The 72,089-nt window shown below is 41.1% G+C and overlaps 2 protein-coding genes across 2 annotated transcripts; both read left to right on the top strand.

The window, feature by feature from the left end:
• The first annotated feature begins 50,091 nt into the window (after positions 1-50,091).
• On the top strand, positions 50,092-50,710 carry LOC138868789 (uncharacterized). The gene is made up of 2 exons (XM_070146360.1): positions 50,092-50,296; positions 50,412-50,710. Exons 1-2 carry the CDS (start codon positions 50,092-50,094, stop codon positions 50,708-50,710), a joined length of 504 nt encoding a protein of 167 aa, XP_070002461.1.
• Positions 50,711-63,046: 12,336 nt separating this feature from the next.
• On the top strand, positions 63,047-66,526 carry LOC138868788 (uncharacterized mitochondrial protein AtMg00860-like). The gene is made up of 2 exons (XM_070146359.1): positions 63,047-63,271; positions 66,245-66,526. Exons 1-2 carry the CDS (start codon positions 63,047-63,049, stop codon positions 66,524-66,526), a joined length of 507 nt encoding a protein of 168 aa, XP_070002460.1.
• Positions 66,527-72,089: the final 5,563 nt, after the last annotated feature.

Here is a 72,089-nt window from a genome sequence, read left to right as displayed (position 1 = left end):
ATTCAGCCAGTCATATGTGCCTCCTATCATCCTACCACACTATTATCCCCTTTAAGATGCTGCTTATGCCATGGCACCGCCTCCCTATGAGGTGATGAACGCACAACCTTACCCGCAGCCACAATATTATCCACAAAACCGAGCTCCACCTTGCAGAAATGCCCATCCTTACCAAGCTCCATATAATCATCAACCAAATGTTATCCAGTACAATCCTCGCCCAAGAGAGCCTTTCAGAAAGAATCAGTTCACCCCTATTGGTGAATCATATTCAAGCTTGTTCCAAAGGCTAATCAGGCTAAATCTATAGTAGCCAATGGCCCCGAACTGGCCAAACCTAGAGTCCCCCTCGCACTGAGCTGATGCTATATGTGAAAACCACTTTGGAGCAGTGGGACACATTACAGATGACATTTAGACCCTTGAAGATTTGATTGAAGCTAAAGAATTGTTTTTTGGGATGAAGAAGCTCCTGATTTGATGAACAATCTGTTGCCTGCCCACAACATCGGGCCAATAGTCGGAATGATTTATGAATATGAGGAATTTGATCCGGCACTGAAGGCCATTGCAGCCATTGCTGAGACAGAAGAAAAGTCAAAAAATGGTCGCCAAGCCTGAAAGTTCCCTATCAGATGGGAGTCTCGGTAGCCAGTCTTGCTATCCTTTCTGCATCCGGGTTATCTCAGGGTGTGATCCGGACGTTTTACTTTATTGTCTTACTTTCCGATGTAAATCCTTCTATCTTTAAATTCAAAAAAAAAATTCAAATGAAATTCTTCTAGGTATGTCTCTTTTCTTAATCTTGTCATTTTTCTTATTCTCTTTTTAGTTCTGTTAAATGCAGATTTCAATAACATGACATGCTTGCGGACTTCATGCCCAGATCCTGAAACGTTGTCAGACCTCGAAGTAATGAATCAAGAATTAGATCGCAATGAAGATAAGTTTAAGGAAATAAAACAAAGAGTTGGAACAGCTGAAGGAAAATTGGTTCTAGATTGGAAAGGTCCATACATTGCAACAAGAGTACTGCCAAAAGAGTGCGTTCTACTTGGGACACATCAAAGGAAATGTCCCTGAAATAACTGTCAATGCAAATACAGTCAAAAGGTACTATGTGAGATCCTCTATGTAGCATTACTTTTCTCCGATTGGGATGAAAAAGGCTTTCTTTCTCACTATTTAAATATTCAACCCTTTGTAAACCATTTGAGCTGGTTACTCTTCTTTGATTACCCTCTTTGGAACCTGAAAGTATTATTGAAATTGTTTTTTGAAAAAATGAAATAAAAAATGAATGAAAAGGGGAGAAAAAGAAAGATACAAAAAAAGAGGGGAAGAAAAGACAAAGAAAATGAAATGATTAAAAAAAGAGAGGAAAAAGAAAAGAAAAAAAATGAGAAAACAAAAAAAAAATAGAAGAAAAAGCAAAAGAAAAGAAAAACAAAAAAACAAAGTTCCCTGAACTATGTTCGACTTGATTCCGAAAGGATACGTAGGCAGCCTTTCTCTGGGGTTCAGTTACACGAAAATAAAAATCAAAAGTTTCCCAAAAAGTGAAATTGGGGTAGATCCAAATCCTTTTTTATCCAAACCCTATTTAAGTCCTTCCAATAAATCGGTGATATTGTTCAAGGACCGAATAATACAGTTACTTGGATCCGATACAGTCAAAATGAGAGAAATAAAATGAGAGAGTCTTATTGGTGAAAATCCACACGGGTACCGTGAGGTGACAATAAGCAAAGAAATAAAAATGAGCAAGTCTTGTTAGTGAACACTCGCAAAGAGCACCATGAGGCGATGTTGAGAAGAGAAATGAGAGAGGTCAGCTCGTGAAAACCCGCAAAGGGCGCCCCTAATCGAGAAAGGATCCTCATAGCCATCGGCATCGATAGAGTCCTGGCAAGGTTTCTCGATTTTGAGGCAAAGGTTGTGATGAATTTCTAAGAGTCAGATGGTTTACACAAATAGGAATCCAGTTCAAAAGGCATGTCATGTTCATTGAAGTCCGCATGTGCTCTAGATAAGTCCTTCTTTCCTTTCCCCGAAAGGGATACTTCTTGTTTTAAGCTCATTTTCCATTCCATTGCGTGTTTTCTTTAAATCCCTTTCGGTCTAACTCTGTTCTGAAAATAAGACAAAGAAAGGATGGTAAGACTGATTTACAGGGTTCTCGTTTGATACAAGCTAATATGCAAAAAGGCACCCAGCCTTGTCAGGGGCATAAGTCGGCCTCGACTGACCATGGTGGCCGATGCATCGAAATCAAAACTCATGGAAAGAGAAAATCAAATTGAAGTGCCTATAAAGGCAAATGAAATTGAAAAGGTTGAGTCCCACGTGGCTAACCGTCTTGGCAAAGGTTTGAAAAGCCAAGGTACCCAAAATGCTCTGAAATTGTAATTAGAAGAACGAAGCCAGAAATGAAAGGCCTATGAATGCGAAACAAAGTTGAAAAATATCAAGCCCCATGCGACTAGCCGTTGCGACAAAGTTTGAGAAGAAAAACAAACAAAAAAAATAAAAAAGAAGAAGAAGAAGAAAAACAACAAGTCAGAAGGGAAAGGCCTACAGAGGCAAAATAAAGTCGAAAAGGGTGATTCCTACCGACCAACTGTCATGGCAAACTCTGGAAAAACCAGAGGTTCTCTAGGGCCTGAAATAAAATCGGTCCTCAAGGAACAAGCAGTCGCAGTTAAGATTTTCATCAAAGAAGTTGGGCCGAGATCAAGTGATTGAAATAATCAAGGCTACAAAACCAACCATCATTTTAAACTAACAATTGTTCTTTGTTTGAAAATAGGAAACGAGTGCAATCCAAAAGCAACCTTGCAAGAAGCAGGTGCGACCAAAACGAAACTGCACAAGAGCTTGAAGCAGCTTTGCCGCAACAATCCAAAAAGGGAAGTCCCTTCCAAAATTCTTTCCTGCATTCACTCATTCCATGAAATAAAAAAATAAGAAAAATTCAAAATTATGATAGCCTAGGGTCCCCAATCTCTAGCGTCATTTTTCCAACATAGGGTCTCATCCCCTAATCGCTTCCAACATAACCTGGTAGTCTTTTCCATTATAGGGTTCCACTGCCTAGTTTATCCCCGGCATAACTCGAGGACCTTTTCCGGCATAACCCGATGACTTTCCCGGTATAACACGTGGACCTCCCTGGCATAACCCGATGATCTTTTTTCTTTTTCGGCATAACCTGATGACTTTCCCGACATAACTCGTGGACCTCCCCGGCATAATCCGAGGATCTTTTTTCTTTTCCGGCATAACCCGATGACTTTCCCGGCATAACCCGTGGACCTCCCCACCATAAACCGAAGATCTTTTTTCTTTTCCGGCATAACCCAATGACTCTCCCGGCATAACCCGAGGACCTTTTTATTTTTTTCCGGCATAACCCGATGACTTTCCTGGCATAACCCGTGGACCTCCCTGGCAAAACCCGAGGACATTTTTCTTCTCCGGCATAACCCGATGACCTTTCCGGCATAACCCGGTCATTTTCTGGTATAACCTGGTAATTTTTCCAACTTAGGGCCCCCGATCCCTAGTTGATTTCATAGGGCTCCACTCCCTAATCTATTTTTCCCAAGGATACACAATCCTGATTTTATTGCTTTCAATAAAGAAGTAGTTTAGAGTTTTGTTATAATAACTCACAGAATTTTCCTAGTGAAAATTGGGACAGAAAATTTTTATTCGTTTGTTTGTTTTGGTGTCTGAGCAGGTATTTACCTTGAGGCACAAGTTTCAAGACAACCAAAAGAAGAAGTCTCAATCCAAATAAAAGAAAAGAAAAATAAGAAAAGAAGTTGAACTCTAAGTGTAGAAGCAGAGAAAAGATGCGGACTGCTCAAAACATGATTGAAGTCACAAGCTTTGCATGTCCCGCCTTGATCCGAAAAGCTGAAGAAAAATGACCCAGCGTTCGCAGCTAACGATCATCAAGATTCAGATCAGAGTCTGCAGGAAGAACCAACCAAGACTCAAAATCAAGCTTCAGAAAACTCATAGATAAGAATCTTGTAACTCGTAGCTGATAGACTTAGTTAGTCTTTTTCATTTTTGACTTTGATGTAATAACAGGACTGCAGACCGAAACCTCGACGGCAACTCAATCGGCTCTCCAACCCAGTACTCCATCACTTTTCCTAATTCTGAACTATAGGTGGACTGATTCCTTTATAGTCAAGGATATGTAGGCAACTCAAATACCAGGGCTCGGTCACATTCTCCTTTCTCTTAGTTTTTGGTCTCTCTAAATAAGGGTCGGGTCAAAAGATATGTCTCGTCATTCTTTGTCTGAAAACTCTTCGCGTTTTCAGTCAAAGAGGGGCAGCTGTAGACATATAATTTTTGACCCTCCCAAAGATTTTACACATTTTAGCGTAAAATATTTAGTGTAGGTTTAATATCGTTATTTTAAATAGTTTTGACTCTTTTACTTTAATTTATCAAACAAAAAAAAATTAGAAAAAATAAAATAAATATTTTCATCTTTAGGTTAAATTCAATTAGTATATTTATACTTATAGTATTATAACATTTGAAAATACAAAAAAAAAATAGTTTCACTCGTAGTATTTAGTTTTATATTAGTTTATTTTTAATTTAGAATGATTTTTACATTTTTATAGATACATTGTATTATTTGATCTTTTTAGCCTAAGTTCAAACCCAAAAGACATTGTCCAACCCAATTACCCTTAGCCCATTCTTCCCAACCCATTAGCCCACTTAAGTGCAAGATTTAATCCTAGCTATCTATTTCCTTCTAATCCAATGGCTACCATGTCTTCCCACCTCCATATAAAATATCCAATTATAGAAACCCTACCCTAAGTTTTCAATTCCAAGAACCTACACCCCAATTCCCCCACTTCAACCACAACTCCCAAGATAATTCTCCTAGCCTTTCCATTATCCTCTCCAACGCAATCTGTCACCCTACTTCCTAAAAACAAAGAAAACTCACAATAATCTTTAAGACTCCTAAGCTTTAGCAGACCAAAAAGTAAAAGGAGATCTGGACAAAGAACAAAAAAAGATGGCACAAAAACGAAGATGAGGTAAAGAGCAGAGTGAGAATAAAAAAAAAACAGATCTAAAGAAGAACACAAAAAATGAAGCTCACTTTCTCTTGTTCCTCTAATAACACTCCAAACCCAGCAAAATTAGTCCCATAATACACCTCAATCTCCTTGAAAAGGCTCCAAAATTCAGCTCGAAATCGACCCAAAATACTGTCGTCAGAGAGGTTCACGGTTTGCGATTTTTGTTCATCGTTGGATTTCAAAAGAAATGAAGTCAGCCTTTATATTGAAATTGGATTTTTAGATCTGAATTTGTAAATTCGCTGGCTACATATTCTTATTATTAAAGAAAGATTTCTTTGCTAAAGGTCATTATTTCTCTCCCCTTTCTTTATTTATCTTTGTATTTGCTATAGTTTTCCATGTCTGTTATGAAAATTGAAGTTTAAACTCTTCCCAATGACGCGATCATCTTCTGTTTGGGTCATATATTTGTTTATTCATTTTTCTTTCCTCCATTTTAATAGTTAGGCTAGATTTCAATGTAAATATCTTACATTTTGGTTTGGGTTTAAAACATTTTGGCCGGTTATGGATAATTTAGGCGTTAAGATTTTCTTCCTATTTACCTTATGATGCTTTACTCTTCTGTTGGTTTAATTTAATTGTTCTCTAATAGTTGTAGATACATATTTAATTTTGATTAATCTTAGAGTTTAAGGGACTTGGAGTATTTAAGAATGGGTTTGTTAAATGTTAGTAGTTACTGATAATGTCTTAGTGCTCAATTATTTAAGAACTTGTTTCGGTCAATTTGTTAGGTGACAAATTTAAGTTAAAAAATTATAAATGTAGGCGATTTGTTAAAAAATTCCAATAGTTAAGCTACATTTTCCACAATTATTTCATAACTCCTTGCCTCACAATAATCTCAAAATTAGGCTTAGAAAGAAATAATTCACGAACATCGTAGCTTGCTTTAAGCGCAATTAATAAACCATCGTGGCTATGGGTACGGGTCCCGTGACATTGTTACGATGCCTAATCCCCAATTCGGGTGTGCATTTCATGCGACTCGACCATAACAACTTTGAACATTAATAAAAATAAACATGTCGCAAATTGCTGGTGCATTTTATGTAGCGTGATTTGCGGTGCGTTCCAAAACGATAAGTGTACGACAATCGTAACTTGTTCCAGAATAATTCCATAAATAATTAAAAGCTGTTATAAAGCTAAAAATGCACAATAGGTCTAAAACATGTAGTAAATCAGATATTAGGCCAGTTATTAATAGTTTAAGCGACCGTGCTCGAACCGCGGAACCCTGGAATGCCTAACACCTTCTCCCGAATTAACAGAATTTCTTATCTAGTATTTCTGGTTTTGCAGACTTTTAAAATAAAGTTGATTTTCCTCGATTTAGGATTTTAAAATAAACCGGTGACTTAGGACACCAAATAAACTATTCCAAGTGGCGACTCTAATAAATTAAATAAATAATCCCATTTCGAATAATGTCACTTTAATTGGAAAAACTCCCTTATATCCGCCCTTGGGGTGGTAAAAAAGGAGGTGTGACATCGGTAAAACGCGTTTGGGATAAAACCCGATCTAAGGGAAAAAGAGGGCAACACATGCTTTAAAATCCAAGGTCTTCGAGCTGGAGAGTGCTTCGATTCCTCTCAATAGAACGCCTCCAATAAGTTAGCATAAAAACATAAATGCAAAGGGAGAAGGTTGTACCTTAGCAATAATAGCGTTAGAGCCTCGATACGTTTCAATTGCTTGCTCCAAGGACGCGGCACGATCCTTTATTCTCTCATTCGGGTGGAGCCGAGAATATAGGTTGTGGTTGCTATTTGGATGTTTGCTTGTCTTTTGGATTCTTTGATGTAGAGGGCATCGATGCCGGTGCCACATCATGCACCGCAAACATCTCTCTTGCCGTATGCTGCTCCGCGTACACTGCTTTTACTCCATCCTTGGTTGGAAACTTCATCATTTGATGAAGGGTTGAGGGCACTGCCCTCATACTGTGTATCCACGACCTTCCAAGTAAGTCATTGTATCTCATGTCACCTTCGATGACATGAAACTTGGTATCTTGGATTGTACCGGCCACATTGACAGGGAGGATGAACTCCCCTTTTGTTATCTCACTCGCCATGTTGAATCCATTGAGGACTCAAGAAGCGAGTACGATCTGGTCGAGCAGTCTGAGCTGCTCCACCACCCTCGACCTAATTATGTTGGCCGAGCTACCTGCATCCACGAGCACACGTTTAATTTGAAACTTATTCAAAAGAAAATAAATTACTAGTGTGTCATTATAAGGCTGAGCCAAGGTCTCGATGTCCTTTTCGCTGAATGTGAGAGCATCCTCTAGTATGTAACTCCGAGTTTGCTTTCCCCTGGTGATAAATATTTTTGTTCGCTTGACCACGGGTCCTTTTGGGGTGTCGACCTCTCCAATGATCATGTGGATGACATGCTATGGTTCTTCTGGTTCGTTCTTCCTGTTGGCCACTCTTTCCCAAAACTAGTTTTTATCTCTGCCGCTAAGGAACTCTCGAAAGTGCCCTTCGCTGATCAGTCGGGCTACCTCTTCTCGAAGCTGTCTGCAATACACGGTCCTATGACCGCGAGTGTCGTGATATTTGTATATCAAGCTAGGGTTCCTCTATGAAGGATCTAATAGTATGGCTTTTGGCCAACTGGTATCTTTGATTTTACTTATGGCCGATACGATGTCCGAGACATCGACGTTAAAGTTGCACTCAGATAACCAGGGTGCCTCTACCGACCCAGTGTGCCTATGGAACCCAGATTTACTCATAAGTACCCGAGAACTTTGACCTCGATCTGTCCTTCGATCGCCTCGAGGTATATTTCGCCTCGGGGCATTTCTTCGATCTTCTACATACGACTGGTATCTTTTCTTGTTTGGCCTCGACTTCCTCTCTATAAACCTTTGTTCCTTTGTTAAGTGCCTACTTGGATATACTGAGCCAGAGGGGGATCCCAATTGGTCGTTCTCGACCTTGATCTTCGATTGATATCTGTTGTGTACATCTACCCAAGTCACGGCAGGATACTCAACAAGTTCTGCTTTAGCTGCTTCAAAGCTATCGAGCTTCACTCGTTCAAGCCCTAAGTGAAGGCCTGAACTGCCCAGTCATCGGAGACCGGTAGTAATTCCATTCGCTCCATCTGGAAGCGAGATACAAATTTCCTCAGCATCTTGTTCTCCATTTATTTGATCTTGAAGACGTTGTACTTCCTTATAGTAACCTTGATGGCACCGGCATGTGCCTTCACAAAAGAATCAGCCAACATGGCAAACAAATCCATCGAGTTCAAGGGTAGGTTATGATACCACATCATAGCTCCCTTTGACCGTGTTTCTCCAAATTTCTTCATCAAGATGCATTCAATCTCGTCATCCTTTAAGTCATTCCTTTTTATAGCACAAGTATAAGCGGTAATGTGCTCATTAGGGTCCGTGGTCCCGTTATACTTCAGGACATTGGGCATTCTGAATTTCTTCGGGATGGGCCTTGGAGCCGCACTTGATGGGAATGGTTTCTGCACGAACTTCTTTGAATCTACACTCTTCAGAATCGGGGGTGCGCCCGGGATCTGATCGACCCTCGAGTTATAAGTCTCCACTTTTTTATCGTTGGCCTCTATCTTCTTTTCTCCTGACTCGATTCTTTTAGTCAATACCTCGAGCAGTTTCATGATTGTGGGGTCAGTCCCCGAGCTAATTTCATCGAGTCTTTCTAGCACTGGCTCGTGCTGTATGTTTACTGGTTCAGTGTTGTTAGGGGTTCTATTCTGACATTAAAGTTAAGCGATGGCGACTTGGTGGGCTTACAGCATCTCGAATATCACTTGGAGGCTGACTCCTCCTTCTTCCATTCCTTGTGCTTTTTGGCCTCCAGCCTGGGCTTCCCTACATCCATTCCTTACGGCGTTTGCACCTGCTTTCGTGTTTAGAGCGTTGTGGGAGCTGATATCAACTGGCTCCACGTTTGGCACTCCCTCAAGGTTTACAGGAGGAACACCAAGCCCTATGCCACTGTTTTCTCCAAGTCCTTCTCTGTCCTGAGCATGTGCATTTTGTGTGATAGACATATTTTGGCCTGAAATCAAAAAAATCTTTGACAATAAAAAGTGTGAAGAATAACGTGTGTTATCAGAAAACTAGCACCAAAATAATCACTATTATTTTTAGCTCCACGGTGAGTGCCAAACTGTTTACCTTGAAAATTGTAATAACAATTATATTTGATTTATGGTTCTAAAAATACGTGATTTATCTTAATACTAGTTGTTATGTGAATAATGCTAAGTGTAAATGAGCAAGAAATGATAAGCAAACCAGTGTGGTCATAAGACTGAGGGCATCGAGCTTGGCGATGCAGGACCTCGAGGTCCGCCTTTAACGGATGATAATGAACAATAAATGAAAAACAATAAATGAACAAGTAATAAATTTGTAGAGTAATTGTTGAGCACGTTTAGGCAAGAAAAACAGAGAATGTTCTATTGTATTCAATATTCACGTGTGTTACAAAATGACAAGGGCCCCCTTTATATAGAAGGGGGAATCCCAACATATTACATGTCTAATAATGACGAGGAAATGCTATTGGTACAGTTGTGTAATGACCTAGTACAGATTTGTACTATTCTTGTAGACCTGGTTAGCTCTAACCACGTGTACTTGGGAGCTTTCTCGCCTTTCCATGACGATCATTGATTGGTACTGCTCTGAGATTGACCACAATGAACCTTCGATGTGCTCCCTCGAGGGACAGACCTCGAGGTCACATTTCGCATTCTGCTTCGAGCTTCTCGGGGTTGAGCGTGGAGATCCACAGTAGTCCCATAGTCGAACTACCCAATTTTGGCCGTAGACAGTATTACATTCAAGTTTTTAGCTTGTTGGCACATTGTGGCATTATATGAGACTTTTGGTAGTGTATGAGGTGGCTTATTGCATGATCAACTTGTACTGGGTGAGACAAGATTATTAGACATGTGATCAGTGCAATCAAATTTATATAAGGTATATTAAAGAGCAAATATCTTTGTCTAGTTCAGAATGAAGTAGTGCTTATTGTTAGGAGGAGAGACTCCATGATTTATGATTCGATAGATGGTTATGAGTTTCTACAAATTTCTTCCATCGTGGCAGTATTGCGAGAGTTGGAACAGGGCTTATATATGTTATGGGGTATACTACAAGCTTCGGTTATGAGGAAATTTCAGCTGTTGTGCTTGGGGAGATTGAGTCGGGCAAAAGTTATGTGGTGCATGGTGTGATTTCAGCGGAGGAGCATGGTCACGTTGGGTTATGTGTCAGGTGATTAATATGGTGTTCGTGTGTTAGAATCTGTATCGTGGAGAAACTCCAGATGTTGGAATTTGGATCTAAAGCTTGCTAGCTAAGATAACAAGAAGGATCTTCAGTCTGGCTAGAGCAAATATACTCAACTGGGTTGTGGTGGCATGGGTAGGTGTACGAGGTGTTAAACAGTGATTTTGGACAACTCCGGAGCAGTTCTTAGCACATTCGAGGACGAACGTATATTTAAGTGGGAGAGAATGTAACGATCTAACCGATCTTTTTGAGCTCTAGCGCGTCGTCGGCGGTTTGAGGCCTTGAGTAACTTCACTTCAGGTATTATGACTTGTACATGTGATCTGAATTGAATTTCAGGAAGTTCATAGTTGATTTGGAAAGAACACTCTAATTTCGGAAGGTTTAAGTTGGAGGAATTGACTTGTCACACCTCCTTTTTCTACCTCTCGAAGGGAGTATAAGGGAGTTTTTTCCAATTTAAGTGACAATAATCGAAACGGGATTATTTATTCAAATTCAGAGTCGCCACTTGGGATAATTTATGGTGTCCCAAGTCACCGGTTTAAAATCTCGAATCGAGGAAGTTTGACTCTGTTTTACAGTCCGTGAAACACAAAAATACGGGTAAGGAATTCTGTTAACCCGAGAGAAGGTGTTAGGCATTCCCGAGTTTTGTGGTTTTAGCATGGTGGCTAAACTATTATTATTGGCCTAATTATCTAATTAATTACATTTTTGAGACCTATGTGCATTTTTATCCCTTTTAAATCGCTTTTAATAATTTATGGAATTATTCTGGAACAAGTTACGATTGTCATACACTTATTTGTTTGGTATACATTGTGAATCATGTCACGGAAACCATACCTACGACCTACAACATGTTTAGTTATTAACAAGATTAAATTGTGGCCGGGTCACATAAATTTACCCCCGGATTTTAAAATTATGTACCACAACTACGTCACGGGAAACCGTACCCATAGCTATGACACTTTACTTAATTAACGCGCCTAAAGCAAACTACGAGAATTCAAAGCATTTTTCTACATTAATTAAGATAATTAATATGATGGCCATAGATTAGGTGATTCAATTGTGTGAATGACACGCCTCAGTTTCTTTCAAAGGAAACACATTCGAATTAAACGAACTAGGATATCTACACTTAAAACTAATTCAAAATTAGAAATCACAACTACACCACGGGAGTCGTACCCGTATTTGTGATGATTTAATTAGTGTCCAATGCAAACTACAAAATGCTCATGTTTAATTCAAGACTAAGTTTAAGATTATCGCGATGCCTATTGAATTATGGCTACATCTAATATAACGTTTTTGAGATATCAAATCCGCTCACTTGGATTGTAGAAAGGAATGGGCCAGCTTTTATTAAGTCCTTTAACATAAGGGCCCAAACACAAAGAACTCGTTGAACAGTGATGTCAACCATGGGAATATCGTGATACAATAGGGCCAAGCTAGCCAGAACCTGAGCATTATACATTAACCAATTTTTAATTAATTCACAAACTATAACAAGAGGATCAAACAACAACGTAGCAACTGATAACAAAATTGTCATGCATATCACATTGCTCACTTTAATGAGATAATATAGCTTCTGCACCTTTAGTCCTACTTTAACTTTTTCATAAATTTTATTCACCACCTAGATATACAACACCAAGCTTCTGTTTATGTTAACATCACACACATACGTATTAAAGAAGAAGGAATGATATTGACATATTTACAACCCATAATTGTGTTCATTTTTGTTTTTCACGGAATTTCATAACCTCACAACTGTATCAATTTCATAAGTGAGTGTTAAAGAACCAGTAGATTTGTCTTACACTAAGAGGACCTAAAGAATGAGATAAAACCCTTTTAATAAGACTGGATGCAATAGCAATAACCAAACTCCAGACATCATTCCCAAAGTCGCCATATCAAAGACTCAAATGACTCCAACATAGACCAAAAACCAAAATCACAGTGTACATACACTTGGTTCAGACATCTAACACCTTTCGCAAGATTCTTAACACAAACAAAATTCAAGTCCTAAAATTCATGTGTTACAATGACAACTTTTATACTCTAACACTGATTTACATCCATTGACTAATAGAAGAAGAGATATACAAATTAATAGAACTTAGGAACCAATTTCTGAAAAATCAATGACTAATCACATTAGCCTTAACACATGCATTGTCATATTCACTTCAAATTCCAGAGATTCAAAGGAGTACCTGGATACAGCAAAACAAAAACCAAAAATGTATTAAAAATCATCTTATAGCAGCAAAGCAATAATGGGTCCAACAACAAAGAACAGCAGTAACCATCAATTCAATAACCTCAATATCCAGCCATATTTCATCTTAGAAAAACCAGAAAAATCCCAAGAAAGACCACTTCTGAACTTTTTAGCCAAAGAAAGAAATCAAGCTCAAAACTAAAGTAGTTTTTTTGGAAAATTTTTCAGCCGTTTTTTTGGAATCCTCCCAATATCTGCCCTAGAAATCAAGAACATGAGCTTCTTATACGAGGGCTTTAGGGTGGCAAAACTTAATTTTATTCAATCCCTTTTAACCCTCAAATTTGTTCTTTTTACTACCCTGGACCCCAAATCAGCTGAGCTATATTTTTTTATTTGCATTAAGCCCCTCTCCTTATCCTCTAGAATCTTCTGTTGTTATAACAGAAACATTTTTCCAAATAGAAACCCCCAAACTAACCCCTGACAACCTTGCATTTATTTTTCAAACTAGTACCAAATTAGACCATCTGACCCAAAACTCAAAACCAAACCAGTGGGCTTTCTACTAACCTGGCCAAAAATAACAAAAAGCCCAAAATGCCTAACAGTAAACCAATATTAAGCCCTCAAGACTAGCTGGTTCATTAACCAAACCAAAAGTCAAATTGAATAATGAAAGTTGTAATCGACCATGAACTAAAACATGCTAAAAATGATTTAACACAACTGACTAATTAAAAAGTGAATAAAACTCGCTTGATAAGTGTTCTAAACTATCATGCAAACAAAAACCGATTGAGAAGAAGAGAAAGAAAGAAAAATAGAAGAGAAAACGAAAACAAAATAAAACAGAAACAATGAGTAGAGGTCCAGGATTTACCGATTGAATCTAGCAAAATGACCAAGAAAACAAGGCGGAGGACTGGCCAAGCTTCAAGATGCTTAGCTTGAAGTTGACCCAAATGACTACTCCAGTCAAGAGTAACCTATTAGGGCAAACTTCCAGCCAAAACGAGCAAAACTTCAAGAAAATACCAAAACTTGGAAATTAGATCAATCCTTTAGATCCAGGATTCGACGAGTTCCAAGGATTATTTGGGGAAATTGTTAGGGGTTTTGAGTTTGGGGAGGCCTGGTGATTATAGGATGTGAGCTTGGGGTTGATTGGGGTTGTGCCGCCGGCCGGTGTGGTTTGAGAATTTGGGGCAGCTAGGTTAGCTAGGGTGTGGGTGAGGGAGATGAAATGGGTGGCGGGGGGGGGGGGGGGTTAAGGCATTCTTATATTAAATGGAAAGGTAGTTCCCATCCGTTCGATTAAACGAAATCAATAGATGAGATTTAATGACCTTGGAAACAGTGTCATTTGGTGTAGGGTGGGGCTGGCTGGACCGGGTAAGGTTTGGGCCTGGATCGGAGAAGATTTGGGTCTAGCCTGGCCCAATTTCGAGTCTAAAACAGGCTTCTTTTTCAATTACCCTTTTCCTTTTGCTCTTGTTTTCTTTTTTCCCTTTTCCTTTTCTTTTAATTAATTAAAAATCTATGTTAATTTCCTAAATTAATTTGAATTGTAAAATTAAGCTAATTATCTAACTATAATATTTATAAAAATGTGTTGATCCTAAAATTAAAAGAGAAAAATTAATAATCCAAAATTTAAAAGCTAAGAATGTAAAAGTGAGCCATTTTTTTGTGATTTTCATTTTTAATAAAACAATTAATTAATTAATTAATTCTAAAATATGAACACAAAATCTATATGCAATGCATGGTATTTTAGTATTTTTCATGATTTTAATAAAAGTAAACATGCACAAAAATTCAAACAATTAACAAAAAATCCTACAAAAATCCTATGAAATTGCAAACAATTGGGAAAAATCCATTTCTTTTATTTGTAGGAGTATTTCATATAGGTTAAAATCACGTGCTCACAGCTGCCCCTCTTTGCTCGGAAACACGAAGAATTTTCGGGCAAAGATAAAGTGAGCAGATACGAGCGATTTTTGCCCGTTTGGATATTCTGTGAGAAGCATTTTTGAAAGATCTAACCAAACCTTGCTTCCAAGTTTGTTCTCCAGGTGGGCGCCTGATTGCCAAAATATTGAACTGTATTCCCTGGTTCTCCAGGTGGGCGCCTGATTGCCAAAACTTTGAGCTGTATTCCCTTGTTCTCCAGGTGGTCGCCTGATTACCAAAACTTGAACTGTATTTCTTAGTTTTCCTGGTGGGTGCCTGATTACAACAAAACAAACAAAACAAAAGAAACCTTTCTGCCCCAGTTTGGTATCTAGGCACATCTGTGAGTATTAATCGAACCTTGTTATCAAAAGAGCTATAAGAACTCAAAAGCTAAATCCCATTATCCAGGAGGACCCTGAAAATTAAAACTAAATCTCATCTTAAGAGTGAAAACTTCAGAGCTAAATTCAACTTCCTAAAGGTGAAACTTATGCTAAATCTCATTATCTAATAAAGGTCTTAAAACTAAATCCCATTATCCAGGAGGCTCCTGAAAACTTGAAATTAAATCCCATTATCCCGGAGTGTCCTGAAAAACTGAGAATGAACTTACCTTAGCCATGCTCTCTTCCTGGAGGATCTATGCAGAATGAACAAAATTACTTGCCCCTAAACCATGCTTTCCTCATGGAGGGTTCCTGCAGATCGAATTCTTTCCCCTTCTCAAACCGCCTTTGTGGTGACAAAATTTGGGCACGACACTTGAAAAATTCAAGATTCAAAGCTTTGATTTGGACATAGTTTTCGTCCCTATTTCAAACAAAGAAAATTTGTGAGTTTAAACATGGTGGTTGGCTTGTGGCCTTAACTTTGAGGTCTATTGCTCCTTCACTTGCCATGATAACTTTGATTTCCACTTGGAAGACCTTGCTTGTTATTGGTTAACCACTTTCTCTGTCAACCTTATCACAAAAAATACCTTTGATCCGTTCAAACCCAACACTCTCTATCTGTTGCATTGTTCATGAATTGACATATACCGAACCTTTTTATTTCACTTGAATCCCAAAGCACATTGATTGTTACCAACTCAATGTGCTTGCTGTTCTTTCCTAACATATGCCACTAGCTTGTACTAGCCAGAACGTACGCCACTGGCCTGTACTAGCGAGACTCCGCTTTGTGCAATTGGAAGGCTGGTAGCAAATTGTGTAGTAATTTCTCACTTGTTTTGACCAAACAGACTCAATAATAGGAACAAAACAAAAGGAACAGAGTAAAGGACAATGGAAAGAGATGATTCCTAACAGAAAAGCTACAAAGTAGAAACTTATCAAATGTGGATACCGACTCTAATGACCATGACATGCACCTTTGGATTAAGTGGCCTAATTTTCCAAGCAAGTCTAATGTTCAACTCTCGTTGTACCTCTGCGTCGTGAAACTGGGCTTCCATGCTCCAATTATCCTATCTGATTCACGATCCTTATTCGACTTATAGTGCCCGAAGGTTTTCACCATCAAGCCTCTCTCATTTTATTCTTTCTCTCAACTCACCATCGCCTTATGGTGTCTGTGAAAGTTTTTACCAATAAGAGTCTCTCATTTTGTTCTTTTCTTCTTATTTCCTCTGATTCTGTAGATGACAAGACATTAACCATGGTAAAAACATCATATACTCTTGGCATGTCTAAACTCAACACTCTTAAAGATTATCTGGTAGGTCTTTTTTGGGCTGCAATATGGCTTTTGGACAAGGTTAGAAAGAAAGGATATCATAAAGGCTCAAAATAACTAAGACAACAGGGTTAATTTATTTATAACTTTTGGAATCCATTCTAACAACTTTGCCCCAATTTCTAAAATGGTGGAATTTGATTCTCTTTTTTTCTGTTTTTCTTTTTGAAATGGAATTTCTAAGAAAGACTGTCCCACTCTCGACTTCGTGGGATTATAAAATATTTTATTTGGTGCGACCAAACCGTAAGGCTGCCTACGTATCTTGTGGTAACAAGAATCAGGTCGAACGTAGTTCACACAGATACTTTCTTGTTATTATTTTCCTCTTTTTTTCCTTTTTTTTTCTTCTTTTTCCTTCTTTTTTTTTCTTTCTTTTTTCTTTTTCCCCTTTTTTTATCGGAAAAGGGCCAAAACTATCCCTATCGTTTGCTAAATGGTTTATAAATACCCTCCGTCCATCTATCCATTAAAAAAAATACACTCCATCCATCTATCCGTTCAAAAAAACACACGAAGTTAATTCTATTAACAAGAATACCCCCGCGACTAACGTCAAAACTGGTAGGTCTTTCATTTAATGACGTGGCGATTTTTAATTGGGCCACGTGGCAATCTTTGACTGGAACAAAAAATGAATATTATTTCAACCCATTTACAAAAATGGGTAGTATCTATCATGCCCATTCCCACTCATCTGATCTCCCCCTTTCTTCTTCTCCAATTGGGACACTGCATACACACAATAACAAATTAATTTAAGAATAGATAAAACCCAAAATCAAATAACCCAAAATTCAAACTAGATTCTGAAATTTCTCCAATCAAACTCACGATAAGTATTGAAACTCTTAAATGGAAAATCAACAGATACATTTGGGTTGTTAAGAAAGAAGACAAGGATCATAACAAACCAAAAATCTGAAACAAAAAAATTGAGCCCAAATGCTAAAATTGTCCAAATATAGCTATCAAATCTAGGAGAAATATTGAAACTTTGAAAGGGACAAGTAATGGAAATATTTGGATTGTTCATAAGAAGACAAAAGAGCCACGAAATAACAGAGAAAAAACAACTACATATAACTGATACAAACACACAAGAAATTTGAAACCAAGGTGCTAAGAAGCTTGAAATTATCACATTCTAGGATAAAGATTGAATGAACAAAGAAACGCTAAAAATTCTTAGTGAGATGAGAGTGGGTGAGAGTGGGTGTGCTGGGTGATAAGGAAAAAGAGGGAGAAAAAGCAAAGAAAAAGAAAGAAAATAATTAGGCAGATCAAATAAATAGGGTCGGACCAGGTAAATGGATAAAAATAAGACCCATATTTGATTCTTGGTCAATAATGCCACGTGACCCAATTAAAAATTGCCACATCATTAAATAAAAGACCCACCAGTTCTGTCGTTAGTCGCGGGGGTATTTTTGTTAATAGAATTAACTTCGTGTGTTTTTTGAACAGATAGATTGACGGAGTGTATTTTTTTGAACGGATAGATGGACGGAGGGTATTTATAAACCATTTAGCAAACGATAGGGATAGTTTTGGCCCTTTTCCATTTTTTTTTCTCCATTTTTCTCTTCTTCTTTTTTTAGAATTTTCCTTTCGGAATGAACTTTCTAAAATAAACCTATGGGGACATGAACTATTCTTTTTTTTCCTTTTCTTTTCATATGACTCTAACTTGATTCCAAAAGAGGGAAGGTCAAAGAAATCAGTACAGGCTCAAAAGGGTATCGAATGGTATAAGTGTTTGGGTAATTGAAAGAGGGTCTCCTAACCCCTGAAAATGTAAATTACAACACATGCAACTTGAAATGAAAAAGGAAGAGCACACACAACATTTATTTTACAACTTCGGCATTGATATCACTGATATGCTTTCCATTTTTTTGTTTTGTTTTTTATTTTTTTGTCTAGTACAGAAATCTCATTGGGTGATTTCTTCTTCGCGATGGATACCCTCCATCTGTTTGGAGCAAACTCCCTTGACTTTAACTTGTAAATTGAGGTGTACTTAAACTCAAAACTGATCACTTCAAATTGTTGGGACGCACTCTCTTGTAATAAATTCTTGTCGTCCTCTTAACTTCCCAAACCATCTGCCCCAGTTTCACACAGTTTGAGCTTTAAATGATCTCAGAATCTCTTTACTTATTTCCCTCAAATATCCCTATCATCTTCAAAATTATTTCATTGCTTCATGATTAGACTAACTTTTAAGGCCAGACTAAGAATTATACGTGCATGCCATGTCACTAGAGCCAGCCGGAAAAGAACTATATAAGGAAAAGAGGACTAAACAAAAATGACTAGAAATAATAGAAAACAGAAAATTGCATTAGACAGACGGTAAAAAAGGTTTGAACAACAAGACAAGCAAAATAAACTGGGGTACGACCCTAGAAAAAATCTAGATAATACTAAATGAGTTACTACGACTAAAGGAACTAGGAAAAATAAAAAGGATAGAACGGTTTACGCACAAGACAATATCCGGATTACAACCCTGAAATAACCCGGACAGCAGAAAAAATGAACCACCAAGACTCCTCCCTAGCTAGCCAAGAAAGGAGCGTCTTTCCAATTACCAAGCTCAACATCTTAGCCACTAGGTTCCACATCAATATTACCAAGACCATTGCCAATTTCAATATCATTAACTTCAGTTAGCAAGTTCCAAGAGAATTCTCATGCTCCTTGTCACCACGCATCATCCCCACAAAGTGTGCATTATCATGTGCAGGTAAAGGATTCTGCGCGATATGCTGGGTGTCACTGTCCTGGATCACCATTATCCCTTCTTGAACCATTATTTCTATTTCCTTTTTCAAAGCACGAAAATCTTCAATGTTAGAACCTGGACATTAGAGTGGTACATGCACCGTACAGTAGGATCAAAACCTTTTGCATGTGAGTCCGGAGTATAGCCGATGAGCGGCTCAATCAGGCCAGAGTGTTTTAACTTTTTAAATAGGCTTGTATAGGATTCTACGATTGGCGTGAAACTATTTCTTTGCCTTTGTTTCCCTCCATGACCCAGTTTTCTAGGGTTGTTGGATGCTCGAAAATGCTGTGAAGGCGCACAAGAATTTTGGGATACTTGTGTTCGCCCAAGGGAGTGACCTAGTGGTTGGATAGATGACCGAATGTTGTTCGAAGGATAGTACTGGGGTGGATTATGTGAATCTTGGGGATGTTCATGGGGTTAGTATTGAGGCTGAAAGAGTTTAGTAGGAATGCCTACTGGATCCTGTCATTGACTGGTCTCAGCAACATCTTTTCTATCAATCAGAGAACTGACCTGAGCAACTTGTTCATTCCATCTGAGCCAAAACTCCCTAAAACTTCCCTTGGGTTTCTTTTCCCTCTGAGATAGGGAAGAGTGGTCTGGGATAATATCTATATTGTACTGATAGTGCCGAACAAAATCTTGAGCCATGCCACCCCATGCATGCCACTTACTAACATCTTGACGAGTAAACCACTCCATGGCTTCCCCACTTAAACTCTCACCGAAATGTGCCATCAACAATTCATCTTTCCCGCAAACACTTCTCATTTCACTGCAATAACCCCTTAGATGGGATCCTGGATCTCCACGTCCATCATACAAATCAAACTTTGGCATCTTAAACCCAGCGGGCAACTGGACGCCGGGAAACAAGCACAAGTCTTTGTAAGACACGCTCATCTGGCTCCCTATCCCTTGCATGTTTCTTAAAGACTGCTCTAAGATTTTCACCTTCTTGGATATCTCATCTTGATCCACCGTCTTAGCAGGCTTTTCAGTTTCACCGAGAGGCTCAAAATGAGGAGTGTGAGAGTATGGATCCGAGACCTTGAAAGTTGGTTCTGGAGCATAGTGTTGGGCATCAGGGATTTTGAACACAGTCTCGCTAGAAGATCGAGGAAAGGTAGCTGGTGGATGAGCTACAAAACCATGAGTGATAAAAGGAGCGCGATATGAGGTGGTTCTGGGGGGTGGAGTGTGAAAAGGTTGTGGGAATATATCTTGGACTTGTGACAGTGACAGAATGGTGAAAAGGCTTTTAGACTAAGTTAATGGGAACTGATGGTGGAGGACGCCCAATAATCTAGGCTTGGTATATTTCGACCATCTGTCCTTTCAACCTTAAGACCTCTTCTTTCAACTCAGATTCTGATTCAACAATTCCCTTAGAAGGATCAATAACCCCTGTGTCCAAGTCCTTGCTAGCCATGTCTACCTTGCTCTTTGACCTTGTGTTGTATGGATGAGTTACTTAAAAACCACAAACCAACCACCCTTATGCTCAATGAAGATAACAAAAGGAACAAAATGGGGTCATCCTATTAGCATTAGGGCATTTAACAGCTAAAAATATCACATTGTGTGCAATGCACCTAGCAACAATTAACGGTTCTAGAATGACTTCGAGGGTTACAAGGTCACTTGGCATCATACCACTTTTGTTCATTTCATTCTTCTCTTTTCTTTTCTTTTCTAGCACTTCTTGGCTTGCTCATTTTTTTTCTTCTGATTATCACTCTTTTCTTTCCTTTCATATTTCACGTCCCACAACTTCATCCTCTTTTTTTCCTTTTCTCTTTTTTTGTTTTTTTTTATTTTTTTTTATTTTTTTGTTTCCTTCTTTTTTTTCCTTATCCTTTTAATAATAAAAAAATAATTCGATCGAATCCTATGTAGGTTTTCTACGTATCATGATGCCACATGAATCAGATCTTTGCGTAGTTTGGAAAAATCGAGAATAGACTAAACAAACTAACGTTCTTTTTTTTCATCTTAATGACTATTCTTATGAGAATAGAGAAATAAAAGAAGTAAATCTTTTTTTTTTTGAATTTTATAGACTTAATGTTCTATAATCTATTCTAAACTCAATCTTAAACGAGCATGTTTTTTTTGAAATAGATACTCTATGAGAAATTATTAAGGAAAAAAAACCCTAGAAGAGAAAAATATTTTTTTATTCTTCTTATTTTAGGAAGGAAATCTAAAGAATAAACCAAATAAAAATATTTTGAATTTTCATTTGATATCCTGAAAAAAGATTTCGAAACAAGCAATGAAAAAGATAAAAAAGTGTTTTTTGATTTCAGTTTTAGATTAGCTAAAGGAGAAACTCTAAAGATAAACAAAAGATAAAGTATGTTTTTTCTTTCTTCTATGTACAATGTCCTAAAGTTCTAGTGAAATAAAAAGAAACATTATTTTTTTTGTTTTATATATATTTCCCAAAGAACCTGAAAAGAAAATATTTTTATTGGATTTCTGGAAATAATATCTTAAGAAAACTTCTAAAGAGGTATTAAAGAAAATTCTCTTCTTTTTTTTTTTCGAATTTATAGTCTTAATACTAAAGGAAATATAAAAGCAATTTTTATTTTGAGTTCTAGATATTAATTTTCTTAAGGAAAACCACCTCAAAAGATTTTTTTTTTCTTTCTAGAATTAGTATTCTAAAGAAAACTTCTAACGGAAATATAAAACGCAAAATCTCTTTTTTTGGACTTTTGAGTTATAACATACTTTTCAATTACAAAATAGGAAGTACAATTAAAAAAGACTCGACATTACTGTACAAAACTAGAAGGTAAAAGACGACATAAAAAGAAAAACAGACTCAAAACATAAAAAATAAATTTTTTAAAAATCTCCTTAAGCAACTCCTGAATGAACGATCCTGCCTGGACGGTCCCGAGGTGTCTGTCTTGTTCAAATTACGGTAAGTAGATCCACATCTATATGAGAAAACTTAAACCAACACGATGTGAGACAATAACTGTCACGACCAAGATTTTCCACCCTCGAGAGTCGTGATGGCGCCTACTCGTGAAAGCTAAGCAAGCTGCGTAATATATAATAACTACCTCTTTTATTTAGCTTTTTTAACAATTTAAATTAACATGCAATCAACAATGAAATATTAACGATAAATAAATACATGCGGAAGACTTAATCTGATAACTTAGCCAAAACCAGTACGATAATACCAACATACATCTCTACCCAGAATCCGGTGTCACAATATCACGGACCATCTACGAATATTACATGCAAATATCGGGAAAGAAAGGTACAATCTGTCTCTGAAATAAATGAAAATTCAACATAAGGATAGAAGAGAACGCCGGGACTGCTGACGCCTGCAGGACTACCTCGGAATCGCTAACTGGACTGAAGGCAGCCACCTAATGCTACAGTCCAAAAGTTGTCGCTCCGGGATCTGCACATAATGCAAAGTGTAGTATCAGCACAACCGACCCCATGTGCTGGTAAATGCTTGGCCTAACCCCGATGAAGTAGTGACAAGTCTAGGACCAGACTACCAAATAACCCTGTGCAGTTATATAATATGCGGCGAAAAATAAAACAGGAATAGACAAGTAAAGATGGGAGGGGGTACATGCTGGGGGGAAATATCAATAACAACTGTAAATTAAGAGAAAGGCATAAGGACAATTAGATTTCATAGCAAAGCAATAAGGAACTTGTCACCTATCTATAAGCATTTCGTATTATCTATTGTTGCGGCATGCAGCCCGATCCAAAAACATAATAACACTGTTGCGGCGTGCAACCCGATCCAAATATAATATTGTTGCGGCGCACAACCCTATCCAAATATAATATTATTGCGGCGCACAACCCGATCCACATATGCCGTTCTACACCAATCGCAACGAAAGTACCGGCAAGGGATCAATAACGAAACAACACTATCCCGGCAAAGGAATCGACAGTGCAAGTAATTACGTCCCATCAAGGGAAAATCAACTATAACCAAACTTGTTCCAACATCTATCTACCTCAATTAGCACCAATACTCAATATTAAGTAATTCCCGCGAGAATAATCATAATCCTTGCTCAACACAAAGAATCAACAACTTAGGTATTCGTAGGATTTATCAAGAATAAAACAATTTCAATTTAAGACTCACGGTCATGCTTGACAGCAACGTATAGATACTCGTCACCATGCCTATACGTCGTACTCAACAAATAACATGTAGAAAATAGGACACAACTCCTAATCCCTCAAACTAAGGTTAGACCATACAGTTACCTCGAACTTTCACGACCAACTCAAGCCTCAAACACTGCTTTTCCTTTAGAATTTGCCTCCATACAACTCGTATCTAGTCCAAATTGATTTAACAACATCAATAAATGCTAAAGAATTCATACCCAATGCTCAATTAGAGGTTTTCTATCATTTTTCCCAAAAAGTCAAAAATTGTCCCCGGGCCCGCTTGGTCAAAATACGAGGTTCGGACCAAAACCCGATCACCCATTCACCCATGAGCTGGAATATGTACTTAGTTCCAAAATTCGACCCCAAAACGAGGTTTAAATCCCAATTATGCAAAAAGCCCTAACTCTACCCAAATCCCTAATTTTTTACCCTTAAGAACATGATTTAGGCCTAGAAATCTAATGGGTGTTAATGGAAATTGAGGAAAACGAGTCTAAGATTACATACCTATGAATTCGTGGTGAAATTCTCTTTCAAAAATCGCCCAATTTGGAGTTTGGAAGAAGAGGTTATGAAATTTTGGTTTAATCCCGAGTGTGCTGTTTACTGTTTAAAAAATTGCTGGGCAGACCTTCATCGCGTTCGCAATGAGTCTACCGCGTTTGCGAAGAGCAGCCTTCCTCAGGATTACGCGATCGCGAGTCCTATTACGCGTTCGCGAAGGGTTGGCCCCCTTAACCTTCGCGTTCGCGGGCTTGTGGACGCGTTTGCGTAAAGGAACGATTACTTCCCAGACTAGTCCCCCATTTACGCTATGTGTTCACGGGACATGGGTCGCGTTCGCGTAGAGCAAACCCTGCCCATTTTCCCTTTCACGATCGCGTGAAGGGCTTCGCGATCGTGAAGCACAGAAGGACTGTGCATCAGAACTGCAGTTTCTGCAATTTTTCACAAGTTCAAAACCTTTTGAAACCCATCCGAAACTCACCCGAGCCCTCGGGTTCCAAACCAAACATGCATACTAACTCAAAAATATCATATGAACTTATCCGTGCGATCAAATCGCCAAAATAACCTCTTAAACAACGAATTTAGCATAGAAATCTAAGAAAAATCTCAAAACTTTCAAAGTATCAATTTTCACAACTACAGGTCCGAATCACCTCAAGCGACTTCCGTTTCTTACCAAATTTCATAGACTTATCTTAAATCACATACAAGACCTGTAACGGGCTCTGGAACCAAAATACGAGCCCAATACCATCAAGTTCTAAATGCATTTCATTTTAGAAACTCATAAAGAATTCTTGAAAATAATTTTCTTTAAAAATTCATTTCTTGGGCTTAGGACCATGGAATTCGATTCCGCACATACGCCCATGTCCCATATTTTTCCACGGTCCCTCCAGGATCATCAATTCACGGGTTCGGGTCCGAGTCCGGGTCCGTTTACGTAAAATATTTACCGAAGTCAACTTAAATCCATTTTAAAGTCAAAATTCATCATTTTTCACAAATTTTCACATAATGGTTTTCCAGCTATGCACCCGGACTGTGCACGTAAATCGAGGTGATGCCGAAAGAGGTGTTTAAGGCTTCGAAATGCAGAATTCATTTCTAAAACAAGTGATGAACTTTTGGGCCATCACATTCTCCACCTCTAAAACAACCGTTCGTCCTCGAACGGACATTATAAGGAAGTACCTGAGTCGGGGAAAAGATGGGGATAACGGCTTCGCATATCGGACTCGGACTCCCAGGTTGATGCCTCAGCAAGCTGAACTCTCTACTGAACACACATAGAAGGGAAACTCTTCAATCTCAACTGACGAACCTGCCGGTCTAGAATAGCTACCGGCTCCTCCTCATAAGACAAGTCCTTGTCCAACTGGACAGTGCCGAAATCTAACACGTGGGATGGGTCGCCGTGATATTTCCGAACCATGGACACATGAAACACTGGATGCACGGCTGATAAGCTCGGCGACAACGTAAGTCTGTAAGCCACCTCTCCCACTCGATCAAGAATCTCAAACTGGCCAATGAACCTAGAGCTAAGCTTGCCCTTCTTTCCAAATCTCATCACGCCCTTCATAGGCGACACCCGAAGCAATACCCGCTCACCGACAATGAATGCCAAATCTCGAACCTTACGGTTGGCATAACTCTTTTGCCTAGACTGAGCTATATGAAGCCTATCCTGAATAATCCTAACCTTGTCCAAGGCATCCTGAACCAGATCCGTACCCAACAACCAAGCCTCTCCCGGCTCAAACCACCCAACCGGCAATCGACACCGCCTACCATACAAATTCTCATAAGGAGCCATGTGGATACTCGACTGGTAGCTGTTGTTGTAGGCAAACTCTGCTAAAAGCAAAAACTGATCCCACAGGCCTCCAAAGTCAATGACACAAGCTCGAAGCATATACTCCAAAATCTGAATAGTCCGCTCGGACTGCCCATCCATCTGAGGATGAAATGTTATGCTCAACTCAACCTGTGTGCCCAACTCTCGCTGAACTGCTCTCCAAAAATGTGAAGTAAACTGCGTACCTCGATCCAAAATTATAGGCACGGTCACACCATGAAGATGAACAATCTCCCAGATATAGATCTCAGCTAACCTTTGGGAAGAATATAAGACTGCCACAGGAATGAATTTTTTTAACTTGGTCAGCCTATCAATAATAACCCACACTGCGTCGAACTTCCTCTGAGTCCGTGGGAGTCCAACAATGAAGTCCATAGTAATACACTCCCACTTCCACTCAGGAATCTCAGTCTTCTGGAACAAGCCATCGGGCCTCTGATGCTCGTACTTAACCTGCTGATAGTTCAAACACCGAGACACATGTGCAACAATGTCTTTCTTTATTCTCTGCCACAAAAAATGCTACCTCAAATCTTGATACATCTTAGCGGCGCCCGAATGAATAGAGTACCACATTAGACACACAAACTCAACCCTATATTCTCAAAACTCCATCACCACCTAAGGTAACCTGCTTGGTACCTCCGTGCTGCACCGTATCTCTAAGGACACAAAAATGGAGATCATCATACTGCCAATCACCGATACGCTCCAATAAAGAAGAACGAGAAACCATGCAAGCTAACACACGGTTGGGCGCAGAAACATCCAACCTCATGAACTAATTGGCTAAAGCCTGAACAACCAATGCAAGCAGTCTCTCACCAACTAGAATATAAGCAAGACTGCCCATACTAGTTTACTTCCTACTCAAAGCATCAACCACTACATTAGCCTTTCCCGGATGATATAAGATGGTGATATCATAGTCTTTTAACATCTCCAACCACCTTCTCTGCCTCAAATTCAACTCCTTCTACTTGAACAAGTACTGCAGACTCTTGTGATCCATGAACACCTCACATGCCACACCATACAGATAATTCCTCCAAATCTTCAACGCGTGAACAATGGCTACCAACTCCAAATCATGAATCAGTTCTCATGAATCTTCAACTGCCGCGAAGCATAGACGATGACCTTGCCATCCTGCATCAACACCGCACCAAGTCCAATACGAGACGCATCACAATAAACTGTATAAGGCCCTGAACCTGTAGGCAAAACCAACACTAGTGCCGTAGTCAAAGCTGTCTTGAGCTTCTGAAAGCTCGCCTCATACTCATCCGACCATCTAAACTGGACACCCTTCTGGGTAAACCGGGTCATTGAGGCTGCAATCGACGAAAACCCCTCCACAAACCGATGATAGTAGCCTGCCAAACTCAAAAAACTCTGGATCTCTGTAGGTGATGCTAGTCTAGGCCAGTTCTTGACTGCCTCAATCTTCTTCGGATCAACCTGAATACCTTCTGCGGATACAACATGACCCAGGAGTGCAACTGAACTCAACCAGAACTCACGCTTTCAAAACTTGGCATACAAATGACTATCCCTCAGAGTCTGAAAAACCACACTAAGATGTTCCTCGTGCTCCTTCCGGCTACAGGAATAGATCAAAATATCATCAATGAAGACTATCACGAAAAAATCAAAGTAAGGCCTGAACACTCGGTTCATCAGATCCATAAAAGCTACTAGGGCATTTGTCAACTCGAATAATATCACCAAGAACTAATAATGCCCGTACCGAGTGAGGAAAGCTGTCTTAGGGACATTGGATGCCCTAATCCTCAGCTAATGGTAGCCAGATCTCAAGTCAATCTTTGAATATACCTTGGCACCCTGAAGCTGATCAAACAAATTATCAATCCTCGACAACGGATACATATTCTTGATTGTAATCTTGTTCAACTGCCGGTAGTCAATACACATTCTCATCGATCCATCCTTCTTCTTAACAAACAACACTGACGCACCCCAAGGCAAAACACTAGGTCTAATGAACCCTTTTTCAACCAAGTCCTACAACTGCTCCTTTTACTCAGGCGAGGCCATACGATACGGCAGGATAGAAATGGGCTGAGTGCCCGGAGCCAAATCAATGCAAAAGTCAATATCCCTGTCGGGTGGCATACCCAGCAGGTCTGAAGGAAATATCTCAGGGAACTCATGAACAACCGGCACATAATCAATAGGAAGAACCTCGACACTAGAATCACAAACATATGCCAAATAGGCCAAACACCCCTTCTCGACCATACGCCGAGCCTTCACATAAGAGATGAAACTACAGGTAGAATGACCAGGAGTCCCTATCCACTCCAAACGAGATAAACTTGGCAAGGCTAAGGTCACAGTCTTGGCATGACAGTCCAAGATAGTAGAGTAAGGTGATAACCAGTCCATCCCCAGTATGATATCAAAATCAACCATGTCCAGAAGTAACAAATCTATACGAGTCTCAAGACCCCCAATCACAACTATACAAGAACAATGGACTCAATCTACCACAATAGAATCACCTACCGGTGTAGACACATATACAGGAGCACTCAAAGAACCACTAGGCATGACCAGATACGATGCAAAATAAGATGATACATAGGAGTAAGTAGACCATGGATGAAATAAAACTGAAGCATCTCTGCCACAAACCAGAACACTACTTATGATAACTGCATCGGAAGTCTCAGCCTCAGGCCTGGATGGAAGAGCATAACATCGGGGCTGGGACCCACCACCCTAGACTACATCTCTAGGATGACCTGCAGCTGGCTGGCCTCCACCTCTAGCGGTCTGAGCTCCACCTCTAACACATCTACCTCCACCTCTAGCACCTCTACCCCCACCCTTAGATGGCGAAGCGGGCGGCAGAACACCTGGTGCCTGAACCATAACCCGAGAAACCTACTACTGCAACTGAGTATCCACCAATCTCGAACAAGACCTCCGGATATGACCATACTCAAAACACTCAAAGCATCCACCTAAGTGTTGCGGTTAAGGAAACTAAGATTGACCCTGGCGACCTAAATGACCACCCCGAAAACTCTGGAGCGATGGTGCACTGATAGGAGCTGGTAGTGCACTATAGGGTTGTTGATCAAAATACTACGTATGAGAACTACTGTCACCTGAAGCACCATGAGAAACCTAAAGGGCTGACTGAAAAGGCCTAGAAGGATGGACTCTACCATACAAATCTCTGCCTCCAGACGAGGTACCACTGAATCGGCCTGAATGACGAGGCATCTTGCGGGACCCCTGACTACATCCCTCTGATAGAACCATTTCAACTCTCCTGGCCACATTGGCCAACTCCTAGAAAGAAATCTCACTCCTAGTCTCCTTGGCCATCTGAAGTCGAATAGGCTGGATAAGTCCCTCAATGAACCTCCTCACCCTCTCTCTCTCGGTGGGAAGTATGCTAAGAGCATGACGGGCCAAGTTGATGAATCTGGTCTCATATTGAGTAACAGTCATAGAACCCTACTGGAGATGCTCAAACTGCCTCCAATAGATATCTCTCTGAGTAATAGGGAGAAACTTCTCCAAAAATAGCTGAGTAAACTGCTCCCAAGTCAAAGCTGGCGATCCGGCTGGTCTACCCAAACAATAATCTCTCCACCAAATCTTGGCAGATCCAGATAAGCGAAAAGTAGCAAAATCGGCCCCATTGGTCTCCACTATCCCCATGTTCCTGAGAACCTCATGACAGTTGTCTAGAAAATCCTAGGGATCCTCAGAAGATGCACTACTGAAAGTAGTAGGGAAGAGCTTGGTGAACCTGTCCAATCTCCACAAAGCATCGGCAGACATAGCTGCTCCCTCACTGGTTTGAGCTACCACACCCGGCTGAACTGCTCCAGTTGGCTGAGTTGCTGGAGTCTGAAACTGGGGAGCTATCTTCTCTGGAGTGCGAGTAGTAGGAGACTGGGCTCCTCTTCCATCCTGAGAGATGGCTGGTGCTACAGGAAGCAAGCCTGCCTGGGTAACACTCTCCATAAGTTCCACTAGTTGGACTAGAGCATCCTGAAGTACTGGGGTAGCAATAAACCCCTGTAGAACCTGAGATGGGCCCACCAGAACTGTCTGGGCCAGAATCATAATCAAAGTCAACCTTAGACTCCGCCACTGGTGCTGCTGCTCTGGGCTGAGCTCTGCCCCTACCTCGGTCTCTAGCACAGCCTCGGACTCGCCCTCTGCCCTTCGTGGGAGCTGCTGTTGAGGGATCAGGCTGCTGATCGGTGGATGAGGAAGCGCGTGTTCTCGCCATCTGCGAAAGAACAGAGTAGAAATTCAATTAGCATTGAGAAATCAAACCGCATGACAGGAAAGAATAAATGTGAAGTTTTTCCTAACTCTGTAGCCTCTAGGGTATAAATACAGATCTCTCCGTACCGATCCCTCAAACTCTACTAAGCTTGTCCGTGAATTGTGAGACCTATGTAACCTAGAGCTCTGATACCAACTTGTCACGACCCGAATTTCCCACCCTCGGGAGTCATGATGGCGCCTACTCTTGAAAGTTAAGCAAGCCGCGTAATATAGAATCACTACCTCTTTTATTTAGCCTTTTTAACAATTTAAATTAACATGCGATCAACAATAAAATATTAACGATAAATGAATACATGCAGAAGACTTAATCTGATAATTTAGCCAAACCAGTACGACAATACTAACATACTACCCGAAATCCGGTGTCACAATATCACAGATCATTTAAGAATACTACCTACAAATGTCTGGAAAGAAAGGTACAATCTGTCTCTGAAATAAATGAAAACAGAACATAAGGATAGAAGAGAACGCAGGGCCTGCGGATGCCTGCAGGAGTACCTCGGGATCTCTAACTGGACTGAAGGAAGCCACCCAATACTACGGTCCAAAAGCTGTCGCTCCGGGATCTGCACATAGTGCAGAGTGTAGTATCTGCACAACCTACCCCATGTGCTGGTAAGTGCCTGGCCTAACCCCGGTGAAGTAGTGAGGAGGCTAGGACCATACTACCAAATACCCTTATGCAGTTATATAATATGCAGCGTAAAATAAAATAGGAATAGACAAGTAAAGATGAGAGGGGGTACATGCTGGGGGGAAATATCAATACCAATAGTAAATTAAGAGAAAGTCATAAGGACAATTTAGATTTCATAACAAAGCAATAAGGAACTCGTCAGCAATCTATAAGCACTTAGTATTTTCTATTGTTGCGGCGCGCAACCCGATCCAAAATTATAATAACACTGTTGCAGCGTGCAACCCGATCCATATCATTTATCACTGTTGCGACGTGCAACCCGATCCAAATATAATATTGTTGCTACGCGCAACCCGATCCAAATATAATATTGTTGCAGCGCGCAACCCAATACACATATACCGTTCTACACCAATCGCAACGAAAATCCCGGCAAGGGATCAATAAAGAAACAACACTATCCTGGTAAGGGAATTGACAGTATAAGTAATTATGTCCCGGCAAGGGAAAATCAGCTATAACAAAACTTGTTCTAACATTTAACTACCTCAATTAGCACCAATACTCAATCTTAGGTAATTCCCACGAGAATAATCATAATCCTTGCTCAACAGAGAGAATCAACAAATTAGGCATTCGTAAGATTTATCAAGAATAAAACAATTTCAATTTAAGACTCACGGTCATGCTTGACACCAACGTATAGATACTCGTCACCATGCCTATACGTCGTACTCAACAAATAACATGTAGCAAATAGGATACAACTCCTAATCCCTCAAGCTAAGGTTAGACCAAATACTTCCTCGAACTTCCACGACCAACTCAAGCCTCAAACACCGCTTTTCCTTTAGAATTTGCCTCAAACAACTCGTATATAGTCCAAATTGATTTAACAACATCAATAAATGCTAAAGAATTCATACCTAATGCTCAATTATAGGTTTTCTATCATTTTTCCCAAAAAGTCAAAAATCGACCCCGGGCCCGCTTGGTCAAAACACGAGGTTCGGACCAAAACCCGATCACCCATTCAACCATTCACCCACTCCAACCCCAAAATGAGGTTTAAACCCCAATTATGCAAAAAGCCCTAACTCTACCCAAATCCCTAATTTTCTACCCATAAGAACATGATTTAGGCCTAGAAATCTAATGGGTATTAATGGAAATTGAAGAAAATGAGTCTAAGATTACCTAACTATATATTTGTGGTGAAGTTCTCTTTCAAAAATCGCCCAATCTGGAGTTTGGAAGAAGAAGTTATTAAATTTTGGTTTAATCCCGAGTGTGCTGTTTACTATTTAAAAATCGTTGGGTAGACCTTTAGCGCGTTCGCGAAGAGTAGCCTTCCTTAGGCTTACGCGATCGTGGGTCCTATTACGCGTTCGCGAAGGGTTGGCCACCCTGACCTTCGCATTCGTGGGCCTGTGCATGCGTTCATGTAGAGGAACAATTACTTCCCAGACCAGCCCCCTATTTATGCCATGCGTTCGCAGGACATGGGTCGCGTTCACGTAGAGTAACCCCCAGTGCTCCGCGTTCGCGATCCTTACCTCGCTTTCGCATTGAACAAAAACCACTCCTGCCCATTTTCCCTTTCGCGATCACACGAAGGGATTTGCGATCGCGAAGCACAGAAGGACTGTGCATCAGAACAACAGTTTATGCAATTTTTCACAAGTTCAAAACCTTCCGAAACCCATCCGAAACTCACCCGAGCCCTTGGGGCTCCAAACCAAACATGCATACTAACTCAAAAACATCATATGAACTTATCTGTGCGATCAAATCTCCAAAATAACCTCTTAAACAACGAATATAGCATATAAATCTAAGAAAAATCTCAAATCTTTCAAAGTATCAATTTTCACAACTACGGTTCCGAATCACCTCAAGAGACTTCCGTTCCTTATCAAATTTCACTGGCTTTTCTTAAATCACAAATAAGACCTGTACCGGGCTCCGAAACCAAAATACGGGTCCGATACCATCAAGTTCTAAACGCATTTCATTTCTAAAACTCATAAAAAATTCCAGAAAACAATATTCTTTAAAAATTCATTTCTCGGGCTTGGGACCTTGGAATTCGATTTCGGGCGCACGCCCAAGTCTCATATTTTTCCACAGACCCTCCGAGGCCGTCAAATGACGTGTCCAGGTCCATTTACCCAAAATGTTGACCGAAGTCCACTTAAATACATTTTAAAGTCAAAATTTATCATTTTTCACAGATTTTCACATAATGATTTTCTGGCTATGCGCCCGAACTATGCACGCAAATCTAGGTGATGCCGAAAGAGGTTTTAATGCCTTGGAATGCATATAGAGGCTATTTTTGCAAAATGACTTATGTAGACAAAAGGTGGCTAGAAATGCAAGATTTGGCTATGACCCCGCGAAGCCAAAAAACCTAAGTGTACGCGGCCAAATCAGAGGACTTGATTTCTCATTGTCAAGTCATTTCGGAAGAATGCCTCGAGACCCCAAGGACGGGAAGCCACGACCGAGTTCCCGACCTCGGGGCTCGTCGAGGCCCGACTCAGAGAAGATGGAGATCGAAGCCAAGACAGAAGGGGAAGCTCCCAAGGCACACGGCTAAGTCTGACAGGGTCGGCCTATCCAGAGCCTATGCTGAGGCATAGCGTCAAGCCGTCCCATCTCCATGCTTTGTAATTAATGGCCATGTGCTTGTAGCTGAGTTCCCCTCCTATATAATGGGGACTCACGCTACCTTGTAATAGACCGGTGTTGCTCCATTTCTCCACAAGTGCAATAATATACCCCTCTCTCTCTTTTCTTCCCAACTTATTCATTCTTACTAGCCCGAGGTTAATATCCATCACTTTCTTACATGTTCTTCATCACATAAGCTCAGTATCGGCCGTAAAGAGCCTTGTTTAATTATATCTTCAATTGTTATCCCATTCCGGACTATCCCCGATAGCTTGAATTTGACCCTGATTTTGACCCCGAGGTCCCCCATCGACCAGACCTACATCTGGGTAGCAGGCCCCCCGGTTCGATACTATCTCGTTTTAGCTTGCATTTCATCGTTAAACTCCATATTATTAGCATCAGCTGCTCTAATAACTAGCTCGGGAATAGATCACGTATTTTTAGACTCCCATTTACAAATTTAATTGTTGCTACCATTTTTACGGTCAACATTTTAGCGCCCACCGTGGGGCTAAAAATAATAATGATTATTTTTTTGTTAGTTTCATTGCACAAACGCACATTATCTTTCACACTTTTTGTTGCCCAAGATCCTTTGATTTCAGGTCAAAATGTTCGACTCGGTAAATGGAGTCAAGAACAACAACATCGAAAATCACAGGAAAAATAGTGTGGCTGTCCCAGCTGCCGGAGCACCACTATAGAATCCCTATAATGCGCCTGAACTGATTCTAGCGGACGTGGACTGACAGAACGCATAGCAAGTCGGCGAAACTTCTCACACCAACAGGAGCATACATCACAACGACCAACAGGAAGCTCAAAAAACCCGGCCCGGGAAGAACATGAAGTTAGTCTTCATGACATTTTTTGAAATATTGCAGGTACAGTAGTTGGCTACCACTCAAGTGTAGAGCCATCCGGGGATCCCCAACACAGTAGCATCGAGAATGGTTCACTGTGCCGAACGAATACATAAAAGATCAAATAACAACGGATAGATAACAAACCCCGCCATAACGAAGACACTGGATGATCTCTCCAAGAGAATCAAGTCAAGTTCATGGAGGCTCACGCAACAGCTCTCTCCCGGGGAAGCGGTCCCGGAACCCGCCTCACAGAAATACGGAACTCCGGAACTCCCTAGGTGCGATAGGACCTCAGATCCCAGCGAGCGCACCATCGCTTACACGTGTGCAAAGAACGATAACGACATTCAAGATGATGAGTTCGAGCCCATCCCATTGAAAAAGTTCGAGGAAACACTCTCAAGAGAAACCATAATGTGGCGTGATCTCACGAACTCACTTACCGCGCTAGCAGATTCCTCCGAAGAAGCATATGCCGCCACCATCAAAGCTGTAACGGAAGAGCCCGACACATCGAAGGCATAACAAAGAAAGAATGAAATACCACAGGGAGTCGCGCCTCATTTCCTGATAGGACGAATGAGATCTCTCCCGGTTTCGGATGACTGGGCAACCCAAGCCTTCGCCCATAGTTTAAACGAAGCATGTCTGATGACTCCGGGTCATGTCAAACGAAGCTTAACCAGATACCCAGCCAAGACCTGGTCGGATGCCCGTACCTGGCACCTGCCACGAATCAGGGCCACGGACAACCGCCCGGGAGCCTCTACGGGTCCGGTATACCCAAGCAGGATCCTAGTAAAGAGACTAATGCCAAACAGATGGAGGTACCATCCATGCGCCGCGAATGGGAGGAACGCCACAAGATGCAACCTACCTCGCAACGGTAGGGAAGTAGTTCGAGGGCAACGTCCTCGAGGAACCTTCAGTGGAACCGGATCTGACGAGGCACAACCGGCAGAGGAACCCCGCTCAGCGGAGTACAATTTCAACATTGTCATGCCGAACATCGTGATCACCATAAGCAAAACCAGGGACGCTGAACGACTCAGGCCTATTCAACCAAAAACCTTTCAAAAGAACCACAACCCAGCATAGGAACCACAGGGCGCGCGCGGCTGAGGGATCAAAAATGGCCACCAGCTCAGAACGACTACAGCCGTGCTGCTAAGTAAAAATCACTGCCAAATACAATCAAGCGGTCAAGCTCGAATCTAGCTCCAATGAAGGAAGGCAACCGGGAAGAATGAAGCAAACAAGCCATGACGTATTACCGCGATAGTGAAAGAGCGGTGACACCTTTCGAGGACTCATAAAATAAAAAGTGAAAATGTTCACCGTCAGGGAAAAACGGGCCAAGGGAAATATTTCGGAGGAAACCCTTACAACCAGGGAAAAGGGCACTAAGACTCCGCCCCGGCATCACACTAACGTATTGCCAACCCTCTCCCTCATTTGATTTATCTTAAATAAAACATGTGTTCATGAATTTAGGTGGTTCGGTCACGCACAAAAACGACGTTGGACCAAAGTCAGTGGGGCGGTCCGGACTAACAGACCAAATAGTTTCCGCATCCCGAATCCCTGGTGAATTCCAAATGACAAATTGCCTCAAAGACCATTCTCTTGATACATCCTGTCTGAGCTCGGGCTGCAACATCGATCTTTTTACCATCAGAGGAGGCGTGAAACACTGACGTCTTATTTAGGCGACCGTCAGAACACCAACCGGAGATAGCGTCGGCCCTATTTCGCCAAAAGTATGAAACCCCTCGCTAGGGGCAGGACTAAAATAAGTCGACAAAAAGCAATACACGACAAGAGGAAATTCTTCACCATCTGGCGCGTTGCCGGCATCAATGCCCCCACCCTCGAAAGGATCAAAGGGTAAGCAAACCGCATCTTCAGCCAAGCATGATAAGACACAGCGGGGGTCTGTAATAAGACTCATGCCTTGAAAGAATAGGAACATACCAAATCTCAAAACATCGCCTACACATCCTACGGTGAGGAAGAACTGCTTTACTCCCTTGTTATTTTGTCACTAACCTGTATGCAGCAATTGGCCAGGATATTCAAAGGTTCTAACTCTACCTGAAGATCCCTAGGCTCTGAAAAAGGGCCCGTTGCGCTTTTCCCCTTATTTGAACTTCCGCCCCTAAGAGGGCCTCGTCAGCAGGATTATTAGCAGAGCAGCGTACCCCTAGGAGAATCTAATAAGATCGATGGCCTTCTTCTACAGTCCAACAACGAGAGGTGATCTTCTTCTAAGGGCACCGTCCCCTTGGGAGGACCAAGAAACGACAGACTAAGTCTCGATAGTGAATTATGTACTAGATCAAATAGTCTGAAAAGCCGAGCCCGCAAGAGCCGAGCTCACGACAATGAAACAATGTATGTCTACACCAAGCAATAAAAGGATATCTTTTCAATATCTTATTCTCCAAACAAGGAAATTTCAAGTATACTCCCGACAGGGGCCCGTCCACCAAATGCAACCCGAAATACTCGGAGACTTAACATCAACAATTTGGCACTCGCACAACCCTAGGGTCGGAACTCCGGGCTCATAGAGCCCTACAAGGCAACTCCGAGCTCACAAAAAGCGGTCTTCATGCTTAAGCAAATTCGATGACTCGGAGACTGTCATTAATCGCCATGCGCTGGAAAACCCAAAACTGTAAGACCCCTAGCGGGCAGACTTGGCGTAACCAGATCTATCCTACATTACAACAAAAAATGTAAGACATCAACAGGCATGGCAAACGGTAAGAGCTCAACAAGCATGAAAACCCCAAAGTTCAGGCTATACGTCACATTTGTAAGAGTACTGAAAGGGCATACCCTCGGTGTAGACGCTTGAACTATCACTCGGGATCAAAATGGCTCCGGCCAAACACATATGACTACGGTCAAAATGGCTGATATAGCCAAACTAATGCAACTCGGGGATTCCAGACTGCCGGTAAACAAAATCGCAGGCCACTACTTCGAATATACTTCGAAAAGAACAAGTTAAAACAGGCTTTCCTCAACAGACAAAAACGAGCTTCGACCATGTCGGCTCCAAATCACAAAGGCTTCGACATACTCAGCCTACGAGCTATAAACTTCCGAGGTGCTCTAAACATCACCGATAATGACTTCAAATCGAGGTTCTTCTAGAACCGACGATGGGTCAGGCAAAACTATTTCAAAAGACCTTAACGAGCGGAAAACAAAGCCTACAAAAAATCACATAGGCAAAAATAGCATAAGAGCCATTGTCGCCAGCTAAGCCAGCCACCGGGCCACACATTAAAAAGTCTCTACGATCAAACAGCGTAAGAGCCATCATCGCCATCTAAAAAATTGACAACTTGAGGATTAAAATGAGCTCGAATTGTAACCCGATTCGGAGACCGGATAAAAAATAGTTAACTATGCAAGCCTCCGGGCCACATATTGAAAGGTCTCAATGACCAAAATAGTGTAAAAGGCACTATTGCCGGTCTGAAAAAACCCGAGAGTCAATTGAACCTCGAGTCATAATGCGACTCGGAGACTGGACCCGAAATGGTTAAACTACAATATGCCTAAGGGCATGGCATAAATGCCACTATTTCCAGCCGAGTGAGCCTCCGGGCCACCCACCTGTAAGGTCACTTCGATCCGAAGCATAAAAGACCATCGCCGTCCGCCCATGCAGGCAGGATAAAACTTGAGGGTCAATTTAAACCTCGAATCGCAACACGACTTGGGGATTGAACCCAAAATAGTCGAAACAGCAAATGCCCTGTCACAACCCAAACTGATGGGCCGTGATGGGAACCTGATACCTTACTCAACCGAGTACCAATGTAACGTATATTTCTTATTGCATCATTATATACACGTGACATACGGGCCTAATAGGCCAACAAAATCATTTATAAACTCAAAACATAGGCCGACAAGGCCATACAATCTTTCACGTATAAGAGTCTACAAGCCTCTAAGAATACATAAATGTCATAAAGGTTGGGACAGAGTCCCGCCACACCAAACAATACACATCTAAATCATACTAACCAAACGAGCAACTCCGAAGCAAATAGAGCACACCGACATCTTCCGTTGAGCTGATAGCCTACTTGGAGGGCTCTCGACCTGTCTATCGGGACCTGCGAGCATGAAACGCAGCGTCCCCAGGCAAAAGGGACGTCAGTACAAATAATGTACCAAGTATGTAAGGCACATAAATAAATACATAAGAGACATGGAAGACATATAGAGTACATGACTCAACCTGTAAGTATGAATAACTTTGTAGATCATAAATTACTTTTAGCATCATGCATGTGTGCATGAATGTCATGTCGTGCATAGGTACATGTTTCATAACATCATCAACATCTGAGGGCATTCCATTATATCATACCGGCCATTGTGGGCAAAATCATCATCGTATACCAGCTGATCAGGTGGTGGTGCGTATATAACGCCATAACCTTTCCCATATCCCATATACATATATTTACATATATACGCGTATATAACACCATTTGAGTACATACATATATATGCATATATAACGCCGTTTGAATCATATTTCAACCACTGTGGGCAACATCATCATCATATACCAACAGATCAGGTGGTGATGCGTATATAACGTCGTAACCTTTTCCATATCCCAAATACATATATTTACATATATACGCGTATGGGTCAGTGCACATGAATGCAGTGCATAAAAAGTACATCAATAAAATCATTCGGATTGTCATAAGACCATTTTGCCTCTGAGTAATATCATAAAGTAAACTCTTTTCAACTTTCGTATTTTTCTGAGACCCATGAACAGATGATAAGACATTATAACACACGGAAATTCAGGAACACATATATCTCTAATACTTCTATGAATAGAGTCATTCATGGAATTTGTGCATTTGCACGTTCCGTTCGTATCGTATGGATCATGCCAAAAGAAAGAAGGGATAGCCTTAACATACCTGGAGTAGGAAAAACTCCGTATGGCTTCATGCTTGTTGAGATACTGAGCAAATTTCGTTCATTCTGTTCTTTGAAATTTCCAAATCAAGAAAGAATTGCTTTCTTGCTTGTTTGAATTATAACGTTACTGTTGTCATTTCCATAAGGAAATGTAACAAGACTTTGGATAGTCATTTGTTCCCTTCAAGCCTAGGTTGCCACCTAGGCATAAGTGACTATTTAGTCACTTCTTGGTTTGTGGCTCTCTGCCACGTGGTAGGGGAGGGTTAATTATTAATTTATTATCCACTTTTTAGTTAACTGGGTAATGTCCTGTTACTCGGTAATTAATCAATTACCCGTATAAATTTAAAAAAATTACCACAAATTACTTAAAATTCTATTTATTTTCAAAATACTTCATATATACTTTATATATTATACTACCGTGGTCACATGGCACCTTGCATGATACTAGTTTATAATTATCGGGTATTATCGCTTGACCCGTATTTTATTTCAAGTTGACTACTTTCAACGAAACGCGTTTTCTCTAATCCATGTACCCTCTTATTCTTCATAACACTTATTTATTGCCTGCTATAAATAGTGTAAGTACGTTAACGTCAAGATGATCTCATTCCCGATATTACATCGGTTAACTGAAAATGAAATTTTAACGTACAATACTTTAGGGTGCAATATCGTTGTAACTTAATACTGTGAAACGTGACATCACCGTAATATAATACTGCGGGACGTGACATCTCACTTCCGGGATCTCATTAATTTATTTATCGCGTATTTTCATGTACGAAAATATGGGGTGTAACATGCCCCCAAAGTCAAGAAATGGGAACAATTACTACCTGCCTGCACGTGCATAGATGATTTAAAGGCAGGAAAGCTCGGGTCAAAGCCTGACTCGGAGATTAAGCCTAAATACTAGGGCAAAGCGCGGAGGCCCCAACACCCGTTCACGTCAAGGATCGCACTTAAGATCCCCCGGGCCTGTCCGATCAGTTCTAGACCTACGAGAATCCCGTCAAACACTAAAACTAGCTTGCCTGGTCAAAAGCAATAACAAAAAAGAGATGCGGAAGAAATAAAGCTTCAAGTTTCCTCTTATCATACATACGCAAAGAAAAAAAACAGAAGGGCGCACTCTCCATCTACAAACATGCTCTGCATCTATCAAATACAAAGCGACAAAACTGTGAAATCTATGCTCTGCTCTAAAGGGCTACAGCTTGCCAGGTTCGCTCTTCGCCTCATCAGCAAGAAGTGACTGCGCGTCACGCTCGTCCGCCCTTGCTCGAGCCAATTCCTCTAAGAGAACGAAGCCCCTCACACTGATCTCCTCGAGTAATTCTCTTCGAGATCTGCAACGAACATATTCCTTGATCCTCTTCTCCCGGTTGAGGGCTTGCTTTAGCTAAGCTTGAGCGTCTGCAGCATTTTTCATATGAATCGCCATCTCCTGATCAGCCTTGGTTCGGCTTAGTGCCGCTTCAGCCCGGGCAACAAGTATCTCAGTCTTGATCTTCGAGAGGTTAGATTCAAGTTTCCCGATCATATTCGCTTGAACTTTGGCATTATTACGAGCCAAGCGGAGTTGGGCTTCGAAGGCGGGGACCTTGGCCGAGGCGCCTGTCTCCTCTAAAGTTTGAGCTTGCACCTGAGCCCTTAGCTCACCACAGGCAGTCCTGACGCGGTCGATGTCGCCCTTGAGATACTCCAAATCCTCTGTCTTTTTCTGCAGCTAATATGACAAAAAGAGGGTTAACCTTAAGGGCCAAAGAGAGGAAAGCACGAGTAGCAAAAGGTTACCTGCTCCATCAAATAGCTCTTGTAATTCGAGCTCTGGTACGCCTCATCTCGCTAGTGGAACAACTCGACCTCCTTCTCCTCACTAAGGAGCCTAAGGGACTCGCCATCACCTAGAATTTTCTGAAGCCTAGCCCCTTGACGGAGTGACTCGGACATAAGCCTATCACAGGCCTGCACAAGGAAAGCTCAATAGGGGGAGAAAGATGCGGAATATAGGAAAACTGTGCCTAAACCCACCACAAAGTGAAGCCGACGGACTTCCTTGAAGTCAGAATATACTTCTATTGATCTCGCCTCTTCGGCCCCAGAATAACCGACCTCGGGCAAAGCATATTCACTCGGAGGAACCGCCGCCCAGAAATCTGATACTTCGGGAGCAACAGACTTGGACGATGCCCTCTCCTCGGAAACACGGGCCCGTTCAGCACCACTAAAAGAACCATCGTATCGCAGTTGCCGATCCCTCTTATCGCCATCGTCCCCAGGCTCGGGGACCGACGACTCTTTCCCCTCTTCGGAAGAGCACTGTCTCATCCCAAGGAACTAACCGATATTTGCAAGCAGCGAATCCAGTACAAATGAAAGGGGAAAACGTTACCTCAAATATACGAAGGCCAAGGCAAAGGTAGCATGCGCACATACCTTGTTATTTTTCTCTCCATCTGATACGAAGCACAACTCGCCACCGACGCTCATCATAGGTCGAATGAGTCACCAGCCTCCGGACCCAACCGGGCAGGTCAAAGACTTCGCCCAGCGTCCATGAAGTTGCTGCAACAAGGGAAAAACACTATTATTCAACTGGTTTCGCTATGGGTAAAATCTGAAAAGAACCAGACGCTTTACTCACATGCATAATTCCACCCTTCGGGAAATGGCGAAAGTTCCATGGGGATAATGTCGACCGTCTGGACCCGGATAAACCAACCAGCCCACTCTTGATCCCCATCCTCTTCATCGTCAACTACAAAAAGCATGGACGAATAACACCTCAGGGTTAGCAGGCCCTGGTGATGAAAGGGCCGGTATAGCCTGACGAGATGGTTAAGCGTGAATTCAAGCCCGGACTTCTCCCCAAAGAACCTCATCATCATCACCACTCACCAAAATAATGGATGTATCTTCGCCAAAGTAACCCGATACTTCAAGCAAAAATCAAGCACAACCCTATCAAGGGGACCAAACGCGAAAGGATATAGGTATACGCTTAAGAATCCATCAATAGAGTCCGTGATTCTCTCATCCGGGGGAAGCACCTGCAGCGCGATCCCCTCGCTCCATCCGCAGTACTTTCCCACCATCTCCAGATGTTCCCCTCTTATCAACGACGCCGTCTTCAGAGCGAACTCCTGCAGTTCCTGAGCACCGGGAATAACACTCCCCACTCCCTGCCGGGCCGGCCCCGAAGTGGCTGCCATGACTATGGTAAAACTAATAGATCAGATCAAGGGCGTGCACCAACACTTTTCGCGCCTGAAGAAATGACGAACCCTATGCCAAAGCGGAAGAGCATCTATCTAAAAATAGTGAGGTCTTGTGAAGAAGCCAAAGCCACCCCACATATATGCGACAAGCAGCAATGACTCGCCAACCCAGAGTGAGCCCCAAGAAACCTATAGCTTCGATGGAGATCGACGGGGTGATACCAGGTCCCGAATGGATCCTCCGATGAGAAGCCAAGATTCGAGGAATTGTCCGTACTATCTCCAATATCAAGGCAACGCTCTACCCCGAGGATCCCCGCCAAAGAGAAATTGTACTTCGGGATGCCTTTGATGCCATCACTTAACGCGGGGCAGTACCCAATGTCATGATTCCCTTTCCAATAAAGAATAATAAACACAAGAAGCTCCGATCACGAAAGCTCCACGAAGGTCTGAGGCAGTGCCTGAGTACGGGCAACTCCTCAGCAGAAGTCTATCCTATACATTCTAAAAGGGGATATCTACATAAAGATCAAAAGGGACCCCCAGGAACCTAAAATTGACCTTCATTCAGGATAACATCCTTGAAGGCCCCGAAATTCGGCATATTATCTCCATACAACACAGAGGGCCCCGACATCTCGGACCTATCAGATCAATCTAGGATTGGTCCGAGGCACGACGGTGGGTTCAAAAGAGATCCATGTCGATCGACAGAGAATTGGAAAGAACGCTCACGCCCAAGTTAAATGTCAACGGTCAACAATAAAGGAAGACATTCGAAAAGCCTCGAAGGGCACAGGAGCATGCAATAACAACGCAAAGGTCAAAAGCAAAAGTCAATGGAGTATATTCATATTCATGAAGATCCACGTACAATAGCCCTCGAGGTGTGAGGCCCTGTGAAAATTTCCACTCTAAACTCGAAAGCTCGTAGTGGCAATCAGGATCATATGTTAGAGATGCATAAAAAGTCAAGAAATAATATTTTCCAGAAAAGTGCGATTCTGCGGTCGAGAATGCGGTCGCATATCAGGTATGCAGACCGCAAAGTGAGTCAGTGTGTTGGTTATGCGATCGCATAACCGATATGCGGACCACATAGTTGTCGCATAATTCCTTTGGGATTTTGTAAGGGGCAGTTCTGCGGTGCATTATGCGACTGCAGAACAGGTATGTGGACAGCATTTCTGCCGCATACCCAGACAGTGTGTTCAAGTTTTGGGGAGCATTTTTGCGGTCCATTATGCGGACCGCATGTCAACTTTGCGATCGCAGATCTGACTCGGGGCTCCTATTTTCTAATTTTTAAAACCCGACCCCATCCCATTAAAAACACCCCAATAGACCATTTTTCTATTATTTTTCACGACCTAGAGAGAGAGAGGGAGTTCTAGGGTGAGAAGGAGTAATCTTCATCAAAGTTCTTTCTAAACCCTTGCCCCAAATCCTTGAAGATTGTTAATTGAAGTTACTAGGTCTTCATCCTAAGAGGTAAGAACTGTACCCTCATCAATAATTTCAAAATTTCAGTTAAAATAGGTAATTAGCAAGTGGGTACAAGGGTATAAGGCTAGTAATTTTGCATGCACAAGAGATAATGGGGCATGGGGAGGATGAGAACTAAAGAGACAACAACTGGGGTATAATATTAAAGAAATTTCTTTCAAAATGGGGCCTAAGATCACAATCCACCTTTGATGTTTGATGATATGCTCAAACGAGCTAGAATCTTAATCTCGTCACTAATTCTTGGTTCAATTGCAATTCTTACACAATAGATTGAAGTGCTAAGAGTCCCGAAATTTTATAAGAATTAGGAGAAAGATTTATTAAGGTATGTATGGCTAAAACCCCATCTATTAGAAATTGAGCTTCATCGGTATTTGTGTGAATATGGTAAGGTTAAAGTTGAATTGTTGCATTGAGTGTTATTTTACATAAATTGGTGTTGTAACCTTATATGCGTGAAAGATGTGTCTCAACATGATAAACTTGCTATCTTGATAACTTGAAAGGGGAAAAAGATATGAATTATGTAGTGAAATGCTTAGACCTTAAATTTAGATCGAAGTTGCATTGTTGTGTTATCTATGTGAAGTCTTATCTATGGTTACAATTTAAATTGTTATTGTGTGCACCTACTGCCCTAAATGGCAAAACTAATATTGAAATTGGGAACGATGTAAAATGCGGTCTAGTGCCAAGAATGATATGATAAGTTGTGGCCTCAAGTGCCTATGAGATGATATATGTGAAACAAATTGATTAATGAGAAGGGAACAATGCCTTGGTAAGGCAGCCTAGCCGATCGGGCCGAGATAGGACACCGCTCAAGATAGCGGGGGTATTGTGAACGAATTCCGGAAAGGAAAATTAGATTGTGATTGAAATATATGCCTCAAATGACGTGACCTAGCAAATCGGGTCGAGATCGGACTCCGCTCAAGATAGCAGTGGTATTGTGAACAATGATGAATAGTGTGAAATGCCCCAAACTAAAAGCTAAGTAAAAATGATGTGGAAGTTGTATGATTATTTTATTTGATAATGTGGTGATCTTTTAAAGCTGGAGTTATACTTGTGATTTCTTATTCTTGTATGAAAGTTCTTTCTAACTAGATGGTGCTTAGTTATACATACTATCACTATTCCATGGTACTAACGTCCATTTTGCCGGGGGCGCTACATTTAAATGAATGTAGGTGGCTCCATTGTAGATAGTGCGCATCGCGGGTAGCGGAGTACCTTCTTCTTGAAGTCTTGGTGAGCCCCTTTCTCCTTCAAGGGGTTATATTGCACATCTTTTGTTGTAGACTTCTACCTTTGAGGTATAGCCGGGGCCTTGTTGCCGGCATTATCATAACTTGTCTTTTCATCCTTAGAGGCCCCGTAGACATATGTGTGGGTTATGTACGGGCATTGGATGGGTCCACGAACTATGATGTAATTCTAATTCTTGCTTTTCTAAAGTCTACTTGTATGGAATCTTGGAACTTATCGACGATCTAGTGTTATGATTTAAAATTAACTAATGGTGTAGAATGTAGTATCTTTCCTCGTCTAAATAAATGAATGGAAGTATGGTTTCCTTAATCGTATCGAGTTGGGTAGGAAGTGTTTGATAAGGGTTGCTCAGTTGGGTTTTTCTCGATTGAGCGCCGGTCGCACCTCCCGAGGTTGGGGCGTGACAAACTTAGTATCAAAGTCTAAGGTTTTAAAGTGTCCTAGGATGTCTCGGAGCCGTGTCTAGTAGTGTCCTTGTTATCGGTGTGTAGTCGACCACATCTATAAGTTGGAGGATACTTGGGCATTTAGGAATAACACCATTCTTTGATATTCTAGATCGTGCGGTGAAACTGTTCCCACACTAATTAGTGCATTGTTCTATCTTTTCGTAAATGGAACCTAAGAAGAAAGCGGGAATTGGCCAAGAAGCCAATGCCACCACAGGAGTGGTTGATGAATGACTACTTTATCCTACAGGTGTTGGTAGTCACCCTGCTATCACTCTGCCTAATTCTTCTATTCTAGAGAAGACTACCCCAATTCCCACACCTGTGGAGGGTACCACTATCCCTCCCATTGAAACCTATGTCCCGCCTCTAGCCCCAGTATCCGGTTCTGGTATTTCTGATGGAGATGTTAGGGGAGCTATTCAGATGTTGACTTAGCTAGTGGCCTCTCAGGCACATAGGTCAAATGTTCCGCCCAGTTCATCCAGCCAGCGAGGGGATTCTACTAGTTCTATGGTGAACATATTTCTTCAGTTAGACCCTCCAGTGTTTTGAGGTGCCAATCCAGAAGAAGACCATCAGGATTTGATTGATGAGATACACAAGACCCTCAGGGTTATGCGTGCAACTGAGAGGGAGGGAGTAGAGTTAGCTGCCTACTGCCTGAAAGGGGTGGCCTATTCATGGTTTGAGTTATGGGAAGATTCCCGTAGGGAGGGGAGCTCTCCGACGAGGTGGAGCGAGTTTGCCGATACATTTATAGATCATTTTCTGCCTGCCGAGACAAGAGCAGCCCGTGCGGAAGAGTTTGAAAATTTGAAGCAGGGTAACAAAAGTGTGTGGGATTACCACATGGAGTTGCCCACCTGTCCAAATATGCTATTCATATGTTGCCCATAATGGAGGCCAGGGTGCACCGATTTGTTCAGGGCCTTAATTCTTTGACTATTAATGAGGCTTCTATAGTTGCATTGAATTCTGACATGAATTATGGGAAGATGGTGGCATTTGCTCAGGCCACAGAGAATCGTAAATTGAAGAACAGAATGGAGAGAGAGGGTAACAGCAAGGCCCGGTCTACGGGCACCATGGGAGGGTCACTAGGTGGGAGAAGATCAGCTTTCAGGGGAGGATCATCAGGGCCCTTCTAGTCTGTTGCACAGTTTTTAGCCAGTGCACCACCATTAGGGCCCAGCCAGCAGCAATGGAGTCATTTCAGGCCCGGTCAGGGCAACAGGGGATCCCATCAGCGGGGTTGGTCAGGAGAGAGGTTCCATCAGCAGCAGAGGTCCCCGTGCCCCAGGTGCGGGAAGATGCACTCGGGGATTTGCTACATGAAGTTGCCCGTATGTTATGGATATGGGATGAGGGGTCATATTCAGAGGCATTTTCATGTGTCCCGCCAGGGAGCAAGTAGGGCACAACACAGCCAGCCAGCCCAGCAACTGCTACATCTTTAGCCCCCTCTCCAGCTCGAGGTACCCCAGCACCCGCAGGGCGTGGTGCACAGAGTTTAGGAGGACCCATCCGGTTCTATGCTATGAGTGGTCGCCAGACTGCAAAGACTTCTCCAGATGTTGTTACAGGCATTCCGAATGTTCAATCCCATGATGTATATGCACTTATTGACCCCGGTTCCACCCTGTCCTATGTTACTCCTTTTGTTGCTATGGAATTCGGGATAGAACCAAAGCAGCTTCATGAACCATTCTCGGTGTCTACTCTGGTTGGTGAGTCAATTTTGGCTACCCGAGTTTATAGAAGTTGTGTTGTCATGGTGTGTGGTAAGGATACCAGGGCCGATCTTATTGATGTGAGAATGGTAGATTTTGATGTAATAATGGGGATGAATTGGATTTATTCATGTTTTGCCAAGCTTGATTGCCGGACTAGAACCATGAGGCTTGAATTTCCTAAAGAGTCCGCTATTGAATGGGAGGGAGATAATGTAGTACCTAGAGGCCAGTTTATTTCCTACCTTAAGGCCGCGAAGATGATCAAGAAGGGGTGTATCTATCATTAGTTCGGGTTACAGACACCAATGCTGAGGCGCTTAGCCTTGAGTCTGTACCAGTTGTGAAGGAGTTTTCGAACGTCTTTCCAGATGAGCTCCCTAGGATTCCACCAGATAGGGAGATTGATTTTGGGATTTATGTGTTGCCAAGCACGCAGCCTATATCAATTCCACCCTACAGAATTGCACCGACAGAACTGAAAGAGCTAAAGCAACCATTGAAGGATTTTCTAGAAAAGGGTTTCATTCGGCCGAGCGTATCACCATGGGGCGCACTGGTCTTGTTTGTAAGGAAGAAAGATGGGTTGTTGCGGATGTGTATTAACTATCGACAACTCAAAAAAGTCACAATCAAAAATAAATACCCTCTACCAAGAATAGATGACTTGTTTGATTAACTGCAAGGTGCTACGTGTTTCTCAAAGATTGACTTGCGGTCCGGGTATCATCAATTGAAGATAAGGGAGCAGGATATTCCAAAGTCGGCTTTCAGAACTCGGTATGGGCAGTTTGAATTTATTGTGATGTCCTCTGGGCTAAAAAATGCCCCGGCAGCTTTCATGGATCTTATGAATCGAGTCTTCAAGCCTTTCCTAGACTCCTTTATGATTGTATTAATTGACGATATTCTTGTGTATTCCCGAAGTCTGGAGGACCATGCTGACCATCTCAGGGCAGTTTTGCAGACTCTTCAGCAACATCAATTGTATGCAAAATTTTCAAAATGTGAATTTTGTCTTAAATCTGTCGCGTTCTTGGGTCATGTTGTCTGAGGGTAAGGAATTATGGTTGATCCTCAAAAGATTGCAGTAGTGAAGAATTGGCCTAGGCCTACCACTCCAACATAGATTCGCAGTTTCTTGGGTTTGGCTGGGTACTACAGGAGATTTGTGGAAGGGTTTTCTACTCTTGCCTCTCCATTGACTAAATTGACTCGGAAAGCGGTTAAGTTCTAGTGGTCAGACGCTTGTGATAAGAGCTTCCAAGAATTGAAATCAAGATTGACTACAACACAGTACTAACCCTGCCAGAGGGTATATAGGGATTTGTGGTGTATTGCGATGCTTCCATGATTGGGCTCAGGTACGTGTTAATGCAGCACGACAAGGTAATAGCCTACGCTTCTAGGCAACTCATGAATCATGAAAAGAACTATCCAACTCATGACTTAGAGCCTGCGACAGTGGTGTTTGCACAAAAGATTTAGCGACATTATCTATATGGGGTCTATGTGGATATATTCACGGACCACAAGAGCCTTCAATATATTTTCAAGAAGAAGGAGTTGAATCTGAGGCAAAGAAGATGGCTAGAGTTACCCAAGGATTATGACATTGATATTCTCTATCACCCGAGAGAGGCTAATGTTGTGGCAGACGCTCGTAGTCGAAAATCTATGGGAAGTTTGGCTCATTTGGAGGCATGTTAGAGACCGTTAGCCAGGGAGGTTTACCAGTTGGCTAGTTTGGGAGTTCGCCTTGCAAACTCTAATGAAGGAGGGGTAATTGTACAAAATAGGTCTGAATCATTGCTTGTGGCGGAGGTGAAAGAAAAGCAATTCAATGATCCATTATTAGCACAACTGAAAGAGGGGATTGACAAACACAAGACCATAGCTTTTTCCCTTGACACAGATGATGGTACCCTACGATACCAAGACTGCCTATGTGTTCCTGATATTGACGATCTTCGGGGAAGGACCATAGCAGAAGCTCACACTTCCAGGTGTTCCGTGCACCCAGGTTCTACAAAAATGTACCATGATCTCAAGGAAATTTATTGGTGGAACAACAGGAAGAAGGATGTGGCAGACTTTACAGCAAAATGTCTAAATTGTCAGCAAGTGAAGGCCGAACATCAAAGGCCCGGTGGATTGGCTCAACGCATATGAATTCTGATGTGGAAATGGGAGATGATTAACATAGATTTCTTGATAGGGTTGTCATATACTCTGCGCAAGTTTGACTCAATTTGGGTAATCGTGGATCGACTCACGAAATTTGCGCACTTCTTGCCAGTCAAATCTACTGACACAACGGAACAATATGCTCAGTTGTATATCAAAGAAATAGTTAGGTTGCATGGTACTCCAGTCTCAATCATTTTTTATCGAAGGGCTCAGTTCACAACCAACTTTTGGAAGAAATTTCAGCATGGTTTTGGCACGCAGGTAAATCTTAGCACAACGTTTCACCCCCAGACTGATGGGCAAGCAGAACGGACAATTCAGACACTTGAGGATATGTTGCGTGCTTGTACTCTTGTTTTCAAAGGTAGATGGGATGATAATTTGCCACTCATAGAGTTTGCTTATAACAATAGCTTCCACACTAGTGTTTAGATGGCACCATTTGAGGCACTGTATGGTAGAAGATATAGGTCTCCCATTGGGTGGTTCGAGGTTGGAGAAGCTGAATTGATAGGGCCAGACCTTGTGCACCAGTCCATGGAGAATGTCAAAATTATTAAGGAAAGGTTGAAAACTTCTCAGAGTCACCAAAAGTCTTATTCGGACATTCGTCGCAGGGATTTGGAGTTCAAAGAAGGTGATTGGGTATTCTTGAAGGTTCCCCCATGAAAGGTATCATGCAATTTGGAAAGAAAGGAAAATTGAGCCCAAGGTATGTAGGACCGTACAGGATTGTCCACTGGATTTGTCAGGTGGCACACAAGCTTCAGTTTCCAACGAGATGTCATTGGTACATCTTGTCTTTCATGTGTCTATGTTAACGAAGGTAGTGGGAGATCCATCCTCTATCATGCCAATTGAAACTATTGAGGTTAATGAAGAGCTGTCGTATGAAGAAGTTCTAGCTGCCATTCTTGATAGGCATGTTCGGAAATTGATAAATAAGGAAATTGCATCCGTGAAAGTGTTATGGCAGAACCAGCAAGCTGAGGAAGCCATTTGGGAAGCCGATGATGAAATTAAAAAGAAGTACCCACACTTGTTTGCATAGCTATGTAATGGTTTTCATGCGTTTGGTCCCTGTGAACTCTGTATCCTTGATTTGATCTATGTAAAAGTGTTATGTTTTGTTTTGGTTATATATATGTTGCCTATGCGGCCATGGTTAGTATTGTACAAGTTATACTATGCCTACATGATGTGTACCTGCCATTAGGATGTGTTTTTGGGCTCTCTAACAGGTGGATAAGGCCTAGATACAAAGGAAACTCTGGTGAAATTTTTGAAAATTCAGGGAGTTAGCCAAATTTGGAGACCAATAGTATGTTTAGATTTTAAAAAGCAGAAGGTTGCATAAAGATTGCTAATGAGTGAACCTTGACCCTAATTCGAGGATAAATGATCTTATGTGGGGGAGGATGTGAGGCCCCATGAAAATTTCCACTCTAAACCCAAAAGCTCGTAGTGGCAATCAGGATCATGTGTTAGAGAACTGGTCTATGCATTAAAAAGTCAATAAATAATGTTTTCTAGAAAAGTACGATTCTGTGGTCGAGAATGTGGTCGCATACCAGGTATGCGGACCGCATAGTCGTCGCAAAGTGAGTCAGTGTGTTGGTCAAATTTGAGGTCAACTATGCGGTCAATTAGACGCTCCACTCACGTGCATAATTCCACCCTTCGGGAAATGGCGAAAGTTCCATGGGGATAATGTCGACCGTCTGGACCCGGATAAACCAACCAGCCCACTCTTGATCCCCATCCTCTTCATAGTCAAGTACAAAAAGCATGCACGAATAACACCTCAGGGTTAGCAGGCCCTGGTGATGAAAGGGCCGGTATAGCCTGACGAGATGGTTAAGCATGAATTCAAGCCTGGCCTTCTCCCCAAAGAACCTCATCATCATCACCACTCACCAAAATAATGGATGTATCTTCGCCAAAGTAACCCGATACTTCAAGCAAAAATAAGGCACAACCCTATCAAGGGGACCAAACGCGAAAGGGTATAGGTATACGCTCAAGAATCCATTAGTAGAGTCCGTGATACTCTCATTCGGGGGAAGCACCTATAGCGCGATCCCCTCGCTCCATCCGCAGTACTTTCTCACCATATCCAAATGTTCCCCTCTTATCAAAGACGCCGTCTTCAGAGCGAACTCACCTACTCGGAGTGAGCCTCGAGAAACCTACAGCTTCGATGCAGATCGATGAGGTGACACCCGATCCCGAAAGCATCCTCCGACGAGAAGATAAGATTTGAGGAATACTCCGTATTATCTCCAATCTCAAGGCAGCGCTCTACCCCGAGGATCCCCGCCAAAGAGAAGTTGAACTTCAGGAAGCCTTCGATACCATCACTTAACGTAGGGCAGTACCCGATCTCATGATTCCCTTTCTAATAAAAAAGAATAAACACAAGAAGTTCCGATCACGAAAGCTCCACGAAGGTCCGAGGCAGTGCCTGAGTACGAGCAACTCCTCAGCCGAAGTCTATCCTATACGTTGTAAAAGGGGATATCTACATCAAGATCAAAAGGGACCCCCAGGTACCTAAAGCTGACCTTCATTCAGGATAACATCCTCGAAGGCCCCGAAATTCGGCGTATTATCTCCATATAACTCGGAGGGCCCCGGCAGCCCGCACCTATCAGATCAATCCAGGATTGGTCTGAGGCACGACGATGGGTTCAAAAGAGATCCATGTCGATCGACAGAGGATCGGAAATAACGCTCACGCCCAAGTTAAATGTCATCGGTCAACAATAAAGGAAGACATTCGAAAAGCCTCGAAGGGCACAGGATCATGCAATAACAAATCAAAGGTCGAAAGCAGAAGTCGATGGAGTATATTAATATTCATGAAGATCCACGTACAACAACCCTCATGGTGTGAGGCCTCATGAAAATTTCTACTCTAAACCCGAAAGCTCGTAGTGGCAATCAGGATCATGTGTTAGAGATGCATAAAAAATCAAGAAATAATGTTTTCCAGAAAAGTGCGATTCTGCGGTCGAGAATTCGGTCGCATATCAGGTATGCAGACCGTATAGTTTCCGCAAAGTGAGTCAGTGTGTTGGAAAATTTGAGGTCAACTATACGGTCAATTATCCGATCGCATAACCGATACGCGGACCGCATAGTCGTCGAATAGTTCCCTTGGGATTTTGTAAGGGGCAGTTCTACGGTGCATTATGCTACCGCAGAACGGGTATGCAGACCGCATTTCTGCCGCATACCCAGACAGTGTGTTCAGGTTTTGGGGAGCATTTTTGCGGTCCATTATGCGGACCACATGTCAACTTTGCGATTGCAAATGTGATCACAGATCTGACTCGGGGCTCCTATTTTCTAATTTTTAAACCCGACCCCATCCCATTAAAAACACCCCAATAAACCATTTTTCTATTATTTTTCACGACCTAGAGAGAGAGGGAGTTCTAGGGTGAGAAGGAGTAATCTTAATCAAAATTCTCTCTAAACCATTGCCCCAAATCCTTGAAGATTGTCAATTGAAGATACTAGGTCTTCATCCTAAGAGGTAAGAACTGTACCCTCATCAATAATTTCAAAATTTCTGTTAAAATCGGTAATTAGCAAGTGGGTACATGGGTATAAGGCTTGTAATTTCGCATGCAAAGAGATAATGGGGCATGGGGAGGATGAGAACTAAAGAGACAACAATTGGGGTATAATATTAAAGAAATTTCTTTCAAAAAGGGGCCTAAAATCACAATGCACCTTTGATGTTTGATGATATGCTCAAACGAGTTAGAATCTTAATCTTGTCACTAATTCTTGGTTCAATTGCAATTCTTACACAATATACTAAAGTGCTAAGAGTCCCAAAATTTTATAAGAATTAGGGGAAAGCTTTATAGAGGTATGTATGGCTAAAACCCCGTCTTTTAGAATTTGAGCTTCATCGGTGTTTGTGTGAATATGGTAAGGTTAAAGTTGAATTATTGCATTGAGTGTTATTTTACATAAGTTGGTGTTGTAACCTTATATGTGTGAAAGATGTGTCTCAACATGATCAACGTGCTATCTTGAAAACTTGAAAGGGGCAAAAGATATGAATTATGTAGTGAAATGCTTAGATCTTAAATTTAGATCGAAGTTGCATTGTTGTGCCATCTACATGAAGTCTTATCTATGCTTAAAATTTAAATTGTTCGTGTGTGCACCTACTGTTCTAAATGGCAAAACTAATATTGAAATTGGGAACGATGTAAAATGCGGCCTAGTGCCCAGAATGATATGATAAGTTGTGGCCCCAAGTGCTTATGAGATGATATATGTGAAACGAATTGATTAATGAGAAGGGAACAATGCCTTGGTAAGGTGGCCTAGCTGATCGGGCCGAGATCAGACTCCACTCGAGATAGCGGGGGTATTGTGAACGAATTCCGGAAAGGAAATTGAGATTGTGATTGAAAAATATGCCTCAAATGAGGCGGCCTAGCTGATCGGGTCGAGATCGGACTCCGCTCAAGATAGCGGTAGTATTGTGAACATGATGAATAATGTGAAATGCCCCAAACTAAAAGCTAAGTAAAAATGATGTGGAAGTTGTATGATTCTTTTATTTGATAATGTGGTGATCGTTTAATGCTTGAGTTACAGTTGTGATTTCTTATTCTTGTATGAAATTTCTTTCTAACTAGATGGTGTTTAGTTATACATACTAGTACGATTCCATGGTACTAACGTCCCTTTTGCGGGGGGCGCTACATTTTTAAATGAATGTAGGTGGCTCCATTGCAGATAGTGCGGATCGTGCGTAGCGGAGTACCTTCTTCTTGAAGTCTTGGTGAGCCCCTTTCTCCTTAAAGGGGTTATATTACACATCTTTCTTTGTAGACTTCTACCTTTGAGGTATAGTCGGGGCCTTGTTGCCGGCATTGTCATAACTTGTCTTTTCATCCTTAGAGTCTCCGTAGACATATGTGTGGGTTATGTACGGGCATTGGATGGGTCCACGAACTATGATGCAATTCTAATTCTCACTTTTCTGAATTGTACTTGTATGGAATCTTGGAACTTATTGACAGTCTAATGTTGTGATTTAAAATGAACTAACGGTGTAGAATGCACTATCTTCCCTCATCTAAATAAATGAATGAAAGCATGGTTTCCTTAATCGTATCGAATTGGGTAGGAAGTGTTTGATAAGGCTTGCTTAGTTGGGTTTTTCTCGATTGAGAACCGGTCGTGCCTCCCGAGGTTGGGGTGTGACACTAGGGGTCATTACATACAATTACAAAAGACTACGGAGGATCTCTACGCATAAAAGAAGAGACAAAGGCACGCACACACAAAGTAAAAGCACGAAGACCGGTCCCCCTTCGAAGGCCCGCGACAGGTGCCTCCAGACGCACATCCTTGAAAGTTTCATCCCAACCTTCCACACTGATATCCCCAAGGGACAAGGTGAGTGATAGGGAGGGATGAAAAAACGCCATAGTTTTCTAAAGCTCGAGGACCCTCTTTGTCCAGAGGAACCTCGGAGAGACATCGGTCCGAAAAACCCTCGGTCCCGATTGCACGACTACTTAGGATCCACATCATGGAACGTATAGCCATGCGAGCCCCCAACTCGGACCAGAGCACCACGTCGAGCCGGGGCATGAAGGTGAGCAGCGGTGTATAATTCGAGCCCCCTTTTGAGCAGCGGTGCATAATCCAAACGACTGTCTACATGAGGAGGAAACTGACTTCCCGTACATTATAATCTTGGGCCAATAGAAGCAACAAAGGCCAGCATATTGACGACCACAACAATAGCGAGACAACGCTATTATGCTCGACAAATGGATGTCCCGACAAAGGGCCACAACACGATCTGAGGGAGCTCCCCCAAACGGCCTTGAGGCCACGAGCCCCAAACATGATGTTCAAGGATAGAAGAAGATGATAAGAAGGAATAGGAAAACAAGCCAATGAAGGAACTGGGATAGGAAAAATGACACCAAAACACACCCATTTATAGGGGATTACGACACGGTCGTCGAGCCTTTGAAAGATTGACGGATGGACGCAGTTAATGCATCCTTGGAAAACCAAATCGATGGCGGTACCTTCACCTTGGAGAGCAGGAATCGAGAGTGCATTGGATGAAGTCGAAAATACACGAGCCCATGGATGCCCGATTATCATAAAACGCATGCTAGGAGTCGCATCATTAGTATGACGTCGCAGTAAGAAGCCCAAGGAGTCAAATGACAGAATCATTTCCCATCACTTTGTTATGGGAAACGTGGAGACTATCTATACGCAGCAAAATCAGAGGACTTGATTTCTCGATGCCAAGTCATTTCGGAAGAACGCTTCGAGATGCCGAGGACGGGAAGCCACGACCGAGTTCCCGACCTTGGGGCTCGTCGAGGCCCGACTCAAAGAAGACGGAGATCAAAAAGAGGACAGAAGGGGAAGCTCCCAAGGCACAAGGCTAAGTCTGACAGGGCCGGCCTATCCAGAGCCTATGCTGAGGCATCGCGTCAAGCCGTCCCATCTCCATGCTTTGTAATTAATTCCCATGTGCTTGTAGCCGATTCCCCCCAACATAAAGGAGACTCACGCTACCTTGTAACAAACTGATGTTGCTCCATTTCTCTACAAGTGCAATAATATACCTCTCTCTCTCTCTTTTCTTTCCAATTTATTCGTTCTCACTGGCCCGAGGTTACCTTAATATCCATCACTTTCTTACTTGTTCTTCATCACATAAGCTCAGTATCGGTCGTAAAGAGTCTTGTTTAATTATATCTTAAACTGTTATCTCATTCCCGACTATCCCCGATAGCTTGAATTTGACCCTGACTTTGACCCCGAGGTCCCCCATCGACCAGACCTACATCCGGGTAGCAGGCCCCCCGGTTCGATTATTATCTTGTTTTAGCTTACATTTCATCTTTAAACTCCATATTATAAACATCAACTGCTCTAACAACTAGCTCGGGAATAGATCACGTATTTTTAGAATCCCATTTACAAATTTAATTGTTGTTACCATTTTCAAGGTAAACACTAAGACTTACTAGGAAGACCGGACCCTATGTGGGATGCCTACGTATCCCGCCCCGAGAAACAAGAATCAAGTTCACGTAGTTCGGGAAGATCGGATACGGTAAAAATTAACAAATAATTTAAAGAAAATATATTTTTGTCTCTCTCTTTTAAAAAAAAAATGATGAAACATGTAAACTCTTTTTGGGTTTTCTTTTGCCTTTTTTTTTTATATTCTTCTTTCTTGGAAAATGATGGGAAAGTGCAAACTATTTTTGGATTTTTCATTTTTTGTCTTTTTGTTTCTTAAAAGAAATGTGAAAGAAAAACATAACTGAACCCTACTTGCTTCATTTTTATACTTCAACCTCGTTTCTTTCTCATTTACCCTCAAAACCCATTGGTCCGCTAAATGACCCCTTTTACCCTTGAAGATTGCAACATGTAGCACATTAGGATGCATCAGGATGGTCTTTTATTTTTGGGTAAACTTGTCCTAGATGGACCCAACCCCTGTGTTGAGTCCCCTAAGTCAAATGCACGTGATGCAAACAAACGTTCCTAATAGGGATCCGGCATGGGGCCATGTTATTCTAGGTTTAAAACCTGGGTGTATTGTTCTAGACCTGGTATACCCGAGCAGACAACTCGAGCCGACGGGGGGCTACGTACCGGGAACCAAAAGGCCATTCGGCTTTGTAACTTGTCCGAACCTCTTTCAAATTAAGGTATGACACTAACAGAAAAGAAGTCACGCCAGCGTGCACTTCCCCGAGATGGAAAGAGAAAAGTTTCGCAGCAGTTTATATACAATTTAAATCATATCAAATTGGTAAAAAGCAGCATTTAACACATTAGGCATAAACATGTAATACAAATCAGATAATAAAGAAAAGCCAATTATAAAAACTATATAAGCTTGAATTCTGAACCCTGAACGAAAAGTTCTGGGTTCTTTTCCCCAGCAGAGTCGCCAGAGCTATTACACGTCCTTTTTCTACTGCTGGAAGGGAGTATAAGGGAGTTTTTTTCCAATTTAAGTGACAATAATCGAAATGAGATTATTTATTCAAATTCAGAGTCGCTACTTGGGATAATTTATGGTGTACCAAGTCACCAGTTTAAAATCCCGAATCGAGGAAGTTTGACTCTGTTTTACAATCCGCGTAACACAGAAATCCGGGTAAGGAATTCTGTTAACCTGAGAGAAGGTGTTAGGCATTCCCGGGTTCTGTGGTTTTAGCATGGTCGCTCAACTATTATTATTTGCCTAATTATCTGATTAATTACATCTTTGAGACCTATGTGCATTTTTATCCCTTTTAAACCACTTTTAATAATTTATGGAAATATTTTGGAACAAGTTACGATTGTCATAGACTTGTTTGTTTGGTACACATTGCGAATCGTGTCACGGGAACCGTACCCACGACCTACAATATGTTTAATTATTAACAAGATTAAATTGTGGTCGGGTCACATAAATGTACCCCCGTATTTTAAAATTATGTACCACAACTACGTCACGGGAACCGTACCCATAGCTATGACACTTTACTTAATTAACGCGCCTAAAGCAAACTACGAGAATTCAAGGAGTTTTTCTACATTAGTTAAGATAATTAATATGAGGGCCATAGATTAGGTGATTCAATTGTGTGAATGGAACGCCTCAGTTTCTTTCAAAGGAAACGCATTCAAATTAAACGAACTAGGATATCTACACTTAAAACTAATGTAAAATTAGAAATCACAACTACACCACGGAAGACGTACCCGTAGTTGTGATGATTTAGTTAGTGCCTAAGGCAAACTATGAAATGCTCATGTTTAATTCATGACTAAGTTTAAGATATCGCGATGCCTATTGAATTATGACTACATCTAATATAACATTTTTGAGATATCAAATCCACTAACTTGGATTGTAGAAAGAAATGGGACAACTTTTATTAAGTCCTTTAGCATAAGGGCCCAAACACAAAGAACTCGTTGAACAGTAATGTAAACCATGGGAATAGCGTGATACAATAGGGCCAAGCTAGCTAGAACCTAAGCATTATACATTAACCAATTTTCAATTAATTTACAAACTATAGCAAGAGGATCAAACAACAGCGTAGCAACTGATAACAAAATTGCCATGCATACCACATTGCTAACTTTAACGAGATACTATAGCTTTTGCACCTTTAGTCCTACTTTAACCTTTTCATAATTTTTCTTCACCACCAAGATATACAACGTCATGCTTCTGTTTATGTCAACATAACACACATACGTATTAAAGCAGAAAGAATGATATTGACATATTTATAACCCATAATTGTGTTCATTTTTATTTTTTACGGAATTTCATAACCTCACAGCTGTACCAATTTCATGAGTGAGTGTTAAAGAACCAGTAGATTTTTCTTAAACTAAGAGGACCTAAAGAATGAGATAAAACCCTTTTCATAAGACTGGATGAAATAGCGATAACCAAACTCCAGACATCATTCCCAAACTCGCCATATCAAAGACTCAAATGAATCCAACATAGGCCCAAAACCAAAATCACAGTGTACATACAGTTGGTTCAGACATCTAACACCTTTCGTAAGATTCTTAACACAAACAAAATTCAAATCCTAAAATTCATGTGTTAAATGACAACTTTTATACTCTAACACAGATTTACATCTACTGACTAATAGAAGGAGAGATATAAAAATTAATAGAACTTAGGAACCAATTTTTGAAAAATCGATAACTAATCACATCAGCTTTAACACATGCATTGTCACATTCACTTCAAATTCCAGAGATTTAAAGGAGTACCTGGATACAACAAAACAAAAACCAAAAATGTATTTGAAAATCAGCTTATAGCAACAAAGCAATAACAAGTCTAGCAGCAAAGACAACAGTAATCATCAACTCAATAGCCTCAATATCAAGCCATATTTCAGCTTAGAAAAACCAGAAAAATCCAAAGAAAGACCACTTCTAAACTTTTTAGCCAAAGAAAGAAATCAAGCTCAAAACTAGAGTAGTTTTTTTTTTGGAAAAATTTTCAGCCCTTTTCTCTTTTTGTAATCCTCCCAATCTTTTACCTATAAATCAATAAAATGAGCTTCTTATAGGAGGGCTTTAGGGCAGTAGAACTTAATTTTATTTAATCCCTTTTAACCTTCAAATTTATTCTTTTTACTACCTTGGACCCCAAAACAGCTGAGCTGTATTTTTTCTTTTGCATTAAGCCCCCTCCTTATCCTCTAGAATCTTTTGTTGTTATAACAGAAACATTTTTTCAAAGAGAAACCCCCAAACTAACCCCTGACAGCCCTGCATATACTTCCTAAACTAGTACCAAATTGGGTCATGTGACCCAAAACTCAAAACCAAACCAGTGGGCTTTATACTACACAAGCCAGAAATAAGAAAAAATCCAAAATACCTAACATTAAACCAATATTAAGCCCTCAAGACTAGCTGGTTCATTAAACAAACCAAAAGTCAAATTGAACAATGAAATCTGTAATCGACCATGAACTAAAACATGCTAAAAATGATTTAACACAACTGACTAATTAAAAAGTGACTAAAACTCGCTTGATAAGCGTTCTAAACTATCATGCAAACAAAAACTAATTCAGAAGAAGAGAAATAAAGAAATAAAAATAGAAGAGAAAACAAAAACAAAATAAAAACAGAAACAATGAGTAGAGGTCAAGGATTTACCGATTGAATCTAGCAAAACGACCAAGAGAACAAGGAGGAGGACTGGCCAGGCTTCAAGATTCATCCAAAGGGCTTGAAGTTGACCCAAATGATTACTCCAGTCAAGAGTAACTTATTTGGGCAAACATCCAGCCAAAACGAGCAAAACTTCAAGAAAATCACAAAACTCAGAAATTAGGTCAAACCTTTAGATCCGGGATTTGACGAGTTCCAAGGATTATTTGGGGAAATTGTTAGGGGATTTGAGTTTGGAGAGGCCTGGTGATTATAGGGTGTGAGCTTGGGGTCGATTGGGGTTGTGCCGCCGGCAGGTGGGGTTTGGGAATTTGGGGCGGCTAGGTCAGCTAGGGTTTGGGTGAGGGAGACGAAATGGGAGTTCAAAATTTTGTGTGTGTGTGGGGGGGAGGGGACCGGTTAGGACATTCTTATATTTAATGGAAGGGTAGTTCCCATCCGTCCGATTAAACAAAATCAACGGATGCGATTTCATGACCCTGAAAACAGTGTCCTTTGGTGTAGGGTGGGGCTGGCTGGATCGGAGTAAGGTTTGGGCCTGGATCAGAGAAGATTTGTGTCTAGCCTGGCCCAATTTCGAGTCTAAAATAGGCTTCTTTTTCAATTACCCGTTTCCTTTTGCTCTTGTTTTATTTTTCATTTTTCTTTTTCTTTTAATTAATTAAAAATCTAAGTTAATTTCCTGAATTAATTTGAATTGTAAAATTAAGCTAATTATCTAACTATAATATTTATAAAAATGTGTTGATCCTAAAATTAAAAGAGAAAATTAATAATCCAAAATTTAAAAGCTAAGAATGTAAAAGCGAGCCATTTTTGGTGATTTTTATTTTTAATAAAATAATTAATTAATTTATCCTAAAAGGCGAACACAAAATCTAAATGCAATGCATGGTATTTTTCATGATTTTAATAAAAGTAAACATGCAAAAAATGCAAACAATTAACAAAAAATCCTACAAAAATCCTATGAAATTGCAAACAATTGGGAAAAATTCATTTCTTTAATTTGTAGGAGTATTTCATATAGGGCAAAAATCACGTGATCACATGACTAAGGTTTTATTTTTGAGTAAATGACCTCGGAATCGGAATTTGAAGGTTTGAACCGGTGCGTATGATTACTTTGCACTTGGGCATACGTCTGAATTGGGTTTTAGATGACCGGGAGCATTTCAGCGCCTATTGTGAAAAGTTGGCATTTTGGAAAAATTTCATAAATTTGCTTTGAAGTGTATTTTAATGTTATTGATGTCTCGTTTGGAATTTCGAGCATGGGAATAGCTCCGTATGATGATTCTGGACTTAGGAGCACGTCTGGATGTACATGTGAGGTCCGAAGGTCATTTTGGGGTCATTTGGCAAAAGTCGGAAGTTGGAGGTTTTTGGAAGTTTGACGGGGAGTGAACTTTTTGATATCAGGATCAGATTCTGATTCCGGAAGTTAGAGTAGGTCCGTAATGTCAAATGTGACTTGTGTAAAAAATTTGAGGTCAATTGGTCGTGACTTGGTAGGTTTCGGCATCAGATGCGGAAGTTAGAAGTTCAATAGTTTATTAGGCTTGAATCGATCTACAATTCATAGTTTTGATGTTATTTGGTATGATTTGAAGCCTCTACATGTGCGTGTTATGTTGTGGAGCGGGTCGGTATGATTGGACGGGGTCCCGAGGGCCTTGGGTGTGTTTCAGATGTGTTTTGGTTGTATCGTGCTCTTATTTGATGTTTCAACGTTGTTTATTTTGACATAAAGTGTACCATATTGAGATAATGACCTTTTATTTGGTATTGCATTGAATCATTAGATCCGTATCGTAATTATGGAGTCATAGCAACAAGAATTATCGAATTCTGATGTCGTATGAGATAGTTATTCCCATTTTCGTGTGGGCAAAGATTGCCTATTTTTGGTGCGGACTTTTTTCTCCACAAATGCGAGGGTGGTCCCGCGAATGCGAAGAAGGAAATTTGGGTTGACCGGTCAATGCGAAGAATTGCTCTACGCGAACGCGAGGAAGAAAAATTGCCTGGACAGTGTTTTAAACCGAAAATTTTAGTATTTTTGGCATATCTTGAGTTCCAGAGCTCCATTTGTGGTGATTTTTACGGCGTCGTTCTCATCTCAACAAGGGGGTAAATATATGACCTTTATTTTGATGTTTCTCCATGATAATTTCCATTGGTTATTATTTTTTTCCGTGTTTGGATTTTAGAAATTGGGAATTTGAGTCCAGAGTTAAGAAATGGTAAATCCTTGATTTGAGGGTCGATTAATGGACAAAATTGGATGATTTTTTGGATATAGACCATATGATTTTGTAAAGACCTGTAAAATTCTTAACCAAAACTCGGGATTTTGTGATGCCGAGTTGGATTCTCGCGTTATTTTAGAGGTTGGAGAAGCCGAGCTAATAGGACCATACCTTGTGCATCAAGTGATGGAAAATGTTAAAATTATAAAAGAGCGGTTGAAACTGCTCAGAGTCGTCAGAAATCCTATTCGGATGTTCCTTGTAGAGATTTGGAGTTCAAGGAAGATGATTGGGTGTTCGTGAAGGTATCCCCCATGAAAGGGATCATGCGGGTTGGAAAGAAGGGGAAATTGAGTCCGAGGTATGTCGGGCCATATAGAATTATTCAAATGATAGGTCAGGTAGCGTACAAGCTTGAGTTGCCACCTGAAATGTCATTTGTGCACCCGATATTTCATGTGTCCATGTTGAAGAAGGTAGTTGGAGATTTGTCCGCTATTGTGCTGGTTGAGACCACTGAGGTTACTGAAGAATTGTCATATGAAGAGATACCGGTTGCTATTCTTGACAGACAGGTCCGAAAGTTGAGGAACAAAGAAATTGCATACGTAAAGGTATTATGAAAAAACTAGCAAGTCGAAGAAGCTACTTGGGAAGCCGAGAATGAAATGAAATTGAAGTACCACCATCTGTTTGAATAACCATGTAATAGATCTATGAAGTTGTTTCCCCTAAATTTTGTGTTACTTGTTCAACTAATACAAAAATATTCCTTTCTAGTTATATGTCCTTCACGAGGCCTCAGTTGGTGTTGTTTTGCATTCTATCGCATTATTTGATCATATATATGTTGTTAAGATGTGTTTCGGGGGCTCTCTAGCAGATGGATAGGCCTAAATATAAAGGAAACTCTAGCAAAATTTTTAAAAACATTTAAAATTTAGAAAAGTTTGGGTTGATGGTATATGGTATAACTAAACCTAAGTGAACCTTGACCCTCATTCGAGGACGAATGACCTTAAGTGGAGTAGGATGTAAAGACCCGTAAAATTCGTAGCCAAAATGCGAGATTTCGTGGTGCCGAGTTGGATTGAACAGTACCCTAAGGACTTAGAGGAAAATGTTTCTTAAAAAGAATGCTTTTCTGTGGCCCATTATGTGGCCGCATAATTACTCTGCGGATCGCATAATGGCCGCAGAGTGAAACAGAAAGTTGGCCAATTTTGAGGCTAGTTATGCGGCCTAATTGTGCGATTGCCTAATCGCTATCTGGGCCGTATGTTGATCGCATATCTGCCTTGAATTTTTGTGAAGGGAAGTTCTGCGGTGCATTGTGCGACCACAAAACAGATATGCAAAGCGCATATTGGTCGCATACTCAGTCAGAAAACATAACTTCCTGAGGCCCTTTCTACGGTCACTTTGCGGGCCGCATCGGGGCACCCATTTTCTTAATTTAAAACCCGACCCCCATTCCGTTAAAACACCCCCTAGGCCATTTTGAGCATATTTTCTCTAATAATTAGAGAAATAGAGGAGGATCAAAGAGAGGGGAAGGGGTCTCCATCAATTGCTCATCAAATCCTAGCCTAAACATCTTGAAGATTAACAAACAAGGCACCTAGGTCTCCCTTCCAAGAGGTAAGCTTCTATCACCCAAGCTCTCAATTCCATATGGTAGCTAAAATGGACCATTAGTGAGGTAATTCATGGGGATTAGGGTGGTTACCTTGCATGCATGTGATCCTAAGGTATGATGGGGAGTGATAAAACAAAGATAGGAAAGAATGGGTAATGGGTTGGGGGAATCTTCCACTAAAAGGGATCACGAGACCCTAACAAACACATAATGTTTGATATAATGCTCAAGTGAGATAGGGGTATGATCAATTTCCTAATAATGAGTTCAATTGTGCTACATTGGTAAACAAATTGAAGGTGCTAAAGGTTCTGGAACTTGTCATAGGAACTAGGGAAAGACTCAATTAAGTTATGTATGACTAACCCTCTTCTTTTGAGAAGTGAACTCTTTGTGTCCGAATGATTGGCGTGAGTTCCGAGTTGATCATACTAGATTGATTTCCTTAATGTGTTCGGTTGAAAGATTTATGATCCATATTTGTTCTAAGTGTTTACCCTGAAATCATGCTATTTGAAAATGTGATTATGTTCTCCAAGCTTTTTCTTTCCTTATGTGCGAATGCCTTATATGATAGCATTTATTGATATGGATGATGACGTTATTTGAACAAATAAAAATGGAAAGACTTGAATTATAAAATGTGTCCAAGTTCCAAGAACTACTTAATAAATGGGGGTGTATGTACCATGTAATGGAAGATGGAAAAAAATCTGAATTAAATGAATATTTGAAAGAGGTTATGTCCAAAAAAAGGCCAATTCAAAAGAGGTTATGTCCCAAGTGATATGGCTTAGCCTATCGGGCCGAGATCAGACGCTATGCTATTCACATGGTGGCATTTATGTTGGATTTCTAATTATCATTGTGAATTTGGATATGTCTCACTTGGGATGGTTTAACTGGTCGGGCCGAGACCGGACTTCATGTAAAAACACGATGGCATTATGGGTTGTGTCACTTGGCACTAAAGATTATGAACCTAAAGAGATGGAAAGAATGAATCGAAACGATCTGATCCTTGTTTGGTATTTCCTTGTAATCATGTGAAGTAATTATTGCTTATCATAACTACCTTCTATTTGTTTCACTGTTCATCCTACTAAGAATTGTGTTTGCCTTACATACTAGTACTATTCGACAGTACTAACGCCCCTTTTGCTGGGGGCGCTACATCTTTGAATGGATGTAGGTGGTTCCATCGCAGATAGCGCCGATCGCAGATAGTGGTGCTTTCTTTCTATCCTCACAGCAGTCTTGGTGATCCCCCATTTCTCTCGGGGGTTATGTAGTTCTTCTTTTGTATAAATTTCCTCATTTGAGGTATAGTCGGGGCCTTGTTGCCGGCCTATTCCAGTTGGTCTTTCTTATTATTAGAGGCTCCATAGACGTTTATGTGGGTCATGTATGGGTGTCGGGGTGGTAATCGGATCACATTGTACTTTGAAACTCTTCTCCACTAGATTGTCAACTGTATGTAATTTTGGGAACTTATCCATGGAATATTGTGTTTAAGTAAAATGAACTAGCAACGTTTACATATTTGTAAAACTGATATCTCCCTTGAATAACAAATGGTGATGCATTTCCTTTTTGGATTATGAATGAGTCGGATAGGAAAGGCTGGATAGGCTTTCTCGACCGGGTTCACTCGATTGTACGTTGGTCGCACTACTCGAGGTTGGGGCATGAAGGAACAACTGAAGGAATTGCTAGAGAAGGGTTTCATCCGACCGAGTGTGTCGCCTTGGGGCGCACCGATTCTCTTTGTCAAAAATAAAGATGGGTCACTACGGATGTGTATTGACTACCGGTAATTCAACAAATTCACAATAAAAAATAAGTACCCATTGATGATATCATTGTATATTCACGAAGTTGAGAGGATCACGCCGACCACCTCAGGGCAGTTCTGCAGACTCTATATCAACACCAATTTTATGCAAAGTTCTCGAAATGTGAATTTTTGCTTGAAGTTGCTACATTTCTAGTGCTTGTCGTATCCGGAGAAGGAATTACGGTTGACCCTCAAAAGATTGCAGTGGTAAAGGATTGGCCTAGACCGACCACTCCAACAGAGATTCACAAATTCTTGGGTTTGGCCGGGTATTATAGGAGGTTTGTGGAGGGGTTCTCCGCTCTTGCATTTCCATTGACCAAGTTGATGCAGAAAGCGGTCAAGTTCCAGTGGTCCGATGCTTGTGAAAGGAGTTTCCGGGAATTGAAGTAAAGATTGACTTCGGCGCCGGTGTTGGCCCTGCCAGATGGTACATAGGGGTTTGTGGTGTATTGTGATGCTTAAAGGATTGGTCTTGGGTGTGTATTAATGCAACATGGTAAGGTTATAGCTTATGCTTCAAGGCAACTTAAGAATCATGAAAAGAACTACTCAGCTCACGACTTAGAACTTGCAGCGGTGGTTTTTTTATTGAAAATATGGCGTCATTATTTGTGTGGAGTCCCTGTAGATGTATTCACGGACCACAAGAGTCTTCAATACATTTTCAAACAGAAGGAATTGAACTTGAGGCAAAGAAGGTGGCTTGAGTTTCTCAAGGATTATGACATCGACATTCTATATCATCGAGGGAAAGCTAATGTGGTGGGGGACGCTCTTAGTCAGAAATCTATGGGTAGTTTGGCTCACTTAGATGTAGGTCAAAGGCCCTTGGCCCGGGAGGTTCACCAATTGGCCAGTTTGGGAGTTTATGTTATGGTCTCTAGCGAAGGGGGAGTGATTGTGCGGAACAGGGCGGAATCATCTCTTATGGTGGAGATCAAGGAAAAGCAATACAACGATCCAATATCCGTACAACTGAAGGAAGGGATTCATATACATAAGACTACGGCTTTTTCTCTTGGCATCGATGATGGTACATTACGATATCAGGGGCGTCTATGTGTTCCAAACGAGGATGGTCTTCAGGAAAGAATCATGGCAGAAGCTCACATTTCTAGATATTCCATGCACCCAGGTTCTACGAAAATGTATCATGACCTCAAGGAAGTTTATTGGTGGAATGACATGAAGAGGGGCATAACGGACTATGTGGCAAAATTTTCAAACTACCAATAAGTGAAGGCTGAGCATCAAAGGCCCGGTAGGTTAGCGAAGAGTATAAAAATTCCAATGTTTTAATGGGAAATGATCAATATGGATTTTTTGGTGGGGTTACTGCGCACTCCAAGTAAGTTTGACTCAATTTAGGGGATCGTGGTTCATCTCACAAAATTAGCACAGTTCTTATCCAGGAAATAGTCAGGCTTCATGACACTCCCATTTCCATCAATTCCGATCGAGGGGCCCAGTTCACAGCTAATTTCTGGAAGAAATTTCTGCATGGTTTGGGTACGTAGGTAAATCTCAGCACAACTTTCCATCCACAGAATGACGGGAAAGCAGAGCGGACTATTTAGATGCTTGAGGACATGTTGCGAGCTTGTGTGCTTGACTTCAAGGGTAGCTGGGATGATCATTTGCCACTTATAGAATTTGCTTATAACAACAGCTTTCATGCCAGTATTCAGATGGCGCCGTTTGAGGCCTTGTATGGTAGAAGATGTAGGCCACTGATTGGGTGGTTCGAGGTTGGAGAAGCAAAGCTAATAGGACCAGACCTTGGGCATCAAGCTATGGAAAAGGTTAAAATTATAAAAGAACGGTCGAAAACTGCTCAGAGTCATCAGAAACCCTATTCGGATGTTCGTCGTAGAGATTTGGAGTTCAAGGAAGATGATTGGGTGTTCTTGAAGGTATACCCCATGAAGGGGATCATGCGGTTTGGAAATAAGGGGAAATTGAGTTCGAGGTATGTCGGGCCATATAGAATCATTCAACGGATAGGTCAGGTAGCGTTCAAGCTTGAGCTTCCACCTGAAATGTCACTAGTGCACCCGATATTTCATGTGTCCATGTTGAAGAAGGTTGTTAGAGATTCGTCCGCTATTGTGCCGGTTGAGACCATTGAGGATAGTGAAGAATTGTCATATGAAGAGATCTCTATTGCTATTCTTGACAGACAGGTCCGAAATTTGAGAAACAAAGAAATTGCATCCGTAAATGTATTATGGTGAAACTACCAAGTCGAAGAAGCTACTTGGGAAGCCGAGAATGAAATGAAAGAGAAGTACCCCCATCTATTTGAATAACCATGTAATAGTTCCATGAAGTTGTTTCCCATAAATTTTGTGTTACTTGTGCTAATATAAAGACATTCTTTTCTAGTTAAATGTCCTTCATGAGGCCTCAGTTAGTGTTGTTTTCCGTTCTGTCGCATTATTTGATCATATATGTTGTTAAGATGTGTTTCGGGGGCTCTCTGGCAGGTGGATAGGCCTAATTTCAAAGGAAACTCTAGCAAAATTTTCAAAAACATTCGGAAGTTAGGCAAGTTTGGACTGATGGTATATGATATAACTAAACCTAAGTGAACCTTGGCCCCCATTCGAGACGAATGACCTTAAGTGGGGGTGGATGTAAAGACCCGTAAAATTCTTAACCAAAACTCAAGATTTCATGGTACCGAGTTGGATTGAATAGTACCCTAAGGACTTAGAGGAAAATGTATCTCAAAAAGAACACGTTTCTGCGGCCCATTATGCGTCCGCATAATCATTCTACAGATCGCATAATGGCCGCAGTATGAAATAGAAAGTTGGCCAATTTTGAGGCCAGTTGTGCGGCCCAATTGTGCGATCGCATAATCGTTATGTGGGTTGCATGTTGATCGCATATTTGCCTAGAATTTTTGTGAAGGGAAGTTCTATGGTGTAGTATGCGACCGTAGAATAGATATGCGGACCGCATATCGGTCTCATACTCTGTCAGAAAACTTAATTTCCTGAGTCTCTTTCTACGGTAACTTTGCGGGCCGCATAACCAAACCTATGTCGGGGAACCTATTTTATTAATTTAAAACCCGACCCCTATTCCGTTAAATACCACCCTTTGGCCATTTTAACATATTTTCTCTGATAATTAGAGTAAGAGAGGAGGATCAAAGAGAGGGGAATGGGTCTCCATCAATTGTTCATGAAATCCTAGCCTAACCATCTTGAATATTAACAAACAAGGCACCTAGGTCTCCCTTCCAAGAGGTATCACCTAAGCTCTCAATTCCATATTGTATCTAAAATGGACCATTAGTGAGGTAATTCATGGGGATTAGTGTATTTGCCTTGCATGCATGTGATCCTAAGGTATGAGGGGGGAGTGCTAAAACAAAGATAGGAAAGAATGGGGAATAGGTTGGGGGAATCTTCCACTAAAAAGGGGACATGAGACCTTAACAAACACATAATATTTGATATAATGCTCAAGTGATCTAGGGCTATGATCAATTTCCTAATAATGGCTTCAATTTTGCTACATTGTTAAATAGATTGAAGGTGCTAAAGGTTCCGGAACTTGTCGCAGGAATTAGGGAAAGACTCAATTAAGGTATGTATGGCTAACGCTCTTCCTCTTAGAATTGAATTCTTGGTGTCCGAATAATTGGCGTGAGTTCCGAGTTGATTATACTAGATTGATTGCCTTAATGTGTTGGGTTGAAAGATTTATGCTCCATATTTGTTCTATGTGTTTACCCTGAAATCATGCTATTTGAAAATGTGATTATGTTCTCCAAGCTTTTTCTTTCCTTTTGTGTGTATGCCTTATATGATAGCATTTATTGACATGGATGATGACGTTATTTGAAAAAATAAAAAGTGAAAGACTTGAATTATAAAATATGTCCAAGTGCCAAGAACTACTTAATAAATGGGGCTGTATGTACCATGTAATGGAAGATGGAAAGAAATGTGAATTAAATGAATATTTGAAAGAGGTTATGTCCCAAGTGAGATGACTTAGCCGTTCGGGCCGAGATCGGACGCCATGTTGTACACATGGTGGTATTTATGTTGGATTTCTGATTATCATTGTGAATTTGGATATGTCACACGTGGGATGGTTTAGCCAGTCGGGCCGAGACCGGACTTCATGTAAAAACATGGTGGCATTATGGGTTGTGGCACTTGGCACTAAAGATTATAAACCTAAAGAGATGGAAGGAATGAATCGAAACGATCTGATCCTTGTTTGGTGTTTCCTTATAATCATATGAAGTAATTATTGCTTATCATAACTACCTTCTATTTGTTTCACTGTTCATCCTATTAAGAATTGTGTTTGCCTTACATACTAGTACTATTCGACAGTACTAACGCCCCTTTGCTGGGGGCGCTACATCTTTGAATGGATGTAGGTGGTTCCATCGCAGATAGCGCCGATCGCAGATAGTCGTGCTTTCTTTCTATCCTTACAGCAGTCTTGGTGATCCCCCATTTCTCTCGGGGGTTACGTAGTTCTTCTTTTGTATAAATTTCCACATTTGAGGTATAGTCGGGGCCTTATTGCCGGCCTAGTCCAGTTGGTCTTTCTTATCCTTAGAGGCTCTGTAGACGTTAATGTGGGCCATGTATGGGTGTCGGGGTGGTCATTGGCTCACATTGTACTTTGAAACTCTTCTCCATTAGATTGTCAACTGTATGTACTGTTGGGAACTTATCCATGGAATATTGTGTTTAAGTAAAATGAACAAGCAATGTTTACATATTTGTAAAACTGATATCTCCCTTGATTAACAAATGGTGATGCATTTCCTTTTTGGATTATGAATGAGTCGGGTAGGAAAGGCTGGATAAGCTTGCTCGACCTTGTTCACTCGGTTGTGCGTCGGTCGTGCTCTCTTGCTTATTAAATTTTTTTAATTCGCATTACTACTTGAGACTAGACGGACGTAGAGTGATAGACTTGCTATACTAGAGATTTGATGAGTTTCATGATTAGCCGCAGAATAATTGTACTCCTCTTATGAATTTCACCTGCGTTATGCGTTCTCATCGAAAGGTTTCCTCAAAGCTCCTTATAACTCACATGTTCCTTCGTAAGTGGGGTTAAGGACCCGTCAAATCTTCTGATTCTAATGGGATCAGGCCATTCGCCTCGGCAAGATAGATACATCTATGATTTGTGTCGTTTGATCCTCGGTAGTGCAAAAATTATGATGGGATTGGGCCGTTCTCCTCGGCAAGATTATGTACCACACTCTCATGGGAGCGGTCCATTTGCCTCGGCAGTATAATAGTTATATCTATGGTTTGTGCCATTTGACCCTCGGCAGTGCACAAATTATTATGGGATTGGGCCGTATGCCTCGACATTTCTATAAAATACTCTCATGGAAATCTTGCATAATATCTGACAAGAAGTCACTGTATCTATGACTCTTCTCGATTTGAATTATGACAACCTATCTGGTGAGGTCCATTATATATATATATATATATATATATATATATATATATATATATATATATATATATATATATATATATATATATATATATATATATATATGCTACGGTTGAGGAGGTAATTGATAATTGAAAGCTTGGGTTTATTGTAGAGAGGAGGACCGTATCACGTATTTATACTTTTTTAATTTGTTTATTTGCTCTGCCCCGTAACTGTTTACTTCTTACTGTATCTATCTTATTGGACCACTAGTAAGTGTCGATGTCGACCCCTCGTCACTAATTCCTTGGGGTTAGGCTAGATACTTACTGGGTACGCGTTGATTTATATACTCATGCTACACATTTTTGTGCAGGTACATATATGTCTGGTAATATTTTGGGCGCAAAGGCGCAGCTATTGCGGGGACTTACCATTAGCTGCAATTCATGTTATGATCTGCATCCTGTAGAGTCTCCATCAAAGCTATTTGTACTCTCCTGTCTAATTTTTA

This window comes from Nicotiana sylvestris, chromosome 5, assembly GCF_000393655.2.
Source record: "Nicotiana sylvestris chromosome 5, ASM39365v2, whole genome shotgun sequence".
Lineage (NCBI taxonomy): Eukaryota > Viridiplantae > Streptophyta > Magnoliopsida > Solanales > Solanaceae > Nicotiana > Nicotiana sylvestris.
This window is presented reverse-complemented; position numbering and strand designations above follow the sequence as displayed.

Bases quoted from the DNA above. Each gene is read 5' to 3' on its own strand.
- LOC138868789 (XM_070146360.1), top strand. From the start codon at position 50,092: ATGGCACCATTTGAGGCACTGTATGGTAGAAGATATAGGTCTCCCATT. The intron at 50,297-50,411 runs GTGATTGGGTAT...TGGATTTGTCAG, and splicing joins GGATTTGGAGTTCAAAGAAG to GTGGCACACAAGCTTCAGTT.
- LOC138868788 (XM_070146359.1), top strand. From the start codon at position 63,047: ATGATAGGTCAGGTAGCGTACAAGCTTGAGTTGCCACCTGAAATGTCA. The intron at 63,272-66,244 runs GTATTATGAAAA...TTTTATGCAAAG, and splicing joins AAGAAATTGCATACGTAAAG to TTCTCGAAATGTGAATTTTT.